Genomic DNA, 72,089 nt, shown 5'->3' with positions numbered 1-72,089 from the left:
ATCTCAGCAATGCGGGTCGACCTTATCCCTAGCCGATCGAGAGGATAACTCTCATTCTTTTTCTTCTTCTTTTTCTTCTTCTTCATTTCTCATTCTTTTTCTCTTTCTTTCTTCACTGCTCTTCTTCTGTAAACGTTTGAGAGGTAAGTTGAGATCCGATTTGAGAGAATCAATTGAGGTTAGTATACAGATGCTGAAGGTGATGGTGCTGCTGCGAATTAGGAATAGAACTATAAGGAATCGAAGATATAAATCAAGGGAAATTCAGTTAGGGTTTACTAAACTCGTTAACTGTATTCGTATGCAATTGATATGGTACTTAGGTTGCTTCTAGAGGAATATGACAAGGGTTGTGGTTGAATTGAAGCTTAGAAGCTGACGCGTTGTAGAGTTGAAGAATTGGGGTTTCGAGAAGTTGGTTTGAAACTCAATTCGAGAGATTAATCGTAAGATTTGTGTTCGGTAGAAGGTGGAACAGATCATGGGGTTTATATTGGTGGTGGTACTGGCTCAAGCGGCTGATACAGAACTTGGAGAAAAGGCAATTAGGGTTCTTTAAAATTGAAGATTAAATTGTGTGATTTCGAGTAATTGTTTGAGAAACTAGTGATGGGTAATTTGATTTGAGAGCAAGGAAGAAGAATTAACAACTGATTCCCAATTCAGAGTCAATAATCGAGGAATTAGGGTTTTGAGATTGATGAATGCATGTTGAAATTGATAAGTGATTCGGGTTGTTGTTAGATGGAGATCGAGAGGGTTTTTGTTTAATTGAAGCTCTGGTGTTGATTCATGGTTAAACAGACTTAGGGTTTGAGGCTGGGTTCTGACCATGGAAGGATCGAGTAATTAAAGTTGGACATTAGTGATTGGTGGAGGTGCAAAGCTATTGAGGTGTGTGTGTGTGTATGGAACTGGATCTGTTATGAGGTAACTGATCTTCTCTGTGTTTTTAGTTAAGTTATTAATTTCAATTGTGGACTTTCTGAAATAGTTGTTAAGCTAAGAATTGAAGTGACTAGGGTGAATGTGTTATGAAGTTGTGGTATATAGTTCAGTCTTATGTTGAACTGCTGGGAAAAGGAGGTGGATGTTATTGTTGAATTTTGTTGATTGAAGTTCTTTTGAATGGTTGTTTGTGGAGTCGAGAAGTAGTGGTGTTGTTATGAAGTGATTTTGTTGTGGAGATAATGGTGAAGATGTACAGGATATGGTCGGTGGTGATAACTGTTGCTGCTGGGTTTCAGATTGAGTTTACATAATTGTCGGAGTTGTTAGTGTTGAACTGAGCTTGGTGTTGTCTGAGTAGTTTTTATTGTAGAACTGAAGTTGTAGGTTATGCGTGTTTGGTTAAGCTCAGAGTTTGGAGAAGTTGAACTGAATGGGTGGTGGTAGTTCTGGTAGTTTGAGTTACTGGTGGTTCAGATGGAGTTGTATCAGCTCATGATTGATCTGTTGGATGAATTGTGGTTGATATGGTGTTATGAGTTGTTGGTGCTGAAATGGAGGTACAGGTGATGGGTTTGTTTGTGTTGAGATATTATTAGTGAATGAAGATTCAGTTGCAGTGGTGGTGTTTACTTGGTGGTGCTGAATTGAGACACAACGCTATCTAATGGAACTGGTAGAGGCTATGAAGAACTGTAGATGATGAATGTGTTTGTGATGTTGCTATTAAGAGGTTGTTGATGGTGTAGCTGCTGGTATTAATATTTCGGTTACAGTTGTGCTCAAGGAAGAAAATGGTAGTGATGTAGAGTGCAGAGAAGAGATATGTGGTTGAGGTTGTAGCTAGAGTCTGGTGGAACTGAACTCAGTGGTTGATGTTTAAAGGATTAGGTTAGGTTGAATCTTTCAGTGAAAGCTTGTAACTGCAATTGCAGTTAGTCTATTAACAACGATCGATTCAAAGGATGAACCAGTGGATCGTGGATCTCGAGGTAGGCGTGGCTTGTCATCAAAAGAGGTGGGAATACATTTGACTCTTTTGTAACCATTGTTGTTTCTTTTACAAAAGTTTATGCTTAACAAACTCATGCATTGTCTAGTATGCATTCCATGTTTTGTTTAAATTGCATTACTATACTTCTGTTGATTTTGTTGATCTTTCCATGGTTTGGAAAAGACTTGTAATATTTGTTTGTCATATGAATTGTTATGGGAAATAAGAATTTCCACGTGTGGTATATAGGATACGCTCCTTCACATTTATACCTAGAGCTTTTATGATATATTGGTCGGCAGTTTGCGAGTTCGGAATTGTCGATATCAATACTTACGATTAGGTGTGGATTTGCGAGTTCGGAATTGCACAACCATAGTATACATTGTTTGAAGAAGGAGTTTGTCCATATGCATGTTTGTTTACTTCTGTGAGGATATGCTCTTTCGCATTAATATCTACATGAATTCAGCTTTTATGCTTATATCGGTCGACAGTTTGCGAGTTCGGAATTGTCGACATCCATATTTACGATTAGGTGTGGATTTGCGAGTTCGGAATTGCACAGCCATAGTATACATTTTTTGAAGAAAGAGCTTGTCCATATTCGTGTTTGTGTATTTCAGTGACTTGGTCACTATTTAGTATATGGGAAAACATTATTGTTTTTTCTTAATCTTGTTTATGATTACTTAGAAGTTAAATGTTAATTATTCCCACTTTCAGTTTTCAGAGACAGATCAGAGTTGCGCAGCGAAAGCCACAAGTGTTGACTCCGTTAATTAGTTAACTTTCGCTATGTTTATTATGTTGTCTATTGTATCTGTAAACCAATTGACTATTATATATGTATCATTCAATAGAAGTTCATGTATATATATTTCCTGAGCGGGTTTAGTTTTGGGATAAATTTTGTAGCAGATTTCTTAATTGAATGTTTAAGTATTTGAATTAGATTCGTAGTGCCTCTTTATTTAGTTAATCTCTTGGATTAGTCAGCTGCTAGCTTAGTGGGCGCTACAGTGTTGGTACCAGAGCTCACTATTAGATCTTACATGGGAAAAGATAGAAATAGCCAGTGCCAGTTAGTGAAATAGATTAGTTTAGAATTGGGTTGGGTTTGTGAGATAAATCTTGATCACTAAAAGCTGTCAATAATTAAAAGATTTCTTTGATTGATTGATTTGCTTGTTTGGTTGTTTGTTTGTGTAATGAAGTAAAAATTGTAGGGTACACCTATAACTTTAGCTAATAAGGATTGATAATAATTAATCTAAGAAAGTATAAACACGTAGACAATCCAACATTAAAAATAAATAAATAAATAGTGAGATTAGTATTGTAAACTTATTAAGCACCTTGACTTATACGTAGGATCAATAATTTACAATCACATAAATGTTAATAATTATTTTGGGACTTAATAACATTTGGGAGAGTAGTTGGAATAATAGTTCGACCACTGATGTTAATAATAAAAATATTAATATAGTAACTATAGATGATAATAACAGTAATAGTAGTTTTAATAGAGTAATGTTAGCATTTACCAGTTAGTACCATATTAAACTTAATTAAAATTTCAAAAAGGATATACAACGAAAAATAATAATAATAATTATGATTATGATTAAATAATTATGGAAAAAATTGGTAACGCTTATCTACGATTAAGTTTTTTAAATTAAACTAATGACAAATTAGGAATAAATGTTTTGCGTTTAAACTAGACGGTTAATATGACACTTGTTAGGAACGTAAAAGGGTGGAAGAAAAATATACCGAAATTATCTTTAGTCTAGCAAATGATCCAGTAACTCTTTAAAATGGAACAAATATACATGAAATAGTAATAATAGAATTCTGACGCTTAGTGTAATATTAGAATTAAAAGAAAATAAATTCGTATATTTATAAGATACTTCACTTTGATAGAAAAATCTAAAGACTATTAAGACATATTAAAATTTTATGCAGACTCAAAATTTAAATCATATTAAATTACCAACGGCGGTATTTAAAAAGATATATATAGAATACGGATCCAATATGAATAAATAAAATCTATTATAGCAATCTTTACGTAAATGAAGATTTATAATTAGAAGATTAAGGCTTAGTGTATCATCTGGATTAACTGACTTAAGAATAATGAAAATGATAATATAATTAAGACATTGATTTTTGATAAGATAGTAACAGCAAATAATAACATTATATAATACTAACTACTTTATAGGATAGTAATAACAAAATGTAATTTTTGTTAATAGTACAACTTAAGGATTATTTAGCAATCATAAAAATTTAAAGAAATAAAATAAATGACTCAGATAACTAAATTTTTAAAATGCTGTAAATTATGCACATATTTTATGAAGTTAAATTTTTAAGTCAAATCATCTACAGTAAAAGTTTAGAGACTAATTAACTTTAATAAATTAATAATTAGTTAATCCAGCACTGGGAAATAGTGAAGGTTGTGTTTTCTCTGTTCGTAGGAAGGCATTGTTGGGCTTGGCCAACCTTGACAGGGCAACTGCATTCAGAGGTGACCGATCATAGACGTTTAGTATGATTTAGATCTTTTAGAAAACCGATAATTATAAACTTAATTAGAAATATTCGTAGGAATCTCCCTTGTAATTTGAGACAGGTATTTTATAGAATAGAAAGTAGTGTAAGGAGTTTAAAGACTAAAACTTATAGTTTTCCCATTACATAAATTAGTGTAAGAAAATTTAGACTTTCCTATTTGATAGAATTTAAATCAACGTAGCTGAACTTAGAGAAATTTTAGATTTTAGTTATAGATCCATATAGGTTTGTGCTTTGTTTAAGTTGTTTGCGCTTAGATAAGAGATACGGTTATTCTATAAGGTGGGGAGTTTTTGAAGACCAGAAGGGTGGTTTGATTTTCGAAGACGAAAATGAATAAGGTGGGGAGAATGTAAGGACCCTCAAGCTCGTCAATGCTATTTGACTGGTCTAGTGGATGAAGATAATTTACGCGAAATGGACTACTCGAATGTGTCATTCGGATAGTGGATGAAGATAATTTATCAATTTGTTTTCGAAGGGTAAAATAATAATTTTCTATAGTATCCTTATGGCTGCACGTGTTGAAGCGAGTGGATATCTCATCAATACGGGTCGACCTTATCCCTAGCCGATCGAGAGGATAACTCTCATTCTTTTTCTTCTTCTTCTTCTTCATTTCTCATTCTTCTTCTCTTTCTTTCTTCACTGCTCTTCTTCTGTAAACGTTTGAGAGGTAAGTTGAGATCCAATTTGAGAGAATCAATTGAGGTTAGTATACATATGTTGAAGGTGATGGTGCTGCTTCGAATTAGGAAGAGAACTATAAGGAATCGAAGATATAAATCAAGGGAAATTCAGTTAGGCTTTTCTAAACTCGTTAATTGTATTCGTATGCAATTGATATGGTACTTAGGTTGCTTCTAGAGGAATATTACAGGGGTTGTGGTTGAATTGAAGCTTAGCAGTTGACGCGTTGCAGAGTTGAAGAATTGGGGTTTCGAGAAGTTGGTTTGAAACTCAATTCGAGAGATTAATCATAAGATTTGTGTTCGGTAGAAGGTGGAACAGATCATGAGGTTTATATTGGTGGTGGTACTGGCTCAAGCGGCTGATACAGAACTTGGGGAAAAGGTAATTAGGGTTCTTTAAAATTGAAGATTAAATTGTGTGATTTTGAGTAATTGTTTGAGAAACTAGTGATGGGTAATTTGATTTGAGAGCAAGGAAGAAGAATTAACAACAGATTTCCAATTCAGAGTGAATATCGAGGAATTAGGGTTTTGAGATTGATGAATGCATATTGAAATTGATAAGTGATTCGGGTTGTTGTTAGATGGAGATCGAGAGGGTTTTTGTTTAATTGAAGCTCTGGTGTTGATTCATGGTTAAACAGACTTAGGGTTTGAGGCTGGGTTCTGACCATGGAAGGATCGAGTAATTAAAGTTGGACATTAGTGATTGGTGGAGGTGCAGATCTATTGAGGTGTGTGTGTGTGTGTGTGTGTGTATGGAACTGGATCTGTTATGAGGTAACTGATCTTCTCTGTGTTTTTAGTTAAGTTATTAATTTCAATTGTGGACTTTCTGAAATAGTTGTTAAGCTACGAATTAAAGTGACTAGGGTGAATGTGTTATGAAGCTGTGGTATATAGTTCAGTCTTATGTTGAACTGCTGGGAAAAGGAGGTGGATGTTATTATTGAATTTTGTTGATTGAAGTTCTTTTGAATGGTTGTTTGTGGAGTCGAGAAGTAGTGGTGTTGTTATGAAGTGATTTTGTTGTGGAGGTAATAGCGAAGCTGTACAGGATATGGTCGGTGGTGATAACTGTTGCTGCTGGGTTTCAGATTGAGTTTACATAATTTCCGGAGTTGGTAGTGTTGAACTGAGCTTGGTGTTGTCTGAGTAGTTTTTATTGTAGAACTGAAGTTGTAGGTTATGTGTGTTTGGTTAAGCTCAGAGTTTGGAGAAGTTGAACTGAATGGGTGGTGGTAGTTCTGGTAGTTTGAGTTACTGGTGGTTCAGATGGAGTTGTATCAGCTCATGATTGATTTGTTGGATGAATTGTGCTGGATATGGTGTTATGAGTTGTTGGTGCTGAAATGGAGGTACAGGTGATGGGTTTTTTTTGTGTTGAGATATTGTTTGTGAATGAAGATTCAGTTGCAGTGGTGGTGTTTACTTGGTGGTGCTGAATTGAGACACAACGCTATCTAATGGAACTGGTAGAGGCTATGAAGAACTGGAGATGATGAATGTGTTTGTGATGTTGCTATTAAGAGGTTGTTGATGGTGTAGCTGCTGGTATTAATATTTCGGTTACAGTTGTGCTCAAGGAAGAAAATGGTAGTGATGTAGAGTGCAGAGAAGAGATATGTGGTTGAGGTTGTAGCTAGAGTCTGGTGGAACTGAACTCAGTGGTTGATGTTTAAAGGATTAGGTTAGGTTGAATCTTTCAGTGAAAGCTTGTAACTGCAATTGCAGTTAGTCTATTAACAACGATCGATTCAAAGGATGAACCAGTGGATCGTGGATCTCGAGGTAGGCGTGGCTTGTCATCAAAAGAGGTGGGAATACATTTGACTCTTTTGTAACCATTGTTGTTTCTTTTACAAAAGTTTATGCTTAACAAACTCATGCATTGTCTAGTATGCATTCCATGTTTTGTTTAAATTGCATTACTATACTTCTGTTGATTTTGTTGATCTTTCCATGGTTTGGAAAAGACTTGTAATATTTGTTTGTCATATGAATTGTTATAGGAAATAAGAATTTCCACGTGTGGTATATAGGATACGCTCCTTCACATTTATACCTAGAGCTTTTATGATATATTGGTCGGCAGTTTGCGAGTTCGGAATTGTCGATATCAATACTTACGATTAGGTGTGGATTTGCGAGTTCGGAATTGCACAACCATAGTATACATTGTTTGAAGAAGGAGTTTGTCCATATGCATGTTTGTTTACTTCTGTGAGGATATGCTCTTTCGCATTAATATCTACATGAATTCAGCTTTTATGCTTATATCAGTCGACAGTTTGCGAGTTCGGAATTGTCGACATCCATATTTACGATTAGGTGTGGATTTGCGAGTTCGGAATTGCACAGCCATAGTATACATTTTTTGAAGAAAGAGCTTGTCCATATTCGTGTTTGTGTATTTCAGTGACTTGGTCACTATTTAGTATATGGGAAAACATTATTGTTTTTTCTTAATCTTGTTTATGATTACTTAGAAGTTAAATGTTAATTATTCCCACTTTCAGTTTTCAGAGACAGATCAGAGTTGCGCAGCGAAAGCCATAAGTGTTGACTCCGTTAATTAGTTAACTTTCGCTATGTTTATTATGTTGTCTATTGTATCTGTAAACCAATTGACTATTATATATGTATCATTCGATAGAAGTTCATGTATATATATTTCCTGAGCGGGTTTAGTTTTGGGATAAATTTTGTAGCAGATTTCTTAATTGAATGTTTAAGTATTTGAATTAGATTCGTAGTGCCTCTTTATTTAGTTAATCTCTTGGATTAGTCAGTTGCTAGCTTAGTGGGCGCTACAGTGTTGGTACCAGAGCTCACTATTAGATCTTACATGGGAAAAGATAGAAATAGCCAGTGCCAGTTAGTGAAATAGATTAGTTTAGAATTGGGTTGGGTTTGTGAGATAAATCTTGATCACTAAAAGCTGTCAATAATTAAAAGATTTCTTTGATTGATTGATTTGCTTGTTTGGTTGTTTGTTTGTGTAATGAAGTAAAAATTGTAGGGTACACCTATAACTTTAGCTAATAAGGATTGATAATAATTAATCTAAGAAAGTATAAACACGTAGACAATCCAACATTAAAAATAAATAAATAAATAGTGAGATTAGTATTGTAAACTTATTAAGCACCTTGACTTATACGTAGGATCAATAATTTACAATCACATAAATGTTAATAATTATTTTGGGACTTAATAACATTTGGGAGAGTAGTTGGAATAATAGTTCGACCACTGATGTTAATAATAAAAATATTAATATAGTAACTATAGATGATAATAACAGTAATAGTAGTTTTAATAGAGTAATGTTAGCATTTACCAGTTAGTACCATATTAAACTTAATTAAAATTTCAAAAAGGATATACAACGAAAAATAATAATAATAATTATGATTATGATTAAATAATTATGGAAAAAATTGGTAACGCTTATCTACGATTAAGTTTTTTAAATTAAACTAATGACAAATTAGGAATAAATGTTTTGCGTTTAAACTAGACGGTTAATATGACACTTGTTAGGAACGTAAAAGGGTGGAAGAAAAATATACCGAAATTATCTTTAGTCTAGCAAATGATCCAGTAACTCTTTAAAATGGAACAAATATACATGAAATAGTAATAATAGAATTCTGACGCTTAGTGTAATATTAGAATTAAAAGAAAATAAATTCGTATATTTATAAGATACTTCACTTTGATAGAAAAATCTAAAGACTATTAAGACATATTAAAATTTTATGCAGACTCAAAATTTAAATCATATTAAATTACCAACGGCGGTATTTAAAAAGATATATATAGAATACGGATCCAATATGAATAAATAAAATCTATTATAGCAATCTTTACGTAAATGAAGATTTATAATTAGAAGATTAAGGCTTAGTGTATCATCTGGATTAACTGACTTAAGAATAATGAAAATGATAATATAATTAAGACATTGATTTTTGATAAGATAGTAACAGCAAATAATAACATTATATAATACTAACTACTTTATAGGATAGTAATAACAAAATGTAATTTTTGTTAATAGTACAACTTAAGGATTATTTAGCAATCATAAAAATTTAAAGAAATAAAATAAATGACTCAGATAACTAAATTTTTAAAATGCTGTAAATTATGCACATATTTTATGAAGTTAAATTTTTAAGTCAAATCATCTACAGTAAAAGTTTAGAGACTAATTAACTTTAATAAATTAATAATTAGTTAATCCAGCACTGGGAAATAGTGAAGGTTGTGTTTTCTCTGTTCGTAGGAAGGCATTGTTGGGCTTGGCCAACCTTGACAGGGCAACTGCATTCAGAGGTGACCGATCATAGACGTTTAGTATGATTTAGATCTTTTAGAAAACCGATAATTATAAACTTAATTAGAAAGATTCGTAGGAATCTCCCTTGTAATTTGAGACAGGTATTTTATAGAATAGAAAGTAGTGTAAGGAGTTTAAAGACTAAAACTTATAGTTTTCCCATTACATAAATTAGTGTAAGAAAATTTAGACTTTCCTATTTGATAGAATTTAAATCAACGTAGCTGAACTTAGAGAAATTTTAGATTTTAGTTATAGATCCATATAGGTTTGTGCTTTGTTTAAGTTGTTTGCGCTTAGATAAGAGATACGGTTATTCTATAAGGTGGGGAGTTTTTGAAGACCAGAAGGGTGGTTTGATTTTCGAAGACGAAAATGAATAAGGTGGGGAGAATGTAAGGACCCTCAAGCTCGTCAATGCTATTTGACTGGTCTAGTGGATGAAGATAATTTACGCGAAATGGACTACTCGAATGTGTCATTCGGATAGTGGATGAAGATAATTTATCAATTTGTTTTCGAAGGGTAAAATAATAATTTTCTATAGTATCCTTATGGCTGCACGTGTTGAAGCGAGTGGATATCTCATCAATACGGGTCGACCTTATCCCTAGCCGATCGAGAGGATAACTCTCATTCTTTTTCTTCTTCTTCTTCTTCATTTCTCATTCTTCTTCTCTTTCTTTCTTCACTGCTCTTCTTCTGTAAACGTTTGAGAGGTAAGTTGAGATCCAATTTGAGAGAATCAATTGAGGTTAGTATACATATGTTGAAGGTGATGGTGCTGCTTCGAATTAGGAAGAGAACTATAAGGAATCGAAGATATAAATCAAGGGAAATTCAGTTAGGCTTTTCTAAACTCGTTAATTGTATTCGTATGCAATTGATATGGTACTTAGGTTGCTTCTAGAGGAATATTACAGGGGTTGTGGTTGAATTGAAGCTTAGCAGTTGACGCGTTGCAGAGTTGAAGAATTGGGGTTTCGAGAAGTTGGTTTGAAACTCAATTCGAGAGATTAATCATAAGATTTGTGTTCGGTAGAAGGTGGAACAGATCATGAGGTTTATATTGGTGGTGGTACTGGCTCAAGCGGCTGATACAGAACTTGGGGAAAAGGTAATTAGGGTTCTTTAAAATTGAAGATTAAATTGTGTGATTTTGAGTAATTGTTTGAGAAACTAGTGATGGGTAATTTGATTTGAGAGCAAGGAAGAAGAATTAACAACAGATTTCCAATTCAGAGTGAATATCGAGGAATTAGGGTTTTGAGATTGATGAATGCATATTGAAATTGATAAGTGATTCGGGTTGTTGTTAGATGGAGATCGAGAGGGTTTTTGTTTAATTGAAGCTCTGGTGTTGATTCATGGTTAAACAGACTTAGGGTTTGAGGCTGGGTTCTGACCATGGAAGGATCGAGTAATTAAAGTTGGACATTAGTGATTGGTGGAGGTGCAGATCTATTGAGGTGTGTGTGTGTGTGTGTGTGTGTATGGAACTGGATCTGTTATGAGGTAACTGATCTTCTCTGTGTTTTTAGTTAAGTTATTAATTTCAATTGTGGACTTTCTGAAATAGTTGTTAAGCTACGAATTAAAGTGACTAGGGTGAATGTGTTATGAAGCTGTGGTATATAGTTCAGTCTTATGTTGAACTGCTGGGAAAAGGAGGTGGATGTTATTATTGAATTTTGTTGATTGAAGTTCTTTTGAATGGTTGTTTGTGGAGTCGAGAAGTAGTGGTGTTGTTATGAAGTGATTTTGTTGTGGAGGTAATAGCGAAGCTGTACAGGATATGGTCGGTGGTGATAACTGTTGCTGCTGGGTTTCAGATTGAGTTTACATAATTTCCGGAGTTGGTAGTGTTGAACTGAGCTTGGTGTTGTCTGAGTAGTTTTTATTGTAGAACTGAAGTTGTAGGTTATGTGTGTTTGGTTAAGCTCAGAGTTTGGAGAAGTTGAACTGAATGGGTGGTGGTAGTTCTGGTAGTTTGAGTTACTGGTGGTTCAGATGGAGTTGTATCAGCTCATGATTGATTTGTTGGATGAATTGTGCTGGATATGGTGTTATGAGTTGTTGGTGCTGAAATGGAGGTACAGGTGATGGGTTTTTTTTGTGTTGAGATATTGTTTGTGAATGAAGATTCAGTTGCAGTGGTGGTGTTTACTTGGTGGTGCTGAATTGAGACACAACGCTATCTAATGGAACTGGTAGAGGCTATGAAGAACTGGAGATGATGAATGTGTTTGTGATGTTGCTATTAAGAGGTTGTTGATGGTGTAGCTGCTGGTATTAATATTTCGGTTACAGTTGTGCTCAAGGAAGAAAATGGTAGTGATGTAGAGTGCAGAGAAGAGATATGTGGTTGAGGTTGTAGCTAGAGTCTGGTGGAACTGAACTCAGTGGTTGATGTTTAAAGGATTAGGTTAGGTTGAATCTTTCAGTGAAAGCTTGTAACTGCAATTGCAGTTAGTCTATTAACAACGATCGATTCAAAGGATGAACCAGTGGATCGTGGATCTCGAGGTAGGCGTGGCTTGTCATCAAAAGAGGTGGGAATACATTTGACTCTTTTGTAACCATTGTTGTTTCTTTTACAAAAGTTTATGCTTAACAAACTCATGCATTGTCTAGTATGCATTCCATGTTTTGTTTAAATTGCATTACTATACTTCTGTTGATTTTGTTGATCTTTCCATGGTTTGGAAAAGACTTGTAATATTTGTTTGTCATATGAATTGTTATAGGAAATAAGAATTTCCACGTGTGGTATATAGGATACGCTCCTTCACATTTATACCTAGAGCTTTTATGATATATTGGTCGGCAGTTTGCGAGTTCGGAATTGTCGATATCAATACTTACGATTAGGTGTGGATTTGCGAGTTCGGAATTGCACAACCATAGTATACATTGTTTGAAGAAGGAGTTTGTCCATATGCATGTTTGTTTACTTCTGTGAGGATATGCTCTTTCGCATTAATATCTACATGAATTCAGCTTTTATGCTTATATCAGTCGACAGTTTGCGAGTTCGGAATTGTCGACATCCATATTTACGATTAGGTGTGGATTTGCGAGTTCGGAATTGCACAGCCATAGTATACATTTTTTGAAGAAAGAGCTTGTCCATATTCGTGTTTGTGTATTTCAGTGACTTGGTCACTATTTAGTATATGGGAAAACATTATTGTTTTTTCTTAATCTTGTTTATGATTACTTAGAAGTTAAATGTTAATTATTCCCACTTTCAGTTTTCAGAGACAGATCAGAGTTGCGCAGCGAAAGCCATAAGTGTTGACTCCGTTAATTAGTTAACTTTCGCTATGTTTATTATGTTGTCTATTGTATCTGTAAACCAATTGACTATTATATATGTATCATTCGATAGAAGTTCATGTATATATATTTCCTGAGCGGGTTTAGTTTTGGGATAAATTTTGTAGCAGATTTCTTAATTGAATGTTTAAGTATTTGAATTAGATTCGTAGTGCCTCTTTATTTAGTTAATCTCTTGGATTAGTCAGTTGCTAGCTTAGTGGGCGCTACAGTGTTGGTACCAGAGCTCACTATTAGATCTTACATGGGAAAAGATAGAAATAGCCAGTGCCAGTTAGTGAAATAGATTAGTTTAGAATTGGGTTGGGTTTGTGAGATAAATCTTGATCACTAAAAGCTGTCAATAATTAAAAGATTTCTTTGATTGATTGATTTGCTTGTTTGGTTGTTTGTTTGTGTAATGAAGTAAAAATTGTAGGGTACACCTATAACTTTAGCTAATAAGGATTGATAATAATTAATCTAAGAAAGTATAAACACGTAGACAATCCAACATTAAAAATAAATAAATAAATAGTGAGATTAGTATTGTAAACTTATTAAGCACCTTGACTTATACGTAGGATCAATAATTTACAATCACATAAATGTTAATAATTATTTTGGGACTTAATAACATTTGGGAGAGTAGTTGGAATAATAGTTCGACCACTGATGTTAATAATAAAAATATTAATATAGTAACTATAGATGATAATAACAGTAATAGTAGTTTTAATAGAGTAATGTTAGCATTTACCAGTTAGTACCATATTAAACTTAATTAAAATTTCAAAAAGGATATACAACGAAAAATAATAATAATAATTATGATTATGATTAAATAATTATGGAAAAAATTGGTAACGCTTATCTACGATTAAGTTTTTTAAATTAAACTAATGACAAATTAGGAATAAATGTTTTGCGTTTAAACTAGACGGTTAATATGACACTTGTTAGGAACGTAAAAGGGTGGAAGAAAAATATACCGAAATTATCTTTAGTCTAGCAAATGATCCAGTAACTCTTTAAAATGGAACAAATATACATGAAATAGTAATAATAGAATTCTGACGCTTAGTGTAATATTAGAATTAAAAGAAAATAAATTCGTATATTTATAAGATACTTCACTTTGATAGAAAAATCTAAAGACTATTAAGACATATTAAAATTTTATGCAGACTCAAAATTTAAATCATATTAAATTACCAACGGCGGTATTTAAAAAGATATATATAGAATACGGATCCAATATGAATAAATAAAATCTATTATAGCAATCTTTACGTAAATGAAGATTTATAATTAGAAGATTAAGGCTTAGTGTATCATCTGGATTAACTGACTTAAGAATAATGAAAATGATAATATAATTAAGACATTGATTTTTGATAAGATAGTAACAGCAAATAATAACATTATATAATACTAACTACTTTATAGGATAGTAATAACAAAATGTAATTTTTGTTAATAGTACAACTTAAGGATTATTTAGCAATCATAAAAATTTAAAGAAATAAAATAAATGACTCAGATAACTAAATTTTTAAAATGCTGTAAATTATGCACATATTTTATGAAGTTAAATTTTTAAGTCAAATCATCTACAGTAAAAGTTTAGAGACTAATTAACTTTAATAAATTAATAATTAGTTAATCCAGCACTGGGAAATAGTGAAGGTTGTGTTTTCTCTGTTCGTAGGAAGGCATTGTTGGGCTTGGCCAACCTTGACAGGGCAACTGCATTCAGAGGTGACCGATCATAGACGTTTAGTATGATTTAGATCTTTTAGAAAACCGATAATTATAAACTTAATTAGAAATATTCGTAGGAATCTCCCTTGTAATTTGAGACAGGTATTTTATAGAATAGAAAGTAGTGTAAGGAGTTTAAAGACTAAAACTTATAGTTTTCCCATTACATAAATTAGTGTAAGAAAATTTAGACTTTCCTATTTGATAGAATTTAAATCAACGTAGCTGAACTTAGAGAAATTTTAGATTTTAGTTATAGATCCATATAGGTTTGTGCTTTGTTTAAGTTGTTTGCGCTTAGATAAGAGATACGGTTATTCTATAAGGTGGGGAGTTTTTGAAGACCAGAAGGGTGGTTTGATTTTCGAAGACGAAAATGAATAAGGTGGGGAGAATGTAAGGACCCTCAAGCTCGTCAATGCTATTTGACTGGTCTAGTGGATGAAGATAATTTACGCGAAATGGACTACTCGAATGTGTCATTCGGATAGTGGATGAAGATAATTTATCAATTTGTTTTCGAAGGGTAAAATAATAATTTTCTATAGTATCCTTATGGCTGCACGTGTTGAAGCGAGTGGATATCTCATCAATACGGGTCGACCTTATCCCTAGCCGATCGAGAGGATAACTCTCATTCTTTTTCTTCTTCTTCTTCTTCATTTCTCATTCTTCTTCTCTTTCTTTCTTCACTGCTCTTCTTCTGTAAACGTTTGAGAGGTAAGTTGAGATCCAATTTGAGAGAATCAATTGAGGTTAGTATACATATGTTGAAGGTGATGGTGCTGCTTCGAATTAGGAAGAGAACTATAAGGAATCGAAGATATAAATCAAGGGAAATTCAGTTAGGCTTTTCTAAACTCGTTAATTGTATTCGTATGCAATTGATATGGTACTTAGGTTGCTTCTAGAGGAATATTACAGGGGTTGTGGTTGAATTGAAGCTTAGCAGTTGACGCGTTGCAGAGTTGAAGAATTGGGGTTTCGAGAAGTTGGTTTGAAACTCAATTCGAGAGATTAATCATAAGATTTGTGTTCGGTAGAAGGTGGAACAGATCATGAGGTTTATATTGGTGGTGGTACTGGCTCAAGCGGCTGATACAGAACTTGGGGAAAAGGTAATTAGGGTTCTTTAAAATTGAAGATTAAATTGTGTGATTTTGAGTAATTGTTTGAGAAACTAGTGATGGGTAATTTGATTTGAGAGCAAGGAAGAAGAATTAACAACAGATTTCCAATTCAGAGTGAATATCGAGGAATTAGGGTTTTGAGATTGATGAATGCATATTGAAATTGATAAGTGATTCGGGTTGTTGTTAGATGGAGATCGAGAGGGTTTTTGTTTAATTGAAGCTCTGGTGTTGATTCATGGTTAAACAGACTTAGGGTTTGAGGCTGGGTTCTGACCATGGAAGGATCGAGTAATTAAAGTTGGACATTAGTGATTGGTGGAGGTGCAGATCTATTGAGGTGTGTGTGTGTGTGTGTGTGTGTATGGAACTGGATCTGTTATGAGGTAACTGATCTTCTCTGTGTTTTTAGTTAAGTTATTAATTTCAATTGTGGACTTTCTGAAATAGTTGTTAAGCTACGAATTAAAGTGACTAGGGTGAATGTGTTATGAAGCTGTGGTATATAGTTCAGTCTTATGTTGAACTGCTGGGAAAAGGAGGTGGATGTTATTATTGAATTTTGTTGATTGAAGTTCTTTTGAATGGTTGTTTGTGGAGTCGAGAAGTAGTGGTGTTGTTATGAAGTGATTTTGTTGTGGAGGTAATAGCGAAGCTGTACAGGATATGGTCGGTGGTGATAACTGTTGCTGCTGGGTTTCAGATTGAGTTTACATAATTTCCGGAGTTGGTAGTGTTGAACTGAGCTTGGTGTTGTCTGAGTAGTTTTTATTGTAGAACTGAAGTTGTAGGTTATGTGTGTTTGGTTAAGCTCAGAGTTTGGAGAAGTTGAACTGAATGGGTGGTGGTAGTTCTGGTAGTTTGAGTTACTGGTGGTTCAGATGGAGTTGTATCAGCTCATGATTGATTTGTTGGATGAATTGTGCTGGATATGGTGTTATGAGTTGTTGGTGCTGAAATGGAGGTACAGGTGATGGGTTTTTTTTGTGTTGAGATATTGTTTGTGAATGAAGATTCAGTTGCAGTGGTGGTGTTTACTTGGTGGTGCTGAATTGAGACACAACGCTATCTAATGGAACTGGTAGAGGCTATGAAGAACTGGAGATGATGAATGTGTTTGTGATGTTGCTATTAAGAGGTTGTTGATGGTGTAGCTGCTGGTATTAATATTTCGGTTACAGTTGTGCTCAAGGAAGAAAATGGTAGTGATGTAGAGTGCAGAGAAGAGATATGTGGTTGAGGTTGTAGCTAGAGTCTGGTGGAACTGAACTCAGTGGTTGATGTTTAAAGGATTAGGTTAGGTTGAATCTTTCAGTGAAAGCTTGTAACTGCAATTGCAGTTAGTCTATTAACAACGATCGATTCAAAGGATGAACCAGTGGATCGTGGATCTCGAGGTAGGCGTGGCTTGTCATCAAAAGAGGTGGGAATACATTTGACTCTTTTGTAACCATTGTTGTTTCTTTTACAAAAGTTTATGCTTAACAAACTCATGCATTGTCTAGTATGCATTCCATGTTTTGTTTAAATTGCATTACTATACTTCTGTTGATTTTGTTGATCTTTCCATGGTTTGGAAAAGACTTGTAATATTTGTTTGTCATATGAATTGTTATAGGAAATAAGAATTTCCACGTGTGGTATATAGGATACGCTCCTTCACATTTATACCTAGAGCTTTTATGATATATTGGTCGGCAGTTTGCGAGTTCGGAATTGTCGATATCAATACTTACGATTAGGTGTGGATTTGCGAGTTCGGAATTGCACAACCATAGTATACATTGTTTGAAGAAGGAGTTTGTCCATATGCATGTTTGTTTACTTCTGTGAGGATATGCTCTTTCGCATTAATATCTACATGAATTCAGCTTTTATGCTTATATCAGTCGACAGTTTGCGAGTTCGGAATTGTCGACATCCATATTTACGATTAGGTGTGGATTTGCGAGTTCGGAATTGCACAGCCATAGTATACATTTTTTGAAGAAAGAGCTTGTCCATATTCGTGTTTGTGTATTTCAGTGACTTGGTCACTATTTAGTATATGGGAAAACATTATTGTTTTTTCTTAATCTTGTTTATGATTACTTAGAAGTTAAATGTTAATTATTCCCACTTTCAGTTTTCAGAGACAGATCAGAGTTGCGCAGCGAAAGCCATAAGTGTTGACTCCGTTAATTAGTTAACTTTCGCTATGTTTATTATGTTGTCTATTGTATCTGTAAACCAATTGACTATTATATATGTATCATTCGATAGAAGTTCATGTATATATATTTCCTGAGCGGGTTTAGTTTTGGGATAAATTTTGTAGCAGATTTCTTAATTGAATGTTTAAGTATTTGAATTAGATTCGTAGTGCCTCTTTATTTAGTTAATCTCTTGGATTAGTCAGTTGCTAGCTTAGTGGGCGCTACAGTGTTGGTACCAGAGCTCACTATTAGATCTTACATGGGAAAAGATAGAAATAGCCAGTGCCAGTTAGTGAAATAGATTAGTTTAGAATTGGGTTGGGTTTGTGAGATAAATCTTGATCACTAAAAGCTGTCAATAATTAAAAGATTTCTTTGATTGATTGATTTGCTTGTTTGGTTGTTTGTTTGTGTAATGAAGTAAAAATTGTAGGGTACACCTATAACTTTAGCTAATAAGGATTGATAATAATTAATCTAAGAAAGTATAAACACGTAGACAATCCAACATTAAAAATAAATAAATAAATAGTGAGATTAGTATTGTAGACTTATTAAGCACCTTGACTTATACGTAGGATCAATAATTTACAATCACATAAATGTTAATAATTATTTTGGGACTTAATAACATTTGGGAGAGTAGTTGGAATAATAGTTCGACCACTGATGTTAATAATAAAAATATTAATATAGTAACTATAGATGATAATAACAGTAATAGTAGTTTTAATAGAGTAATGTTAGCATTTACCAGTTAGTACCATATTAAACTTAATTAAAATTTCAAAAAGGATATACAACGAAAAATAATAATAATAATTATGATTATGAATAAATAATTATGGAAAAAATTGGTAACGCTTATCTACGATTAAGTTTTTTAAATTAAACTAATGACAAATTAGGAATAAATGTTTTGCGTTTAAACTAGACGGTTAATATGACACTTGTTAGGTACGTAAAAGGGTGGAAGAAAAATATACCGAAATTATCTTTAGTCTAGCAAATGATCCAGTAACTCTTTAAAATGGAACAAATATACATGAAATAGTAATAATAGAATTCTGACGCTTAGTGTAATATTAGAATTAAAAGAAAATAAATTCGTATATTTATAAGATACTTCACTTTGATAGAAAAATCTAAAGACTATTAAGACATATTAAAATTTTATGCAGACTCAAAATTTAAATCATATTAAATTACCAACGGCGGTATTTAAAAAGATATATATAGAATACGGATCCAATATGAATAAATAAAATCTATTATAGCAATCTTTACGTAAATGAAGATTTATAATTAGAAGATTAAGGCTTAGTGTATCATCTGGATTAACTGACTTAAGAATAATGAAAATGATAATATAATTAAGACATTGATTTTTGATAAGATAGTAACAGCAAATAATAACATTATATAATACTAACTACTTTATAGGATAGTAATAACAAAATGTAATTTTTGTTAATAGTACAACTTAAGGATTATTTAGCAATCATAAAAATTTAAAGAAATAAAATAAATGACTCAGATAACTAAATTTTTAAAATGCTGTAAATTATGCACATATTTTATGAAGTTAAATTTTTAAGTCAAATCATCTACAGTAAAAGTTTAGAGACTAATTAACTTTAATAAATTAATAATTAGTTAATCCAGCACTGGGAAATAGTGAAGGTTGTGTTTTCTCTGTTCGTAGGAAGGCATTGTTGGGCTTGGCCAACCTTGACAGGGCAACTGCATTCAGAGGTGACCGATCATAGACGTTTAGTATGATTTAGATCTTTTAGAAAACCGATAATTATAAACTTAATTAGAAAGATTCGTAGGAATCTCCCTTGTAATTTGAGACAGGTATTTTATAGAATAGAAAGTAGTGTAAGGAGTTTAAAGACTAAAACTTATAGTTTTCCCATTACATAAATTAGTGTAAGAAAATTTAGACTTTCCTATTTGATAGAATTTAAATCAACGTAGCTGAACTTAGAGAAATTTTAGATTTTAGTTATAGATCCATATAGGTTTGTGCTTTGTTTAAGTTGTTTGCGCTTAGATAAGAGATACGGTTATTCTATAAGGTGCGGAGTTTTTGAAGACCAGAAGGGTGGTTTGATTTTCGAAGACGAAAATGAATAAGGTGGGGAGAATGTAAGGACCCTCAAGCTCGTCAATGCTATTTGACTGGTCTAGTGGATGAAGATAATTTACGCGAAATGGACTACTCGAATGTGTGATGATTATGTGATAGTCAAGAATGGCTATGAAATAGCCTCAAGATGTTGTATATGTGAGGAAGAACAAGACAGCATGCATCACCTTTTGTGGGATTGTTCATTTAGCATTGATATCTGGAATTGGCTATGTGCCGTTTTTGCTTTTACACCTCAAAAAAAAATCCAGAGACATATGGAATAGTGCAAAGAATAAAAGTTCTCTTATCAAAGAGGTATGGATTACTGCAAGAAGTTAAGACCAATATCCAGTGGTTCAAAAGCAAGATCAAAAAGATGGTTCTGGAAGGGGGAATCATAATGCAAGGTACTACATGGAACCATAACTATGATTTGCAGGTAATTTCATTCTTCAATCTTGCTCTAAGAAACATCAATTTTCAAAAAATCCTTGCTTGTCAATGGTACCCTCCAAACAATGGAGAAATCATGTTCTGCTGTGATGGTGCCTCTATAGGAAACCCTGGAGCAGTTGGATTTGGAGTGGTGATAAGAGATCCTCTGTGTCAGGTATTGGGTACTCTAACTGGTGGTATTGGAATAACAACAAACTATATTGCAGAAGTTTATGCCCTGATGTGTGCTGCAGAATTAGTTGTAGAATGGAAACTTAGTCACATTATATTAAACTCTGATTTTAAAACTGCAACATCTTAGTTTGAAAAAGGTAAAGTACCATGGTTTGTTAAGACTAGATGGATTAAAGCTGTGAGTAAGATTAAAGCTATCAGATTATGTCATAGCTATAGAGAAGTTAATTTTTCTGCAGATGCAATACCCAAGAAAAGGACTCAGCTAAGGGCAGGAGAAAGACAACTTAACCTTGGGAGGCCATCTCATCTTGCAAGAATAGAAATGCCAGGAGTAACCTACTATAGATTCAGTTAAACCTTATTTGAGCTGTAATTCTTTGTTTCATGGGCCTATGTAGTTGGCTTTTTTAGTGTCTTCATTTTTGGGCTGTAATTTTACAATTATTTTCACTTAATAAAATTCGCGTGATTCAGCAAAAAAAAGAACCATTTTTTGGGGACTACTCAAAAATGGTGGGGGACTACTTTGTGATAGGAATGTCTACCATATACTTATGAGGGGTGTCTTAAAAATGTGGAAATGACTAACCTACTCTTCACCTATATATAATCACCTCCTCCCATCACCACCACCTATATATATATATATATAATCACCTCCTCCCATCACCACTGCCGCTCACCACCACCGACCACCTCAAATCACCACCATCGCCACCTCTATATATAGTTTAATTTAAATCATTAACAAAACAAAACCAAATCAAAATCAAACCCATTACTTTTCATTCGTTTTCCATTGATAAAATGAGAAGTAATCATCAAAATGAGTTGAAAATGGAAGTTACAGAGAGAAGTTCGGCTAGGAATTATGTGAAAATTTTTGTCGAACTAGCGGAACTCAACTTTAATGGATGTTTTTGTTTTCAGAGAAAAATTCGGTTACATCGAAAAAAGTTCGGTTACGCCACAAAAAAGTTCGGTTACTTTGCAATTTTTTTCTCCTAACCGAACTTTTCTCTGAAAAACCTGTTGTCATGTGCACAGGGGTGCCCATATCGTATATCTGTGGATAATTAGTTGTGTCTAGTTGATTATAATGGGTGGTTTAGATTATCCCACGTGGATAGTTTGTGACTGTCGGATATTGAGAGAGAGAGAGAGTGTGAGTTATATACCCTCATCTCTTGTAATGAAACTCTTATGAGAAGATTTATGAATATAATAGCTTAGTTTAGAATTTAGGCTTGGTTCACTATGAATCAAGAGTTTACTTACTCAAATTGGGATCCAAACCCTGTAGTTGTACATCCAGGTACACTACAATTTGCATCAGAGCCGTTTCTTTCCGCATAAATTTATCCAATTTTTTTTTCATATCGATCTAGGGATTATTGGTATAGAGTTAAGGGAAAAAACGAAGCCTATGACCATTTCCTTGATCTGCAGACACAATATAGAGATCTATCCAACGAGGTCTCTTCACGGAGTATTAATCGTGAGCTTTGGAGACTAAAGAATGAAATCTCTTGGGCCAGGGTCAGTTGGGAATCCATTCAGGTACCACCATTCAAATAACAATTCGTGAATAGAGTTAGGAATACAGAAGCTAAGAAGAATGAGGAAGAGGTGTTCATTGAAGACTTGGTAGATGAATTCAGTCAAGATCTTACTCCAAATTCTCTTCCTGCTGCTATTTCCGATTCAACTTTAGATTTCGATTCAATTTCTGGATCTAAAACTGATTTAGCTAAGGGTTTACATGGGTTTTTTAAATCGAGTTCAAACATTGAATACTCTGCTATTTCAATTGGTGATTTCACTGTCTCCCCGTCTGAGGAAATCAAATCAATTTCTACTGGTGTTGTTGAAGAAGGTGATTCTCTCGATTTGGAGTCAATTCCTCAATGTTTCTTCATTGAAAACGAAGCTGCTATTTCAACTGAGGCTGTGAGTTTTCAGTTTACAGAAATTGATAAATCTGAAGTGAATAACTTTGAAAGGAAGGATCATATCAAATGGGGTAAGTGTTTTTCCATTACTCTCGATTCTTCTCGTATCATTTTTGATCCAGGAAAAGATTTCAAACTCATTAAGAGGTTTTCTTATTTGGTTGGTGTTTATGAGTTTGGTTTCGATTCAATTACTTCATGTTCTTTTGCACTATATGTTGGCTCAAGTTTAATGGATGAATTTGATAGCAATCTGGTGTATAAGCTGAGTTCCAAGAATAGGTACTAGGCAGATTCATGGTCTGGTGATTCAATTACTTGTAGACTAACTAATGAGGGTGTTCTTAGTACTGCTGAAATGTTGTTTGTTCAAATATCAAAGAGAGGCACAATTTGGTTGGATAGAATGATTGAGACCGTATTGCGGAGCTGGAATGATGGTGTTTTTGGTTCCTATCCTTCTTTTGTTTACACTGGTTCCGTATTTGATCGTGGCAGAGGGTATTTTAATTTTGCCGATGCTTATAGAATTGGTTTTGATACTCATAGTTCTGGCTTGATTGTTCTTATTGGGTTGATTTTCATGAATGAGTGCAATAGAAATTGTGTTTACAAGGTGATTACAAGACATGGGTATCGATTGAAATGGTTGTTTCAAAATTCTATTGTCCTAGAGTTTGCTACAACTGGTGACAGTGGTGATAGTGGTCAACTGTTTTCAAAATGGCCACGGGGAAATAGTATAACACTGAATAGTCATTTTTCTGTGTGCAAGCTAATGTGTGAGATTAAGAATGTTTATCAATTGTTTCATCAAATGCTTGATAGGCGTGAGAAACTGAAATATTTCTTTTCCAGGTGACGTATGTTTTGCCTGATACGATTTTGGGTTGTAAATTTGAGTCTTTGGCTGTTGGTTTTATTCGACTTCTTGAAGAGGTTTTTAGGCCAGCAACCGCATGGTCTCACCAAGTGATTACACTTTTCAATTCATATGTTACATTGGTTAGACTCCATGACTACTCAATAAGGATTATTCTCGTAATTGTTAGCATCTATTTTCGACTTCTAAGGATGGGCTTCTTCTTATCGAGTACAAGGCTTACATCTGCAGCTATTAAAGAAGAAGAAATGAAGAAATCTCTCCATTTTTCCACAGCTGGTCTTCGTTTCTTATACTTTGTTCAACACAAACCTTCTGGCTGTCAACATGGGTTGTGCGTGGGGTATCGAACTATGAGAGTCTATGGGAGTATGGGGATAATAAAACTTGTACTCACTGTCACACATGCTCCAATTGTGTCAAGGTTAGTGAACTTATTCAGCTGGAAGTGCAAATTGTATTCTACAAGTCTGGAGAGTGTTGCATATGTGAATTGGAGCAGTTCAGCCGTCATATGTATGACTGAAACTCGACCCATACTCAGGGTAATTCAATTCCTACAGGTGCAACTGTTGGTGGGATATTTGAGGTGGAAATTCAGATTGGTTGCAATTGGATTGTGGAGTACAAGATTTTCCTGTATGGGTTTTTTTTTCTTCCCTTCACATCTTCATGGTGCCGTGTTATCACCAGATTATTCAAACCGTTCCCAATTGCTTTAAGTTGACAATTCGTCAGCCAAATTTGTTGAATTCATGATTATACCTCTATGTTGATGCTTACACTTTCAAAAGGTACTTTCTTTCCACTATTCAGAAGTTATCACATGATTGGAAACTTGGATCCGACGAGTTACCAAGTAATAGTTGTTGCCTGTCTATTTTTTCTACTCAAGTTTGCTCGCTGGATATATGATAGAGGAAAGCTGTTTACTACTCAGGGTTATTTTTCTTTTGCTGTTACTTCTAAATGTGGTGTTAATACTCGGGTCACTGTTCTTCCTGTCCCCAATTGGATAAATGCATATGTTGAATTTTTCTGGGTTAGTGCTGCGAAGACTGAAGCAAATTTCTGTGGTAGTTGTCTGAGTATGCTTCCGTATCCATTTCGCAACAAATGGCCGTGCTGCATTCAGATCTGTGCTTCTTTTACTGTTTTTATATACTGCGATGGTCAAAGCACATGGGCAGTTTGTGTTGGTGTTTTGGTTTATTCACCTGTCATATTGGTTTGCCCACCGACAAGTGGCTATATCCAGATCGAGTTCTACGGAAGGAAGCAGGCAGTACAACTCTCACAAACTGTGATGCACACTCTAGCTGTGTCAAAGTCAGTGGCCCGTGCAAGTAAGGATCTATGGCTCACAATGGACTGGACATCCGAGGTAAATGCAGTTGATCACGGTGCCTGGGGACTGTTCACTCAAACCAACTAAAGATTCCAGGTGTTAAGAATGTAAAGATGGTGCTGCTAGAAAGGACAGCAAAGGCAATGGGTATCTTCGTCAGGTCTACCACCGCAATAGCTACTACCGGCGTATGCATATGCTCTTAAAGGATTCTGCGACTCATCACACTAGTGCATATGGCACGCATCGTATTTGATTGCGAAGATTGGCATTGTCCTGCAGCCACTCGAATTGTTATGTTTCACCTGCATCCTTGAGGACAAGGATGTTTTCAAGGGGAGTGGAATGTCATGTGCACAGGGGTGCCCATATCGAATATCTGTGGGTAATTAGTTGTGTCTAGTTGATTGTAATGGGTGGTTTAGATTATCCTACGTGAATAGTTTGTGACTGTCGGATATTGAGAGAGAGAGAGAGAGTGCGCGAGTTATATACCCTCATCTCCTGTAATGAAACTCTTATGAGAAGATTTATGAATAGAATAGCTTGGTTCATTATGAATCAAGAGTTTACTTACTCAAATTATGATCCAAACCCTATAGTTGTACATCCAGGTACACTACACCAGCATGTTGAGTTCGGTTACGTCGTAAAAAAATTTCCTAGACGAGCTCCTAGTTCGGTTACGTCGTAATTTTCTTCTCCTAACTGAACTTTTCTCTGAAAGAAAAAACTTCATTAAAGCTGAGTTCGACTACCTGTGTTTTCAGAAATATTAGCCGAACTACACATGCAGATGAGTTCAGCTACCTGTTCTTCAGATTTTGTAACCGAACTTTTTTAACCAAACCGAAATCAATTTGTAAATTGTTCATTTTTAGGAATGTTTTGGCCAATTCAAGCACCATTAACTAAATTTGAAGTATCCGTGAGTACCCAAAACATCATACTCTTGTTGTCTTAACTTTTTTTTTCCAAAACCCTCATCTTCTTCTTCTCCCTCTCAATAATTCTTCTTTTGAAAAAAATAACTTATTAATTTAATCTCACTAATCATTACACTAATTTAATTAATAAGGGCAAATTTGATATTAAAAAAAAACTTAGATAAGGGGTGACTCATTATTACTACTAATATCCACCCAAAAAGTAGAGAGTAGTCCCCCACCATTTGTGTTTTGAGTAGTCCCGAAAAAAAAGAAAAAACAGTTCAAAAAAAATCATAATCAAAGAGAGAACCCATGGATGGCTACTCTAGCGGAAGAAACTCAAGTTCCACTTCTCTTAGATTTCCGAGTAGAAGAATCCAAGTAGTAATATATTTGAAGCCAAAACAGTCCAGAGAAAGAAGCTTTTGATTCTTTCAACACTTGAATGGAAGACGGAGAATCCAGTAACTCCCATTTCATTCCTTGATCTCATTATTAGAAGACTTGGGTTAAGTAACAATCTACACTTGGAATTTCTCCAAAGTTGTGGGCATCTTCTTCTGTTAGTAATTGCATATACCCTTCACGTTACTGATGAGGTTGAACCCGAAAACCTAATGGAATATCAAAAACAACTCATGGCTGTTCAACTCACAATGGAGGATGTAGGAGGACTGTTATCTGTTCATATAGAAATTGGCACATTTAGCTGCAATTGTAATAAACCCATCTAGTCCTAACGGAGTTACTGATGATGCATCATCAAGACTCAATTCCCACTAGCCTCACATCACATTGCTGCCATGAAGAAGAGGATAAAAGTGCTCTTTTGAGCTTTAAATCTCCTTTGATCCGACTCTTCAAATCGTTCCTTGGTCACACTATTAGAAGACTTAGTTGAAGATATTGATTTCAAAATGAGATTCCAATATTCAACCATTTGCAGGTGCCAACTCCGTCTCTTTGAAGTTTGCTTAATCCGTTTAAGCTTAGTTGAAGCCAAAAGAAGATTACTGAAACAAGAACAAAAACACAGAAAGAGGGACAATATAAGAGAAGGTCGATTTAAATTCTTCTGTTTCAACAAACCCTCTGTTTGATTACTCTGTATCTACAACATTTGCTGATATTCATGAACGATTCGAAGATCAAGTTGTCTAAGAAAGTATACAATGAACACCCAATCAAGAATCATTTCTAGAGATCGGAGGAATAGTGATTTTTGCGGTGGAGTAAATGAAGAAGACAAATGCTATCCCACACGACTTTGCGTGGCAATGATAATGGGGTAGTAAAGTGCTCGGCCAAAGAGTATCTAGAGTGGGAGCAAGAAACTACAAAACCATTTTCAATGGAGTAGGTAATGTGCTCGGCCAAAAGAGTTGGAACAAATGTAGACTTTCATGGATGCAACGCTGGAACGGATGAAGGAAACATACCGAAAAGAAATTCAAGGAAGATTCAGTCTGGGATTTCATCAAATGAATGATGGAAATTTTAAAACAATATTTATTGTCAACAGCCCGATCAAAGTCAATCGGGATCAGAACAAGACGGCAATAAAATTTGATCTACTTATTCAAAAACTTGCGGTCAGTAGGATCAAATAGCAATGTTTATGTATGAAAATCTCGGGTCTTTGCAGGATGCTGGAGTCAGCTCTGCAAACCTAAATTGATAAATTTTAGGTAAATACTCGTTTACACACAAGAACACCTCTAAATCTGTAACAATATGGATGATGTTACAGACAAAAATGGATTTCGGAATACATGACTTGCAAGTGTTATCTGTACTTGGCTACCAGTAAATGGTTTTCAGGAGAGATATTAGATGGGACATACTTGACAAGCTCTGAGGTGAAGCCATTGAGCTGCTTAACCCACTTGAGCCTACCCATATCGATAATAGCTTTGCACTTCAAACCTAGTATTGCCCTCTCTATCGCCGTCATACTCTTTACAATTTCTTCAACACCGCTGACAACCCCATCACATGCTTTCTTCTCACTGTTGAACCAAAAGCCAAACAGTTTAATCAGCACTTTTGATAAGCGGGGAGAAAAAAATCAACGAAACAAGTTTGCTTACATGGAACTCAAGTGTAATCCTTGATCCACCAGATCAGAGAGATCTGAGCCGTGATCTGCATCTATTGCCCAGCTGGTAAGCCATGTAATCGCATGGAAATCGTCTTTTTTTATTCCCAAATCTGATAAATAGCTTTTATCTGCAGAATACAAACATTATTCTAAGTTACATTCATATTGGGAGTATCCACACACTAGGAAATTTCTACAGCCAAATTCAAAAGAAAAAACCTCCAAAATTATACTGCAAGGTGGCAGGATAAAAGATTACTTATGTAATGTTTATGTTGGCAAAGATGATGGCAACATGTTGCAATTGCAAGACCTCTCAGGTTGCAAGTATCAGTAGAATGTACGTCTCCGATAGTTTGTTTAGGGAGGCAGCATCTCAGCGTCAAATCTGTAACAATGATTCACATTGTATAATGATTAATAAATAATGAACACTAACTTACTTATTGACAAATATAACTATGAGACAGGTTACGATGGGGTTTCTCTCGAGTCCAACTCCTGACACTATTGAGGCGTAACGTTGCCATTTCATATACTTCGGAGTTAGGATGTATTAACTAGTAGTCACCAAATTGATATAAAGGATTCTTGTAAAAATATAGTGGAAACATAAATGCAAAGCGTAAGAAAAGAAAGGCAACTGAACAAGACCAAAACAAACTTCAAGCAGTATAATTGAGAATCTTTAGGCCTTTGGGGACATACTTTCATAAAAAGAACTACTCACCTGTTGCAGGCCCACAAAGATGTTTCCCAATAGCAAGGTAAGGAATCCCCTTCAAAGACTCAACAGCATTCAAGTCCAAATCTTCTACTGCAGAGTATATTTTGGGTGTGAAACACGATATAAGAACAATGAACAATGGACTGAGAAAGTTTGGTATAGTAGATTTCTGATTTGGATGAACTAAGAAGTTCACGACAAAGTTACTGGAAACGACGGGTTTCTGAGAAGCTTACTTACTGTCAATCCTCAAACGCTCTAATATCAGGCTTTCTTTTTGACGCAAACTTCGATCTGCCTACATTTGTTTAAAAAATTAAAAGCTAGGAATAAATTACAGATCCTACCAGAGCACTAATAAAAAGTTAAAAAAACAGTTACACTCTCTGAATCTCTTCAGAATCCTTACTGTTTCTTTTAAGAAATGCATGACACTACACGATTACTTATGGCACAGCGTAATATTTCCAACTAAGTAGGTGGATGCGCGAAAATGATTTTTTAAATTCGTTCCTCATTTCCTGCTGAAATTTCTCGTATCGGTGATCATTTGGCAAATTATGAATAAAAATGGTGATATTGTTCTTCATTGGCCATTACTTTTGATTTTTAAAATTGCAGAAGGATGTCAGGTGCAGCGGTGTAGCATTAAAATAAGTATTATGATCTGTAAGTATAGGCAAAATTGAAAGATAAATAAGGTCGGGGATGGATTTCAGCTTCTAATAAATAATGAATAACTGAGATATCACATCACATGAAGGAAATTCTAAGAAAGCAGAGGGAAGCAAAGTTGGATCCCAGGATGGGACTTGTGAGTCCAAGACTCCAAGTCAGCTATTTTGTGCCTCGAGAGGCCTCTTGCTTAGTTTGCCGGAATTCTTTTCAGGTTTTGGTTCCTCTCTTTGTTCACAGGATGATACTATGCTACTAGGGTGCAACAAATAAACAATGAAAAAAATAAAACGAGAGAAGGTCAATCTTGACGAACATGACTAACCTTAAGCCTGTAGGAATTCCTTTCGACTAAAAGTATTTTCTTTATTCTGTAACAATCTGCAAGTGTTTGGGTCAGATATCCTCTACCGGCTCCAAATTCAACTACGGCAGGTCTCTTGTTAGCATATTCAGATGACACGGCACCGTCCAACTTTATAGGATTCTCCAACACCCCAAATTCTTCCAAGTTTCCAAGAATTGAGACTTGTTGTAGAACATGTTTCTCTTGAAAGGGTACATTCCTGAAATGTTCTATACCGATGTTACTAACACGAAATTAGATTATAATTACATAGACATCATATGCATTCAAAGTACACAAAGATATAAACACTGTACCTGTCTACTTCTTCTCTGTTCATCCATATCCCACAAGCTTTCGGTTCCTTAAATGACTCTCTTATATCAGAACATGTCGATACATAAACCGCCTCAATCTTTCTAATCAGCTCATAAAACTCAAACACAGTCATTTTATACACAGCACTCCTTTTCATCACTGAAGTGATAATATCCTCAGACCCATTAACTAATGTGCCCACCTCTTCCACATTTCCCAACACAGAATCCTCTTCTCTACCACTATTAATACCTTTTTTGTAGAAAGGTTGAAGCATCAAAGACTGTGCTTGCTTCATAAATGGGCAGACTTTGATATGTGCTTCAACATTTTCACCAAGTATTAAACTTTTCACACAACAATATGTGACAATGAACAAGAAAGTAAGAATCAGTATTGGGTTTTGCATCAAGCCAAAATATTTTAATTGAGACAATTTATCAAACACTTGGTATACTAAGATGGGAGAAAGTAGAGTTCTTACTGAGATGGGTCAAGTGGGCAAGGGATTCTTTGAGCTTCGAACTTGGGGTTATGATTTCCACAAAATCTACACAGAGGGAGATTAGAGGTTAAGACAAATGCATAAAGATGAAATGGAGGGAGAGACATTGAGAGAGAGGTTCGAGTCTTACTGAGAATCATGGCTTCGGATGTTTGCACAGAACCGTTTCTTCCTGGGTAGCCAGAACGTACAACTCGAAGCTGATTTTTCCATAGTGTAATCTGAACAATCAAAACCAAAACCCTATTTTCCTAGCTGGGTTTATTGGAACCTGTTTTGAGTAGTTAAGCGAATGTAAGTTTTGGCTCACCGGACAGGGAAATATGGGGACACTAGGCAGATCTACGGCTGCTGCTCCATCTAATGACAGGTTTTGGTCCATTGACTACATTTTGAATTATGTGACCCATTTTGAGAATTTTATACCAGAAGCCAAAGTACTTCTGTTTTTGTGGAAGTAGAATTGAAAATCAGAATTTTTTACAAAAAGATAACTTTTCGATTTTTAAAAGTCATTTTAAAATTCAATACCCAAATTTATTTCCGACTTTTAACTTTTAGAAATCAAAAAACAACTTTTTATAAGCTATCCAAACAGGATGTGCTCCTGCCTCTCCAGAAATGGAAGCCAGAAATAAAATGTTTTTGCTTCATAAAAAGTTAACTTTTCGATTTTTAAATGTGGTTTTGAAATTCAATATCCAAATTCATTCTGAATTTTCAACTTTTAACTTTTAGAAGTTAGAAAGTAATTTTTTATGAGCTATCCAAACATGTTGTGTTTTTGCTTCTCCAGAAGTAGAAGTCAGAAACAAAATATTTTTGTTTCACAAAAAGTTAATTTTTCTGCTTTTTAAAATTGTATACTCAACCTGACTTCTGACTTTTATGCTTTCTTCTGACTTTTATGTTTCTAGAAGTCAAAAAGCAACTTCTAGAATGGTTATAAGCAAATTTATTTAGATCCGTAGATATGGAGTTACACATTAGATTTTGGGGTTCAAATTTAACCCATTGCCATATTGGAGTCACACTCATAGCAAGTACGCACAATGATAACAAGAAAAATAAATGATTGTTTGTGTATTAGCATCTGATATCATCTCATCTCATCTCATAGATTGGTGAAGTGTAGTAATACCAAGAACTCTCGTTCTACGTACATGCAATAGTTGATCAAGCCATGAACAGCAAGGAAGTCACTATTGTATGCTCAGAAAGGCACGAGGGAACCACTTCGAGAACTCTCCGTTCTTTAGTTTTATGATCAGCGCATACAGCCCGTAGCAAGGGATGTGAATAAGGGCCAATAAGAAGTACCTGTAGATAAAATTCTTAGTGTTGGCATGCAAATGCGAAATACATAGAACTTAAGTTCAATATGGATTTAGTGTTTTACCATAGAGGTGCCCATGGAGTTGATAGATCAAGGAATGGGTAAGGCCACCTGGAAAAAAGAAATGAAACCACCAATTCAGCAAGAAGATTAAAACTTTTGCTTTGTTCGTCTCCTGTTAATATGAAACGGCGTTTCCTTTAGCTTACCATGAAACACCACATGCGTGAAGAACCCATTGGAAAATGACATATGTAGACGTGAACAGCACGAAATATGCAAGTCGAAACCATGGAAAGGGCTACAAACAAGCAAGTCATAATCACAATTTTATTATAAGATATAGAAGACTAGAAATGGAGTAGAACTTCTCCAGATTTGACTGTCATACTTACAAGGCTGTTGAGAGCGGCGTCAATGAGAAGAAACACAGCGTTAAGAGAATGCATACATCCCATTAACTGCCAAACAGAGGCCATTACACACGAAATTAGCTCTTGCATGTTGCAGAACTCAGAGGAGACTGATTAGGCCATTATACATACTTCCTATATAACTAGGTTTAGGGTGTGCAGCATTTTGATATCTTAATCTTACACTTGTCAACAAGGATTGAGTAATCTCACCAGGTTCAATTTGACCCTTTCAATTGAGAGAAACGGGACTATAAGAAACCAGAAGACAATATCTGTAAGGACCACGGCTCCTGCACAAGTCTGACAAGAGAAATATTGGTTACATATTTCAAGCAAAACCACCTAGTTAGCTCGCTAAGGAAAGAAGTACCTATTTCCTCGAAAAGCGTTTAGGCGGGCTAACCTGATATACTGTTTGCATCAGATATCCCCAAAATCCAGCAATTTCCTTGACGGCGTCCTGCTCATGATAACTCTGCACTTTGACTGTAGCTCTGACTTTGTTAGCCCAAAAACTTATGGTTGTCTTGGATTTACTACTCTCTGCAATATTAGTTCCTACCGAACTATTTCTTCCATTGTTTTCGTTCACAGGTTTCCTCGAGTTCTCCCAACATCCTTGTGCCGATGTTATTGTGCCAAGCTATATGCAGAAACAAATGTCAGGACTGAGAACTTGCACATTGATCCAGAAGTATAGAGAATGTTAGATGGCCACACATACCGCGAAATAGATGATGACTAATATAAAGGTCCACCTACATATCACTCACAGAAAGCGTAATTAGATCACCAGTAGTGTTTATTGCAGTGAATATAAAATGCATAGAAAATATTATATGAAGGAGAAGGAAAACATACTCGGTGTAGTAGAGAAACATAATTTTGCCGTGCACCTGAATATCCCAAGCCAGAAAACGAGCCATAATAACGAATGATAAGAGCCGTGTAACCAGAAGCCACACAGGGTTAAGATTTCGCCAACAACTTGTCCACAACTGACAGGATCCTACATGATTAGGCTGTGTCCACTCTGCACTGACGTTTCCGTTGCCTTCATCAGGTTGAGAAACCAACAATAAGCTCTCATATTTCGTTGAATATTTTCTTGTACCGTCATTCTCTTCATGGCGCAGGAGCATCCATATGGCAGCAAAAATAGAACCGACAACAACGATGAAGCACAGAAAGTCGTACCAGTGAATTAGTACTGTCATGGATACAACTCTAGAGGATATGAAACTAACCTAAAAATTTAGATGTGATCATAATCTCTCATACAATGATGAAGGTTAGTGTTTAAGCTGTTGACTAGTGAGTGATGAACAAAGAAAAGCTTAGTTGAGCCAGTTGGTATGGACTATTAGGTTTGGTGTTTGCATCACGTTTTTGGAGCTAATACTTTTTGGTCCATCCCCATGACACTAAAAGGGCAAGAGGGTCCATGTTTTCAGTACAAGTTGGATTCAACTGTGAGCCCTTCTTGGAAGAGAAAAGGAGTTGCTAACATCAAAAAATAAATAAATTAGATCTTCTCCTAACCCACCACCTAACTATCAACTGTAGGAGAAAAAGGGTTCCTAACCTATTTGTATTAGCCCAGCTGGTAGGGAGACTAAACTTGCCCAACAACTACAAAGGGTTTTGGTGGATGCGGATCAGTGATTCTAGAACTCAAATTGGCATCCAAAACAAGGACAAGATCTGTTCATCATTCAGTGTTAGCTCAAATACACTTACATCGTCTTACTCACCATTATTCTCCTCCAGCTGGTAAGTTTCGGCTCATGACTACATAGCTTTTGTTCAATATGTCCCTTGGTCGACTGTGGTTACCTTCACTCTTGAAGGTGGCAGCGGCAGTGACAGTGGATGGAGAAAGTTTTTTTTATCTTAAATTTGATACAGGTTATTGCAAATATGGGGTCTTTGCTTCATTGGAGGGACATTATTACAGGAATGATTATTGTCTTTGATGTGTACTCACTGGTCACTGAATTGGAGCTATGAGCTTAAATTTCACGACAATAGTACCATTAGCATTTACCAAATGTGACAGTTACAACTATGGTTACAAAAGTTGTAATCCCAATCAATGCACAATAGTTGATCAAGCCATGAACAGCAAGCAAGTCACTATGGTATGCTCACAAACGCACGAGGGAACCACTTCGAGAATGCTCCATTCTTTAGTTTTACGATCACAGTATACAATCCGTAGCAAGGGAAGTAAATTAGGGCCAGGCACAAGTACCTGTAGATAAAAATTCTAGTGAGCGCGAAAGCAGAATATATAGAAGAGCTCAAGTTCAAGAGGGATTTAGCATTTTACCATACAGGTGCCCATGGTGTTGATAAATCTAGGAATGGGTAAGGCCACCTGGAAAAAAGAAATGAAACCACCTATTCAGCGACAAGATTAAAAACTTTTGCTTTGTTTGTCTCCTGCTAAGATGAAAACTCGTTTTGTTTAGCTTACCATGAAACACCACATGCGTGAAGAACCCACAGGAAAACGCCATATGAGCAATTGAAGAGTAAGAAATATGCAAATCGAAACCATGGAAAGGGCTACAAACAAGTAAGTCGTAATCAGAATTTTACTAGATACAGAAAACTTAAACCTTCTCCAGGTTTGGCTGTTATACTTACAAGGCTGTTGAGAGCAGTGTCAATGAGAAGAAACACGGCGTTAAGAGAATGCATGCATCCCATTAACTGCCAAACAAAGGTCATTAAACATGGGAGGATTACTGCATTGGATATGCTAGATGCTACATATATCCTAGATAACGAGGTTTTGAATCTTATACTTCTCAACAGGGATCGAGTAGACTCACCAGGTTCAATTTGATTCCTGCAACAGCCAGAGATGGGACTATAAGAAACCAAAAGATGGTATCCGTAAGGATCACAGCTCCTGCACAAGTCTGGCAAGAGAAAGGTTGGCGTTAATTGCTTATTTCAATGCCACCTAGTTGACTTAACGTTTGGGCAGGCTAACCTGATAGACTGTTTGCATCAGATATCCCCAAATGCCAGCTATTTCCTTGACGCCGTCCTGCTCATGGTAACTCTGCACTTTGACCGTAGTTCCGGCTTTGTTTGCCGAAAAATTTATGGTTGTTTTCGATTTACTACTCTCTGACATCCTCGTTTTTACCGAACTATTTTTTGCACTGTTTTCGTTGACAGGTTTCCTCGAGTTCTCCCAACATCCTTGTGCCGATGCTATTGTGCCAAGCTATATGCAGAAATGAATGTTAGGTTTGGGAAGTTGCACTTCACTTCTGAAGTATAGGAAATGTTAGAACACACGTACCGCAAAATAGAAGACGACTAATGCAAAGGTCCACCTATGTATCACTCAGGAAACGCATAGTCAGAGCACAGGTAGTGTCACAAAATACTATATGAAGGAGAAGGGATTCAAGGGAAAGGAAAACATACTTGGTGTAGTACAGAAACACTGTTTTGCCGTGCAGATGGATGTCCCAAGCCAGAACACGAACCATAATAACGAAGGATAAAAACCGTGTAACCAGAAGCCATACAGGGTTGAGATTTCGCCAACAACTTGTCCACAACTGATTGGATCCTACATGATTCGGTTGAGTCCACTCTGAAGTGATGACATTTCCATTGTCTTTGTCAGGTTGAGGAACCAATAAGCTCTCATATTTCGTTAAACATTTTCTTGTACCGTCATTCTCTTCGTGGCGCAGGAGCATCCATATGGAAGCAAAAATAGAGCTGACAACAACGAGGAAGCATAGAATGTCGTTCCAGGGAACTAGTACCGTCATGGATACAACTTTATCTTGAAACTAACCTAAAGAATTTAGAGATCAGACAGAATGTGATGGATCTTTCACACAATAATGAAGGTTAGTGAGTGACGAACAGATAAAAGCTTATTTGAGTTAGTTGGTATGGTAGGACTATTAGTTGTACTTCTAGAGAAATACAAGTACAACGAGGCAGACATCAAAATTTCTCCACTTTGTTGGTCCATCCCCTAAGACATACTAAAAGGCTAAGAGGGTCCATATTTTGAGTACAAGTACAGGAGAACAGAGGATCGAATCCTCCTACATTAGAATTAGAGTATTTCGCTGAGTTTTGGACAAAGGAAAATAAAAATTGGCAATACAAACTTCTAGGTAAAAAAGCACACTATGTTTTTCAATTTCTTTCATCTTTACCCCCAAAATCTCGTTTGTCTGTTTGATCTTATATGGGTGTAGCTTGCCCTTTGGCATATGTCCCTTGGTCGACTGCAGTTAACTTCATTTTACCAATCTGTACATAGCTGTGGCAGTGGTGTAACTAAGACCCAGAACCAAATCTGCATTTAAGAATGGCAAAATGGAAATGAACCATTCTGTCAGATGCTAATTAACCAGTTTATACTTCAGAGTAGGGATTTGGAAAATGTTTTCCGGCTGAAAAGTATTAATGAACAGCAGTCTAAAAGCCACAATCAAAGATGAAAAACCCCAAAGAAACTATTACAATGCCCTAAATTTATCGAAAGAATTTAAGCTTTTGACAGTGAACTACTTGTTGCAGTTGGTACCAGTACTAGTACTACCACTTCCTTTTGATTATCGATAAATTGATGAATCCAGTCGTCAATTCTTCCACCCAATCTTCACTTTCGTTACTAGATTGAGTAGATTCATCTCTTTCAGCACTTCCAGTCATACTTCCCATCATCACCTTCTCATCATCGCTTACAAAATTGACATAGAAACCGCACTCTGTTTCAGTAGTAATATTATCCATTTCTTGATCTTCTTTCTTATCTTCTTGATGTTGCAGAGTACTACTACTTTCAGCCAATTCTTGATCTTCATCTTTAACAATTCCTTCTTCATATGTTCGTGTTCTTTTAGAAGAATCTGAATCACTAGTTTCAGCTAATTCATCATCATCATCCAAACTGCTACTACTTTCATGTTTGCGTTTTAGAACTGATAAAGATTCTTTATCTGCACCATCATCTCCAATAGTACCAACACCCGATTCTGGGTTTTCATCTTGAACACTTTCTTCTTCAAATTTGCGTATTCTTTTAGAACAACTACTGCTACTTTCATCCAATTCACCATGTTTGCGTTTTACTTCTTTATCTGCAGCTGTTGATTCCATTGTCACTTGAGACAGATGTTCTTCAAATGAGAATCTTGAATTTCGAATGTTCTAGAAGAAATTAATTGATTTATCCGTATGGGTTTCTTCCGATTGATGATGAAAAAAGGATTTTGATTTTTATATATAGAGACTGGAAAAACTGTTAGACCGCCTTCCTCCCTTTCAAGAATATTTTGGCGCTCAAGTCATGTTGATATGGGCCTGGCGGGCTATTGGTAAAAAATCTTACTGCATCTAACATTCTAACTATTGACATGTTTCAGCATCTTCCTAAATGCTGTTTTCAGAGCCATATGCCGCCGTTCTGTTAGTAGCTATGGCATACTGTCAGCAGCAATAACTTGGTGAAAGGCAGTGACAAGCCTATCGGAATGGAAAATATGCTCACAGGTGTTGCTAGTGCTTCGCCGCTACCCCTTTCTAACACTCACCAGGGGGTGAGCCGTGAGCTAGATTATAAAGATTTTGATATGCCCTCTCTTAGGATGCAGCCACTCTAAGCACCTTTATTGCAGCTTGCCTGGCACAATCGAAAACCTTATTTTTCAATTCACATGTCACATGAATCTTCAACTCCAAAGATACATTGAAGTCGGACACAAGAAGATGCCAAAAGAAACAAAAATGATATTCAATCCCATTGCGTAATAATGAAACAAGTTGACATCGCAGATTACTAGGAAAAAAAATGCACATGGTACTCTTATTCAATTGCCCGCAAATCAAGCCTCAGTTTCGCTGAAATATTGCAGCTTCTTATGATCATGAAGTAGCAGAACTAACATTAATGGGAAAGCTACTAGCCGCAACTGTAAATCCGCCATCAACAACAAGATTATGTCCATTCAGATAAACCGAATCATCGGATGCAAGAAACAATGCAGCATCAGCAATGTGTTTAGCTTTCAAAATAATCCCTTTCAGAAGACTCATTTTTGCTGTATATTCTTCAACATGCCTTGCACTAATCTTGCCTATATCACAGGCTAATGGTGTTCCAACTCCAGATGGAGAAATACAATTCACCCTTATTCCGTAAGCACCAAGTTCGCTACAAGCTGATTGAACCAATCCTAGCACAGCGTGTTTAGACGCTGTGTAACAGTGTGGTGCAAATCCAGCTTGAACTGCAGCTACACTCGCAGTACATATAATCGAGCCACGGATTTTTCTGTCTAACATCGCACGAGCAGCGTGTTTGATCATTAATGCTGCACCGGATACGTTTGTAGCAATAATCTTGTTAAAATCTTCCAAGCTGAAATCAAGGATACTCGAAAAAGATCCGCCCATACCTGCATTGCTATACACAATATCTAGAGATCCATATTTCTCTAAAGCAAATGCTACTGTTTCTTCAACTTGTTTTTCGACACTTACATCGCAATGTTTGTAACTAGCTTTCTCTTTACCAATTGAAGATACAACTTGATCCCCTAATTCGTCTTGAATGTCTGCAACTACAACGAACGCACCATGTTCGACGAATAGCCTCGCTGTTGCTTCGCCAATACCACTTGCTGCTCCAGTAATTATAGCTACTTTACCTTCTAATCTGATTGCATACATATATGAAGTGAAATCAAGATCTAATCATCATTGAAACAACAAACAACAACAAAAAAAAGTGAAATAGAACAGTATGTAGTTTGAGAGATACAAAGAGAATCACCTTAGTTTAGACATGAAGAGATTGTGTTTGAAGCTTGTAGAAATGAATTTGTAGTTCTCAAGTAAAACGATGAACAAAGAAAGGCTAACAAAAATTATAGTCAGAAGATCTGTTGTTTTTTTCTATGGGGAATGAATTATTGTAATCGTCCTTTGACATTGTACAGTTTAAAGGAAAAAACAAACCAACTAAACATTAATGTGCTTAGCTGTCTCCCACCGCATACAGTGCACGTTTATCTACAACTAGTTAGTAATTCTCCTAATCATTCCCGGATGATTCGCGCTCTAACTGACCGAATTCGAATAATATTTCCGAACTATTTGAACTCCGAACCTAATTTCGATTTCACGGATGATTAGCGAACATACCCGAACTGACCGAATCCGAAGGGTATTTTCGAACTAGAACTTTGTTTGATTTTTGTATATACTTTATATTTAAATACAATTATTCAGTTAAAATTTTCGATTGATAGTTGTTTAACCAGTTTTATGTGTTGATTTTTGTTTAAAAGTCTATAAACTATTTTTTAATACATTTATGTGATTAAATTGTTTACTTCTTGTTAAATAATCACGCTAAAATGTTTTTTCCATCTTATAAATCATACACAAATAAAATTAGTCCCGTAATAAGGTCACAATACTTATCAATTTATCATATATGTAAGCCGAATTTTAAGTGCTGAACTCACATTTATAAAATGAATATGCACGTGCGTATGTCGTTCCGAACTATTGTCCGAACAACGTACCGTTGACCGGATTTTTGACCGAATCCGACCTATCCGAATTCGTATAATTCCCGTACGTATAACGTCCCGAACTACTACCCGTACCCCGAATTGTTAACTAGGATCTACAAGCGAGATCCAGTCGACATGGTCACAGAGGTAAGAGAGCGTTTAGATACCAAAACTGGTTCTGCTTTTCCATAAGCAAAACTTACAAGTAAAAATTAAGAAAAAATTATTTCACAAAAAAGTTTAACGTTTTTTATTTTGAAAATGCTTTTGAAATTTTATATGGAAACTAATTTTTTACACTGGCAGTATATTCAAACGGAAATGCTATTTTAAAACTAATTTTTATTCCGGCACGGGTTGGTTAAGTTAAATTTAGGGCTAATCAATGGTTTGGTAATATCTGGTTTTTAAGGGTTTAAATGGAGATTCAAAATGTGGGTTTGAAACTAAGTGGGGTTAGCCCAATTGGCTAGGAGTCTGACTCTCAAATAGGAGGTCAGCAGTTCGAGTCTCCTCTCAAACGTAATTATACTAACTTTAACATGGGTTTAAGAGGGACGAGTTTTAATTATACTAACTTTAACATGGGTTTAAGAGGGCCGAGTTTTAAGCGGGTGGCAACGCTGCCAAGGGGAAGAACGGGCCTATGCCTAGCATCAAAAGAAAAAATGTGAGTTTGATGTAAAAGATGAAAATTGAAGGTGGGTCTGTGAAAAGATTACAGCAAAACCAACTAAAACCAGCAAAAAAAGATGAAGTTGGAGGTGGTTTATCCCTGTGACTTTCCCTTTCTTAGAAGAACATTAATCTTAACCTTTTATTATTTTCTTCTCTTTCTTCTGATCAAGTATTCTTCGCTCGATTGAATTTGAGACGATTGTTTTCCAATTGAAGCTATATGGAAACATCAGATCTCTTTGTCCAAAACCAAATCAACATTCAACTTGTTTGTCTTGGTCAATGGACACTTATAATTATAATTTCAATTTAATAAAGAGAATAATCAACAAGTAACATAAATTAGCTATTAACCACCCTATACAATTGTACTTGGGATTTTTTTGATTGTTCCTCTAGGTTTCAAGTTCATATGTTCTCTATAGTTTATACTAGGGCTGCACAACGGGTAGGGTGGATAGGATATGGACTATACCCGCCACCCTACCCGTTTACTGGCGGTTAAGAAAATTTTTACCCGCCACCCTACCCGCCATTAAACGGGTAAGATTCTACCCAACCCATTCTCTGGCGGGTAGGGTAGGGTGGCGGGTATAACCGTTTACTACCACCAACACAACCTCCAATTCCAGTTCATCAGCAACTGCACCACCTCTTCATACCCTGTAGTTTCTCAACTGACACAAATTCATAGATTCCTTCATTCCAGTTACAATTCAATTTCATTCATCTGCACCAAACAATAAATCAGGGCAACAGTTGACCATAAGATGTTCTGTTCCGCTTCATACTTTCCTTGACCTCAGGTTGAGAAGCTGGTGGAGGTGGAGGTGGCGGAGATATAACAACACCGACCCTTTGTTGCGCAGATTTAGATGCAGCTTGAGAGGGAATAGGAGGTCTCGTTGACATCACTTCTGTAATCTCAACCATGCTTCCTCACCAGTCACTTCTGCAACCATTTTTGTTCTCTATAAGTTAAGTAAATTTATATTTCAAAAAATTTACCAGTTAAAAGAATCCACTTAAAAGACTAAAACCGATTTCATATCGAGTTACATTAAAAATTGGAAAATTACAACTGACTTCTAAATCATCATAAAGTCACTAATTCCTACCTTTGGGCCTTTGGCCATTGAAGATAAACAGAGTATCAAGTAAACAGACCTTAAAATGTTAAACATTTGAAGATTGATGTGAGATCAAAATATACAATGGCAATGGTGTAGAAAACATTAAACATCCTAGCAAGGGAATGAAAGTGGTAGCTAATAAGGTTAATACAACACCATCCTACAATGGGAGAATGCCTGATCATGCAATAATCAGCACACACCATGTTTTCTATATCCCAAAAAGAGTACAAATCACACATCCGTTCTAACCCCTGGATGAAAATGGAAACAAATTTATCAAGTTCTAGGTAACCATAAAACAACTACCACTAACTGGGGCGTGAATTTTTAGCACCCTAAAGTGAATCGGCGAACGGCAAAACATGGATCCATACCCATGGATGAAAAGCGAAACAGATTTCAGACATACAAAACAAAATAATTCCATTTGGTGTAACAAAACATCAAAACAAGATCCGCACATAAAAATAGGAAATTGAGGGAAACCAAGTAAAAGAACTACCACATATGGTTAAAGATGATTTGTTAGCGGTAACATTGCTCTCTGCTGACACGTCAAATAACTTAGTCCAGCACTGAGTAACTTAGTCCAATTTCATGGTTGATGAGTAAGCTACCTAGATGTGAAATAAATGTGTAGTGCTTATTTGATGAGATTTCATTTGAAACTCGTCCCCCATGTGGAACAAACTAAATTTCTATGAGAAATTCATCAATCGGTTAACATGCATGTTAATTTCTCAACTAAATTCCTAGATCTTATTACTCAACTGATTACTCATATGAAGAAAGTAGAGGAAAGCCCTTGGAAACGGATGTAAACCCTAGTTTAAAAACACCACGAAGTCATCAAACACTAGTTTTAACACGCCAAGAATTACTAGATTCGGAGGTAACAACAACAACATCAATAAATCGATTTCACTTTTTGGGGAGTTTGAATTCAAGAAACCATGGAGATATAAAATAGAACCGAAGCTGAAATCAAATAAAATCCATGCTTTATGACTCCATCAAATACATCAAACAAAAGGAAAATTTGCAAAATCTTTACAGATTCAAGCAATAACAGCAAAATAAAATCATGCAATGATAATAAAAAAATAAAAAAAAAAGTAAAACAAAATTGGGTTTATACCTGGTGAAGTCTTCTTCTTGTACTTTCATCTATATCGAGTATGAGATGAGGGTTTGCTTCAATTTCAGGAGAATAATGAACTGTATCTAGGGTTACAAAAATTAGGGGATGTTAAAGGATTATGGTTCTAATTCTGAGATGGAGTTTGATTCAAAGATGCAGTTATGATTAGGTTTTGAAATCGATGATGAGAGGTGTTTGCGTATGAATATGAATAAGTAAACTAAACTTTGATGAGAGTTTGGTTTTAGGAACAAATAACCTAAATCTAGGATTACAAAAGAGGGGTTTTCTGTTAGATCGGATACATGGGTTTTAATTTGGAGAAGAGGTTGGGATTAGTCTTTGATTGTGATAGCAGAGGTTGGATCTGTGGGATTTTCTCGAGAATGAAGAGAAGAAGCAGAACGAGTTTGTGGTGAATGGTTCGATTTGGGGTTGAGTTCTCTGAAGAAAGATGAACAAAAGGGTCTTTATATTTTACCCCTGATATCTTTAAAAACAACGAAAAAATGTGCAGGAGAAAAAAACATTAGAAGGGTTATTTTGTCTTCTAAATATAAGGCGGGTAAGCGGGTAGGGTAGGATAATTTCGAACTTTACCCGTCACCCTACCCATTTAACGGCGGGTAAAAAATCTTTTAACCGTCACCCTACCCGCCAAATAATGGATAGGATAGGATACGGTTAAAACATTGGCGGATAGAATAGTATTGGCGGGTATGGGTAGGATATGTGCACCCCTAGTTTATACTTCTATGGAGAAGGAGTTAGAGAAGAGTGAAAAATAACGAATAAATAAAAGGATTCCTAGGTGAGAGAATGACTTTCACGTGATCGGATACACATCACCATGCCACATCATCTTGGGCGTAGACTGCGGCATAAACCGAGACTCATAATAGCATTTCCAATATTCAAACAGGATACGAATGTTCAAAGTTTAAAACTCAATTTTGGTGAAGATGCTTCGGTAAGGTGCAAGTTGACTACTAGTGGAAATCACGTTGGAGTTGTAACTTCAGTCAATTTTTCAGGTGTCTTATTGCTATTATAAATTTGTAAGTTAAGCATATCATTAGCTTTATCGATTTATTGCACCCAACATTAGCCTATGTTTTGCTGAATACCTAGCTAAGTATTAGAACAACTGAGAGGAAAGTTTTTTTTGTTATACATTGTACAAATTCAACAAAAGGTAGAGTATTATGCTTCAAAAAAAAAGGTAGAGTATTTGATTAGATGACCAAGAAGTTGGAGAAAACATTATGAACAAAGTGATAAACTCTATCAGCCCAATTTCTTTAGATGGATCATTTATAAAACCACAACTGATTCCACCACTGTCAGATTTTAAATGTCTGATTCCATCACTGTCATTGTAACCGAATTATAATGTCATTGTAACCGAATTCAGTCAAATTGTTGACGTTAATTTATAATTTTTTTAAGTCAAACCTATCCTAAATAATGTACATTGAATATACTCCCTCCGTAGTACCAATGATGATTTATTTCAAATTTGCAATTCTTGAGGCAAGGAGGATGGTTGAATTCGGCGCAACTGCTTGTCTCGCCATCACATAATCTTGGTAAAAGATATCTTAGAATATCTAGGCATTATATAATGCTCGGAAACCATCTTGATGTGTTTCAATTTTTTCAACCCTTGCAGTTCCTGTTACTCTTTGTACTCTTGTTTATCTGTTGTTTTATAAGTAAAATGAACAAGGAATTCATTATATCTTCACATGTTCCTCAACTGTTTAACTTCAATTAATCTTAATGATTTTGAAGTTACGGGACACGTTTCAATCTTTTCATTTACCTGACCTTATTCATTCCAAGTCTGTAAGTTGTCTAAACTATTTAAACTGTGTCCCCTGTGTGTTCTAGACACTTGTGTAAGATTATAAATCAAATCAACATTTGGCAGACCATTGTTGACCTGATGGGAAGTCAAAAATTTCTCAAAACGACCAGTCTTCTTACGTCAAAACTTTAAACTTTTATTCGTCTTGAAGTTGTTTAAAATCATATTTAACTTATTATGAAACCTAGTATTGTGACTTTATGTCATTTCCTTTAGTCAAATCAAATGACCTCGTGCAATCGCGATGACTGCGACACTGAGTTAGGATTTCATTTTCTAGATTAAATTTACTGGAGAACTAACAAATAATAAGTTTGGGATATTTGATAAACACACTTTTATGTCTGTTTTATAATATTCGTCCCAATTTCAAGGAAATTTTCATCTTTTACCAAATGGGTATTTTTGTAATTTGATGAAAATGGTATTTTTGTAATTCTGGCCATAACGGTATCCAGGTAAATTCATTTTATGAAAACAAACTCCTAAATATCGTGACAAGTAAAAGGGGTAGGATCCGTTGACATGGTTATCATGACATAATCTTCACATGGCGGCACCTTTTTTTCTACTAAATCTAAACGACGATGGATTTGAATCTAATATTTTGGGGACATATTCCTCACGTAAAACTCTACATTCATACCACAAATGAGAGTGTTCCGAATTATGAAACTCCACCTTCCACAAATTTTAATTTCAACCCTTAATCTTCAACGGCTGATATTCAAAATCGTAGATAGTGGATTATACATCTCGGAACGCTCTCACTTTTTGTTGGAACGTAGAGACTAATAAGAAGAACATGTCATCAAAAAATTAGCTTCAAATTCATTCTCGATTGGGCTCAGTAAAAAAATGACGTTAAAATATGAATATTATGTCAATATAACCATGTCAACGAATCCTACCCCTTATCCCAAGTAAAATACATGCTCCCTGATTAACAATTAGGTTACACTTCGGTTAGTTATTGTAAAAAAATAAAAATATATTTAATTGTTAGACATTGGCACATGTCGGTTCACCATTGGCGCCTATACTTTGAATATATCAAGTCACTGAAGTATCTTAAGAATAGGAAGCGAAAGTGAGAGAAGTTTTGCTCCAGGTGGTTAAGGTGATGGAGTAACACCGTGGGATTTTGTAAAGGGAAACGTGTCACTGAAAGAATTTCTTTTTAGTTGCAATTTTATGATTTCGCTACATGTCATGCTAGGTGTCACACGCCCATTTAATCGCCTAAAATTTTTATGGGACATGACCGACAATACTCTATGGTTCAGTGATTCACCATCACCCACAAGTACTCATCCTGGCATACTTGCATCAAAGTATGCATCTGCCTTCACTCCAAAGGCTTTGCACAACAGAAGTCTTTACTCTTTTTTCTCTCTAACTCTTCATGCCCCCATAAACATAAGAGGTTCTACCATGCACTTCAACACTTCACACAAGATCAACAATATAATGAACACAAAGAACTAACACAATAAACCAATTTTATTGCATTAAGGAAGATTATACAAAACATTCCATCACATGGACCAAACAGGCCATCGCCCACTTGGTGATGCCTTTATTCTCTCAAGTATGAGACTACATGTCTACAAAACTCTCCTATGTAAGCCTACTGATTTTTCTCACTCCTTAGGACTGTTTATACAGCAAACTCACTATCCAAAACCATGCACAACACTTGCACACGCATGGAACAGCCATGTGTCCCGTTAGGTAGTTTTCATAACCGCCAGCTTTCTTTTCCAACTGCCACCTTTTGTGTTGTCAAGCCAACAGATGCCACACCTGTTCTTGGTGGTTATGAACACCCCATATGGTTATAAACTTCCTTTATAACCGTTATGTATTGTCTCACTTCATTGGCATGCTCGCAAAGCTAATAACCAACTCCTAACCGTCACTTGAGCCGTATTGCACACTTGTTGTGCCATACTAGATTCTGTCTAGCACCAACGTTCATCTCTCTTGGCCCTTCATATTTATCATTCCAAACTCATGCACGGACAATCCTTATGCTTAAAAAATCGAGGCCAGCTCCTTAAGCTCACTCTAGTTACTCATGCGTCATATATGCTTCACTTCGCCAATTAGCTTGACAACAGCAATGCAACTCTTGCATTACCAACTTGTTTGCATTATTCAAGCTTTATCCAGCCTTGAACTAATGCATAGACTAATCCTTAGTATATTATACATGCTTGCATCATCCTTGAGTTTGGGCCAACTCAATTCCACGGACATGCCAACATGCCAACTCGCACGTTGCATGTTGCATCTTGAAACTTTGGCCTAGTCTTGCCTTCTACTTAATGAAGCTTCATTGTGTCGGCCAATAACTTCATTACTTAGCCAAATGCATTTACAATGTAATGCCACTCTTGCACTTCATTGGACCTGCGGGGTTGTACCATTCTCGGCACTTGACAGTCTACACAGTGTCGTGCCATCCTGGCTGCACACTGACTTGTTCTGCAACTTTGTAACGCAGAATCATTATGCGCCACTTGCATCCCTGTTATAGACCCCCACCTCCCAATCTGTTCAACGTCCTCATTGAACGCAACCAATTACACTCAATATACTTGTTCTTCGGCCTTGTACACTTCTGAGACACTCTCAGAATTCAACAAACTTGTTTGTCCCTCATTCTTGCCAACTCTTTCTGCCTAGTACCATATGCCATCACTTAGCTTTCTTCCTTGTCATTGATCCTACTGACTTGCACTGTTGTTGTCACATTGCGCATACGTTCCAACTCCCACTACAATCGCATATCAACACCCAAATGCATCTTGGAAATTGTTCTTGCTAATTCCCTGAATTAGGATTGAATTTCAATTGAATCATTTGCGCCTAAGTGCACGCAAGCAATGATTCCTCCCAACTGATCATACTAATCATTGCCATAGTCTTTTGCCTTCATTTTCCGACTTTAGTTGCACCACGCAACATAACAGGACTTATACAAGACTTGGCCTCATTCTTCAATCATATGCGCCTACGCCAAATCATTCCATGCCTTAAGGTATGCACTATATGACTCCATACCATTCTTGGTATGCGCCACAATCTATATCCTTCGCTGCACTTTCCAACTTCAAGACTTTCACTAGATTTGGCCTCCATATCATATTGCAAAATTCACCTTTTTGGACTCGCATCATCTGTATGCCAAAGAACCCGCACCTTGCTGTTCTTTGCATGCATTTTCGCAACATCATGATTGAAATGCATGAATTTTGTACTAGTCATGACTTAGCATACCCGTGACATCACAGCGTCTCTTTAGACCAGGCATCCTCTTCACGCGCCTTTGAAACCAACACTTTAAATATCACTTGCTCTTTCAAACTGCTACGCTTTAATGTGGCGGAAAAACAAAATTATGTTCTTTCTAACAATGAGTTACTCTTAAATCATATACTTGATGGACTAACATCTTCATTCTTGATGCGTTACTCCATGCATTCGCTGCCAAATGCCTTCGCACTTCCACATAACTCCCAACAGCAAACTCGACTATGCCACCAATTCCTATATTTGATTCTTTTCACTTTCAAAGTCTTTTATTGCATATTTTGGCTTGATATTCTATGTAGCATTTTCCACGCGAACTATTTTTACTTTGAACGAAAGAGGCAAGGCTTTCATCTCAAATACCCTCATTCACTACTACCTTACATAGAGAGATAATTTCCAACACCAAGGTACGCTTGATGCAAACTGAAAGTATACTCAAACTTGAGCAAATACTTGCACCAACTGATTGCAACTTGTAATACCTAACAATCCTTGCAATACTGACTTCAACTTCGCTTCTAAGCAACAAAGGAAGCGAGACAGCACCTACTGTCCCCAATGTAACAATTCACTTTGCCACATGCACTCTTCCAACTATCAACGTTCGTATGCCACTCCCATAACGAAGCACACTATAATTGACAATTAGTTGAATACTCCTTTTAGACTGATGCTATCATTTTGCTTTATCTTTCATGAAGATTTCTTTAATAATGGCCACATGCCATCTTTATGCATCACCACTACTTTGTCCTTCTTTTTCTATGCATCTATGATTCGCCTAACTTGCATCTCCAACCGCATCATGCATCTTGGCCATGCCCAAATCTCATTTGGCGCATGCTACTGTTGCATACATGGTATGCCAATTAACTTGGTAATTCTGAGCATCACCATAGAGCTCGGCAAAGTCATATCACTCAATAACTTTTGCGGATAAACACTTTGGACAGTTGCAAAAAAGGTCATAATCCTTGCAAATGAGGCACCACTGCCTGCGTTTGCTTGAATGCCTGCATTATCCTTCAAACTTGAAACTCATTTTTACTGTCCATGCACAACTTGTTACTCTTGTTTTTCCCCTTCTCCAAAATCAGCTTTGTAGCAATACTGATTTGTAGTTGACAAGAACATCCTCTTGTGGTTATGATCATATGCAGGTCTTTGGACACCCTTGTCCAAGCATACTGATCCCACTCATAAACCAGGTGCAAACACACTCCTTGTGTGCATCTAGAATCAATGAAGAACACTTTGCAAACGCAAGACCGTGGTATATTGGGTTTCCTAACTTGCGCTTATTTCTTCAGCCTTCCCATAAGCTTTATGCTAGATAAGAACTGTCCATCCAATTCTTGCTTCACGACATCACATTGCCACAAACATGCTGGTTTGCAACCAGACTTTGGATTACCACCAAGGTACATGCATTCAAGAGAGATTTCATTAATCTTCCATCAACTGGATACAGTTAGAGCATATTTAATCTATCACATAGACATTTTCTTCATCCACTTTTCCACTGCAAAGGCCATCAACATCTTTGCATTCAGGAATTTTCGAAAAATTCCCATTACAACACGTAACATACTCGCTACTGATAACATTACGAAAGAATGCATTCCAAATGCATAATCTTCGCATACTTGTGAGAAACATGGACTTTAAAACCTGACTTGCACCATAGAAGTCAGCATACTCCTTAGTTTTGTCATGACATCATTTGAAAACCCGGTTTTCAATGATTCTCGCATGTTCGTCTAACACTTTGGGAAGGAATTTTGACACCTTTGTCATAAACTTTCATGGCCTGCTGCTACTTCAAGCTGCAAAGTTTATTCCAATTGATCTTTCCACACAAGACCAACTTCTTCTAGTCTCCATACTAGTGAAACCTAAACAATTATTCACTGAATTTGACAAACAAATGACGTTAAATTAAGTAAAAGAGAGAAAAATCATCAACTGTGTCCCCTAACACAGCTCTGATACCTGTTGTCACATGCGCACTTAATCGCATAAAATTTTCATGGGACATGACCGGCAATACTCTGTGGTTCAGTGATTCACCATCACCCACAAGTACTCAGCCTGGCATACTTGCATCAAAGTATGCATCTGCCTTCACTCCAAAGGCTTTGCACAACGGAAGTCTTTACTCTTCTTTCTCTCTAACTCTTCATGCACCCATAAGCATAAGAGGTTCTGCCATGCACTTCAACACTTCTCACACAAGATCAGAAACATAATGAACACAATGAACTAACAAAATAAACCCATTTTATTGCATTAAGGAAGATTATACAAAACAGTCCATCACATGGACCAAACATGCCATCACCCTCTTGGTGATGCCTTTATTCTCTCAAGTATGAGACTACATGTCTACAAAACTCTCCTATGTAAGCCTACTGATTTTTCCCACTCCTTAGGACTATTTATACAGCAAACTGACTAGCCAAAACCGTGCATAACACTTGCACACGCATGGAACAGCCATGTGTCCCATCAGGTAGTTTTCATAACCGCCAGCTTGCTTTTCCAACTGCTACCTTTTGTGTTGTCAAGCCAACAGATGCCACACCTGTTCTTTGTGGTTATGAATACCCCATATGGTTATAAACTTCCTTTATAACCGTTCTATCTTGTCTCACTTCATTGGCATGCTCGCAAAGCCAATAACCAACTCCTAACCGTCACTTGAGCCGTATTGCACACTTGCTGTGCCATAGTGGATTTTGTCTTGCACCAACGTTCAGCTCTCTTGGGCCTGCATGTTTATCATTCCAAACTCATGCACGGACAATCCTTATGCTTCAAACATCGAGGTCATCTCCTTAAGCTCACTCTAGTTACTCATGCGTCAAATATGCTTCACTTCGCCAATTAGCTTGACAACAGCAATGCAACTCTTGTATTACCAACTTGTTTGCATTATTCAAGCTTTTGCCAGCCTTGAACTGATGCATAAACTAATCCTTAGTCTATTCTACATGCTTGCATCATCCTTGAGTTTGGGCCAACTCAATTCCACGGACATGCCAACATGCCACCTCGCATGTTGCATCTTGCAACTTTGGCCTAGTCTTGCCTTCTACTTAATGAATCTTCATTGTGTCGGCTAATATCTTCATTACTTAGCCAAATGAATTTACAATGTAGTATCACTCTTGCACTTTATTGGAACTGCGGGGTTGTACCATTCTCGGCACTTGACAGTCTACGCAGTGTCGCGCCATCCTGGCTGCACACTGACTTGGCATGCAACTCTGTAATATGTAATCATTATGCGCCACTTGCATCCATGTTATACTAGGATTGGCGATTAGCTACTTAGGAATTTAGAGAAATTGGATTGGGTAGATAACTTTAGCATCCTATTCTAGATCTGTTGAAAATCTTCTACCCACGGGTGTATGTATATATATTATGCTTGTTTTATCTTTTAGGTTTTGAGTAATTAGGTTTGGTTCTTTCTTAGCTGCACAAAGAAAACAAAAATATATAGGATACCTATACAATACTTGCGAGCAGTGGAAATAATATCGAGCTTCCTTATCAGGGGACTTCATTCTTTGTACTTATTGTTCTTCTCGGCGATTATTCGGCTAGTGTAGTAGCAATTAGTTGGCAAGTAAAGGTGGCGCAATCCTAATCTATGAGACATCGAGGAAGAGAGAAAGGTGAAGCATGGAATCACTTTATCGGATCCAGTGCAGTAAAAGAGAAAGTATCTACTGCATGTGGAGGAGAAGTAAACACGTGTAAAGTAAAATCCATATTCAGCGGTCGGGTCTGAATCGAGGGACAATGCATTAATTGCACTGACAGAGCACGCGTAGGAACAGGAGGGTCACGTCATAACAGTATCGAATGCAGAGGATGGTAGAATCGGATCTGGCAGAGTAAAAACATCGGATTAATGGATGTTGGGACCATTACCATTAGACGAAAGCAAACTTGAGACGAGAAGATATAGATCGGGAGACCTATTCTTCATAGGAGCACAGAGCCGGAAGTGGAGTGTCGGAATGAGATTTTAATGATCATCCGACGGGACCATCAAGATAGATAGACTGTGACCAACACTGTAATCTCGTTGTATGAGAATCTTAGCCTATAAACATAGACTCTTGTGTTGAGAGAAAGGAAAGTGATTTGTAAGTGAGTAAGGAGAGGGACTAAGTAGTGTTGAGAGCTATCACCATTGTAACTTGAGAGAAGTAATAAGATCATCCTTTCACCCCCGTGGATGTAGGTAATCATGCCGAACCACGTACATCTTGTATCTTTGAATGTCTCTATACTTATTTATTATCCTATCTCTTCATTTTGAATGTTAGATGTAGGATGTATAGCTTCTTACAACCACATTTTGGCGTCGACTATGGGGACGAGTAACATATTTAGATACCTTGGTTAAAAGAGTGGAATCTAAAGCTCCTAATCATCTATGATGATAGTTGAAGCTAAAGGAAGAACTTTTGTAGTTAGTTTTAAAGATTATGTTCGTAGATACGTTATATTTTCAACCATGGGTTCGTTGAACTCATGGGCCTATTTGATAACTCTTGAAATATCATTGTTTCAAATCGTTTAAAGTTTTAAGTTATTTCGATTTCGGGTTTTGAGTTGATGTTTAAGTTACAAAAAGGTGTTGATTGTTAAGTTCCTCAAACCATGCGAGTTGTTAGAAAGTTTCATAAAGCTGCCAAAATAACATCCATGATATTTGGTTGAAGCTACAAGAAACTTCATCTCACTGGTAGGAAGGGAATATAATGTGTGGAAGTTTAGAAAAAATCGAAGGTTTTGGATCTGTGAAAGAGACGTTGTCGGATCATACTATTATAATCAGCAACTCGGCTCGGAAACAATGAGTTAGAATGCTAAGAACAAATGTTACTGTGTTTCTTTAAAAAATCAAAAAGTATCACCTTTTCTCTAAATCTATAGAGGTATGGAGTCAAATGAAAAACCTAAAAGTTCCAAGGTAAGATTATCCTTGATGAACTCGAAGGAAACCATAAAGAGGGACGAATTTTTATTATAAAATCTACGCCTTAAACGATCACAACCCAAGAGTACTGATTCCTTCAAGTTCCAATGAAGAAATTCAATATGTCAAATATCAGTTTAAGTTAGTTTTCAGGCCACCTGTACAGTTGAGTAATGTCACCTGGAAAAGGGAATGTTAGGACAAATAATGATTCATGCGTAGGGAAAGTACAGATAGCAACGGGTCATTAACCCACTTTATGAAGTATCATGAGAGTCAAACTAAATAATTTGCTGAGTTCAGCGTGACAGAAATAGGAGAATCGTACTTGTATATATGTATTGTCCAGCTGACAGAACCTTTTAACCTGCTTTTAAATTCTTGCAAAAACTGTTCAAAGTGAGGTGTTGTTTATTTCATGTCGTAGGTACAATTCTCGGAGAAGAAAGAGAACACGACCCGGTGGCCAGTGCTTCGGGAACTATCAGGATTCTTAGGAGCCGAACAATAGCAGGGACCAGTATGCAAGAAGGGGTTACTGACTCACGACAAGAGAACAGCCACCGGCCACGACCCGATGAGAACTTAGCACCAGCTGCAGAAATGACAACACTCAATGAGGAAGTTAACTTGGGTCAGGATGATGACAACACTCTCCTAGGAAGCATCGAGCCGAGTCAGAGGAGATCAGAAAACATGATAGATGGACTCATTGCATCCAACACTGAAGACGATGAGGAAGTATTGCTAGCATAGGAAGAACAATGACGGACCAGGAGGCACGCTGAACATCAGGCAGCTATAAATCGGGAAGAGGAGTGATAATGACAGATTCGGCTGAGAAAAAGAAATGAGACTCGAGCATCATCGGTAATGCCACCAGTGATACCACCAGCGGTACCAGTAAATCAGCACCATGATCCATTTAGTCATGAGAGTACAGACCCGACCTTGTTGGCAATTTTGGAAAACCAGAGAAGGCAAAAGGAATTCATGAGGGAGTTAATTACAAAGGAAAAACATAGCACTTGAGGAAGAGAACCACCGACTTAGAAATCAAGGGTCGAGGTCGCGAGGGTCATCCAGCCTAGGAGCATCAAGAGATCATACCCGGACCCGATCAGGATACGTTCACGAACCACCTCGGCATCAAGGAACTGTACCCGATCCCACTAACCCTAGAATGGGATACGGTCCTCCCGAAGATTCAACATACGAGGAAGAAATACCCCAACAAAATGAGAGATCCGATACAGCTACCGAAACTAAACTCTGACAACTTGAAGAAATGGTTAAGAAATTCGCTGTAAATTGAGAAGATGACAAATTGACGGAAGTAATTAATGAAGCAGAGAAGACACCCTTTACCCGACAGTTGGAGCAAGCACCATCTCCCCCAAAGTGTACTCTTCCAACTTTCCCATCACGGTTCGACGGCACCGGAGACGCTGTGGAGCACATCAAGATGTACATAATATCACTTTTACAATGGAAGTGCAACGACATAGTCATGTGCAAATTCTTTCCGGAAAGTTTGGAAGGGGAAGCTAAGAATTGGTTCTATACCCTACCCGAAACCTCCATTGGAAACTACGGTGCGTTAGTGGATACTTTCCTCGAGACCTACATGCATAACAGCATTGCTGGGCCAAGGGTTAACAAACTATTCACATTAGCACGAAGATTCAGAGAACCATTAAGGTCTTTAACCGATAGATGGAGGAAGTTATGTACCGATATCGTGAAGGTACCTGTGGACCAGCAGATAATTGGGATCGAGAGTTCACTTGGGAAAACGGATCCTATATGGGTGGAAATGTACACCGAAAAGCCGCAAACCCTAAAGTATATGCGGAAGATGCAAGAACATTACATTGCCCTAGAAGAAATTTAAAAGGGAACACAAGATAAGAACGTTTATGAGGCAACCAAAGCAGCAAAAACGGTCCCAAAAGGAGTTATGAGGCTACCCGAGAAGAGATCGGGACCACAGAATAAAGGTCCAGGAAAGAAAGAGTGGTCGAGAAAGCAAAAAAGCCTCGTTATGAACAAAAAGTGTACATGCCATTGAACGCACCCCTAGAAGAAATTTTCAAAGAAGTGGAGAAAAGAAATGATATCCGGTATCCGAAGACTCGGGGGATACAATTTGACGAGACAAATAACCATCTCGAGTTTTACCATTATCATCAGTTCAGGGGTGGGCATTCAACCAATGATTGCCGAGAAGTGAAAGATACAGTTCAACACCTGATTCGTGATGGTACTTGAGACAGTTTTTCAAGCAAGTAGTCCCAGTACCCGATGCTCCAGTACATCAAGTCAGGATTGATCGAGGCATACAATTTCTATGCAACACCATCTCACACTCATATACACAAGATCTGGATCTCGGTTCAGGAGTTATGACAAGGATCCACAAAAGGGACCGATCAGGGAAGGAAATCTTTAACGTGGCCAAGACTCTTCCCATGGAGGATTGGATGATGTAGCCAATCACATTCACATCCAGAGATGTCCTGATGAATGGTCAGGCACATGGGGATCCGTTAGTCATCACATTAATGATAGAAGAATGGGAAGTGAAGAGTATCTTAGTCAATGGTGGAATTTCTGTAGAAGTTCTTTTTTACTACACTTTCAAGAGAATGCAACTATCCAATGATATATTAATCTCGTCAACCTATAGCATTTATGGCTTTAACGGGACCGTGATTATACCAAAAGGAGAGGTTACATTGAGAGTCTCAGACGAAGCTGATTACTTGGATACTCTTACTACCTTTTGTATAGTGGATGTCGTGTCACCATACGAAGCGATCATCGGGAGACCTTGGGTTGCAGGCATCAAAGGAGTCGCTTCCACATATCATCAAAGAATACGATTCACGACCTACAAATGTGTGGCTGAGGTCGTGGGAGATCTGCAAGCCGCTAGACATTGTGTTCAGGTAGACATTCAACAAAGTGGGGATAAGCAAGCCATATTACGTCGCAACAAGAAAAAATCTAAGGAAATCAAAGTCGGCCAAGAATTAGAGAAGATAATCTCACAAGCTGTTATGTCATATGAAGCATGGAGAATAAAATCGTATAACAACCAAAGGAAGCAACATTGTTCGGATATCCTAAACCGAGCTTCACGACCCTAGAACCTACTCGGGAGATTAACTTGGGAACGGAGGAAGATCCGAAGCTTGTAAAGATCAGGTCGTTACTATCAGAGGAAGAAACGAATCGATTAATAACTCTACTAAATGAGCAGATGGATGCGTTCGCCTGGAAAATGCATGATATGGAAGGTATCGATCCTGATGTATGTTGTCACCACCTAAGAATCGATCCGAAGTTTAAACCAGTCCGACAGAAAATGCGTAGGATTGCACCCGATCTGCAAGCGGCAGTGGAAGTGGAGCTGAAGAAGTTATAATCATCAGGGATCATACGAAAAACACAATATCCATTATGGATATCGAACATGGTAATAGTACCTAAGAAGACCGGATAAGTCCGAATCTGTATCGATTTCAGCGACCTGAACAAAGCATGCCTGAAGGACAACTTTCCTCTCCCGAACGTCGACCAGCTAGTAGAAGCAATCATGGGACATAAAGAGATTTTGTTAATGGATGGGTATTCGGGACATAACCAAATCCCTTTGGACCCATACCAAGAAAACACGTCTTTCTTTACACCAAGAGGTCTCTATTGCTAAACCAAAATGCCGTTTGGACTAAATAATGCTGGTGCAACGTATCAGAGACTAGTGGAGGACATGTTTGAAGATAAGATCCATGACACAATTGAGGTGTACGTAGATGACATGTTAGTTAAAAAAAAAGTTGCAACTGATCATGTCAAAGACCTTTGAAATATCTTTCAAACAATGCGAAAGTACAAAATGAGAGTGAATCCAGCCAAATGTACTTTCTGGGTGACCTCGGGTAAGTTTCTAGGATACATCGTCACAGGCCGAGAAATTGAGGCAGATCCTGTCAAATTCCAAGCTATATTGGAGATGCCATCACCGGTGTCAATCAAAGATATACAAAAACTAAACGGGTGCCTGGAAGCTCTAGGGCGTTTTATCTCGCGATCATCCGAAAAATGTAAAGACTTCTTTAGAACCTTGAGAAAATGAGAGAAGTTCAAATGGAGCGAGGAGTGCGAGGAAGTATTTCAGAAAATTAAACAGTAACTCGCGAGTTTACCCGTGCTACAAAGACCCGAACCTGAGGATGTACTCACACTTTATCTCGGGGCTATAACTTGTGCTACTAGCGCGGTACTGGTCAAGAATGTGGGAATGGAATAAAAACCGGTATATTTCATTAGAAAGACCATGATCCCCCGAGAAGAATTATACTAAAATCGAGCAATTGATACTCGCGTTAGTATTTGGAACATAGAGACTGCGAACATACTTTCAGACACACAAAATTAGGGTGCTAATAAAGTCCTCTATCGAGTCGGTACTAGACAGCTTTTCTAGATCAATTAGGATATCCAAGTGGAGTACTCAAATCAAATAGTTTGACGTTTTCTATAAAATGAGAACAGCAATCAAAGCACAAGCAGTAGCGGATTTCCTTGTTGATTCCCTCTAGGAGAGGAGGAAGAAGTAGAGGATATCCCCGATATGAAAGAAGATAGAGACATCCCCTCCGACCTTCTCGAGACTTGTAACTCGACACGATGGGAGGTGTTTACTGAAGGATCAGCAAATAAAGATGGCTCGGGATTGGGGTTGGTCTTCACAATGCCGAAGGGGAAGAAAATAGTCAATTATTTTAGGCTTGAGTTTGAAGTAACTAACAACGTCACCGAATATGAAGAGGTAATACATGCTCTGCGGATAATTATAGAATTGGGGATTGAAGAAGTAAGGCTTATTAGTGACTCACAGCTGGTAGTTCGGAAAATTAGCGGAGAATATATCGCTCATGACCCGATACATCAGAAGTACTGGAAATTAGCGAAATTCTACATCGACCAGATTCCCAACATCAAGTTTAGACACATTTTTAGAAGAGACAATCGTCACACGGATGCCATGGCTTACATCGCATCTATGTTAACAGACCCGAATGTATAAGTTATACGAATCGGGAGGGTATTAGCTTCATTACTACCTGAAAAAGGGGACAAGGAGGTACAAATGGTAACTGCTACAGCCAACGAAACAAGATATTGGATAAGACCAATTCTCCAATATCTAGAGTCGGGAGAATTACCAAAATGGCGACCCCAGATAACAAAATTGAAAGTAAAGCAGCAGGCTATGAGCTTAGGAAAGGCATATATTATACAAAAGATCATATTTGGGTCCATTGCTAAGGCGTTTGAGAAAAGAGAAAGGACTTTCGATCTTGAACGAGTTACATTATGGCGGCGCGGGTAATCATAGCTCGGGACGAAGTCAATAGGCAAGAGAAAAAATGATTGGATATTTATGGACCTATATGAATGAGGATGCGAAGCACATGGAAAAGATATGCGATGAATGTCAAAAGTTCGGGAAGAAAATACACGCGCCATTTGTGTCCATGAACTCGGTGGTAAGCCCATGGCATTTTTATAAATGGGCATTGACATTGTAGGGCCATTGCATATCGAGTCGGGACAAAGAAAGTATTTGATAATAACAGCAGATTACTTCACCAAATGGGTTGAAGCTGCAACATTAAGGAATATTCGGGATAGAAATGTATTTCGATTCATCTTCGAGCATATTATTTGTTGTTTTGGAATTCCGGAAGCTATCGTGTCAGATAATGGGGAACAATTGCAAGGAAATAATATATAGACATGTTATTCAATACTTACCAAATCAGGAAGAGTAAAGCTACACCCATATACCCACAGAGTAATGGACAAGCAGAGATCACCAACAAAACGATAGTAGAAAACTTCAAAAGAAACTGGATGGAAAGTATTGCGAGTGGTGAGAGGAGCTACACAACGTTCTATGGGCCTATCAAACAACCCGAAGGGAGGCAACGGGTCTCTCGCCCTTTAGGCTTACATATGGAACCGAAGAAATCTTCCCGACTTTGGAAATGATACATACTACAAGAACTGAAGCGTGGGGAGGAAATATATCATCATATTTGATCCTAGCTAAACTTGAAGACTTGAAAGAAACAAGAGAAATGGCCTTACAGAAAATGGATAACTACCAAAGGCGATTACAACGTGAATACAACAAGAAAGTTCGTCCGAGAGAATTTCACCCGGGGCAACTAGTGTTGAAATAATTACCTAAATATGAGCGAGATAAGAAAGGCGGGAAATTAGCAGCCAAATAGGGTGGGCTATACACTATTGTGTCGAAAGTTGGAGAGGGTGCGTACAAGATACTTAAACCCGACGGAACTCTGGAAGAGCGACCATGAAATGCACAATATTTGAAGATATACCACCCATGATAGGTGATAGCTCAGGTATGATACCTCGTCATTCAAATCCCTGTATCATCCGTGAGAGATAGATAAGGGTAAATGACATAAGCGACTAATGGTCATTCATACTCGGGGCGATAGAAATGTGCAAGTTCCGAGGTGACTCACACTCGAATGGTCGTTTCAAACTCGGGGTGATGGAAATGTGAAAGTGCCGCGGAGACTTACACTCGACGGACTATTCGAACTCGGAGCGATGGCAGTGTGCAAGTGCCGAGGTAGTCTAAGGGTTTTGGTGGTTGGAAACCAGTAACAAAAAGTTACCAGGACATGAGTTCCTAGTAACCGAGAGACCTAGACACATCTACAGGTTACTCCCATCGCAAGTGACCAGTCTCACTTGATCCAAGGTGGCCGATTGATGGCAATCATAGGATGATCAGGACGTAGGATTTAGAAAATACCTAATACACTTTCATTGGATGAAAATGCTAAAGATGAGATACCTCAATCGGTACATGGAATTGGGCAGGATGACCCTCCTTGTTGATTGTGTTCCACAAACATGGAATTTATACTAACATATAATCAAAACTATAACTGCAGGAAATCGAAGTGCTAAGGGTTATGAACGACCATGCATAAAAGAAAAAACGCGGAGCATTGTCGAAAATAACAAGTCCCAAAGAAAAGAGACTGATCGGTGACGCAACACCATAAGGAAAAAGTAGTCTGAAAATTAAAGGTGTTCAGAAGAAACAGAAATTATAGCTCGAGAAAAGGGGCAAAATAGTGGCGCAACACTATAAAAGACAGGAATTATTCTTTGGGATTAGCCGAGCCCGATCCAGCACTCTTGGAAGCGAGCTTAGATTTCCTCATTCTTATGAATTCTTTCACGTCTTCCTTAACTTTCTCAGTGAGCTTATTCTCATGCTTATTCTTCTCCTCATCCAGTTGGCGAGTCAACTCAGCAGCAGCGTCACTAAGCCTGGTATTTAAAAGAATTTTATTATCCTTCAGTTGGACGACCTTCCCCTCCAAAGCTTGGACTTTCCCTTGTTCGGCTATTGGAAACAAAAGCATAAAGTGATTTCTGTTAGAGCACTGCTCGGTCGAACTCGCAAGCGTTGCTATCTCAGTCTTGTTTGTCAAGTTTAATTGCCAAAACTATAAGTCTTGATTTCTAGTGTACTTATAGCTAAGTCTCGGATTAGGATAGAAAGTGTAGTTGAGCATTATACTTCACGGCGTTAATCGATTGAAGACGAAGAACTACTAAGGGGAGCTTGTGGGACTTCATCAACAAAAGGTATGTGGAGACTTGAACTCATCTATCACTCAAAGGTCTATATACTCTATCTCCTATTTGAGACAAAATTCATATAACTATATATACTTCAATTATGCACATTTGATATTTCGAGCTGAGTTTAACTCGCTTACATATTTTTCGAAATATGTGTTGGTAAGCTTTCGCTTTAACAAAGTTCATCTTATATTCTTGATGGAAGTCAAAAGACGATCATGTGAAAATCGTCTGGTAACATCTTACATGATTTGTGTGAGACAGTCATTTGATGTAGACTCGAAATGTTTCGTATTGATTATTCGATCACTTGAAAATTGATTTGAAGCTAATAGTTTGTGTGAGACAGCTATTGTCGTCTTCCGAGAATGTTTCAATGGTTGAAATGAGAGTTTAGAACAATTGATATAATCATAGTATGCGTACTTGCATATGTGTAATCCAAGTCCGGGAACCATGGTATGCATACGCGTCAGCGTACTGATTGGTTTAGTAGAGGTCCCGGAACTAAGTGTGCATACCGGTACGCGTACTGGCGTGAGGTTCAAGTTCCGGGACTCTACTGAATCCAGACCCAAACTTAGTCCGGCCACTAAGGTATGCATACCAATTTGCATACTTGAATGGATTATGTTCTAAAATTGGTTTGTTCATGAACCAATACATTTATATAATAAGGAATGCAATATTTTGCAAATCGTTGCTATAATGTTCATGATTTAATTCGAGTGAATAAAAATCGATTTTGCTTCAATTGTGTCTTGTATACTTCTATGAGAATATAAAAAATTGAACAACTCTAGAACTAGTTTCATTTGAGTCATTTGAACTAGTTATGGTTAATATGAATAAGGTTGATATGAAAATGTTCATATGGATAACTTCGGTTAACTATTGTTGAGCCAACAAAGGTGTACATGTTTAGGTATGGTTACTTATATCTAAATGAAGCCACTTTTCATTTGTGTGTAACAAGCTAAGTTCGATCTAACGGTTAAAAGATATTAGCTTGATTCTAATCAAGTTTTCATATAATGGTGAATATTGAATGCTTTGTTACCAATGTAACATTGATTGCAAACCCTGATTTGAAGACTATATAAAGGATAACTCTAGCAACTGGGAAACCTAATCCCCACACCTCCTGTGTGATACTAGTTACGACTAGATTCGATTTTCCTTTAACCTTAGGTTTTTCCAAAACCCCATAAGTTAACGACTTGAAGACTTCATTGGGATTGTGAAGCCAGACCCAACTATTTTCTCTGTAGTTGCGTGTTCTGATCTTGTTGTTTTCTATCGTGATTAAGTACTACCTTCTCTAAGATTTTCTCGAGATTTAATTTCCGATAGGCAAGATAAAAATTAATCACAAACATCTTCGTCTCATCGTTTGTGATTCCACAATATCTTGTTTTGCTATCATACGATTAAGATTATTGTGAGGTGATTGATATTTCTAGGATTTTTTTCGGGAATATAAGTCCGGTATATCAATTGGTTCCTGTTCACCTTGATTTATCAAAAGACGGAACAAAACTCATAGGTGTATCTGCGGGAGACATATTTATCTATTCAATAGACTTTTCTGTGTGAGACATATTGGTTTATCAAGTCTTCGACTTTGGGTCGTAGAAACTCTTAGTTGTGGGTGAGATCAGCTAAGGGAATGAAGTGCGTAGAGTCCTGTTGGGATTCATAGACGTAAGAAGAGCAATTGTACCTTGATCAGTGTGAGATTGGTTAAGGATCAACTACATTCCAATATGAAGTTAACTTGGAGTAGGCTAGTGTCTGTAACGGATTAATACAGTGTGGTGTTCAAATATAGACTAGGTCCCGGGGTTTTTCTTCATTTGCGGTTTCCTCGTTAACAAATTTTCTGGTATTTGTGTTATTTCTTTTCACATTATATTTGTTTATATAATTGAAATATCACAGGTTGTGTATAAGTTCAATCAATTGTGAATCCAACCTTTAGTTGTTGATTAAATCGATTGACACTTGGATATTGGTTTTTGATACCGTCCAAGTTATTTCTTATATTAAATCGGGCTAGCAAATTCCTATTTGTTTGATTGCAGATTGAATTGGGAAATTGAGATATAAATACTTTTCTTAAGATTGAGTCTGACTGTCTAGTTGATTCTCTTGAAAGTATATTGGAGTTAGTCCATACAGATTGCTAAGCGACATATTGGGTGTGGTTGTTAGACCCCCGCTTTTCCAATTGGTATCAGAGCAGGCAAACACGCTTAAGACCTCACAAGTATGTGTTTGTAATGATCTGAATCTATGGACAATAGTACTATCTTCGATGGCTCGAATTACTTATGGTGGAAAATTCTTATGCGTGCATTTCTTCAAGCACGTGATTTAAATGTTATTCTTATGCGTACTATCTAACGAGATCCTTGCTGCAAAGCAAAATTCTGACGGTTTAAATGTTATCCTACATGTCATTACCCCAAATATTCAGCACCATGTGACTACGTACACTTGGTCTAAAGATGTGTGGGATATCTTAGAAACTGTATTCAAAGGGAATACCTATGAAAAGGAAGCTAGGCTTCAAAACCTGTGTTCTGATTGGTTCATTTGATGAGTTTAATCACAAAGTGTCTTAAATTGTTAATGCATCTTTTGCATTGGGTAAGACTATTCCTGAATAGGACATTGTGATGAAAATTCTCAGATCATTGCCAGCCAAATACGAATTTAAGAAAAATGCCATCCTTGAAGGAAATAACCTTGATACTCTGTCCAGAAATTCTCTGGTAGGAAAGCTAAAAAAAATTGGTCTTGAACTTAGTAAAAGGGAAAAACTTCGAATGATTTGCAATTCCGTTGCTGCATATGATGAAAGTTCTCTGTATCCAAAATTGATTCATCTGAAGGATGAGAATTGCTTTAATTCTACTCTTTCACTGTGTGTTCAAAGTTAAAAAAAAAAACTCTTAGGATAAGAAGAAGAAGAAGGTTTCGAAAAAAATCTTCCTCAATCAATAAAATGGATAAGAAAGTTCACAAAAACTATGATAATGAAACTCGTTCCATGTGCTACAAATGTGATCATCACAGTTCGGGTGTTCCTGACAAGGAAGTGAGTAAGATAACAAAAGCATGGATGGAAACTCTTGACTATTGTTCTAAGGAAGAATCCTGTGAAAGTTCTCTCACTTATTTGCTGATAATCACTCTTATTCTTCCAACATCTCTGACTATTCCATGATAAACAATCACACTTCTCCAGAAGAAAATTTCAATCTCTTGACCAAATATCTCTACTTGATTAAGACTAATTTTCAACTGGAAAAGGAAGCCTGGATTAAAAAGATTGAGAATCTGGAATATCAACTGAAAATGTTAAGACAAAAAAATGCGATTTTTAGTAATTGTGATTTTAAAAAGAAAGATTGATGCTCGTTGATACGTTCTAACAAACTAAATATGCATATTACTTATGTAATTTCATCGTGTTCTAATCTCTCTCTTAATGAGAAAGACATGATGAAATCCAGTAGAGTATACCTTGAACAAAAATCAGGATTTCCCAAAAACTGATTGCACAAAGGTTCTCAAAACAACTTCTTCTAAATCAAGTTTTCATAAGAAGAAAAGGAAATCTCAGAAGAAATCTATGTCACTATCTAAAGAGATTTTCACAACCATTCATAGTATGAAAAAATCGATAAATAATTTGTTCAGAAAAATAACGGGAAGAAAAATATCCTCTTTGGATTCTCACTCCACTAGAAGGAATCAGAAAAAAGGTTTAACAGAATCATCCTCCTCTCTTGTGAAACCTCCGATTCTTCTTTATGTGGGAAAAATTACCTATTATAAGTTTCATGATTGTTCTTGTCTATTTTGCCTTAGACAAGAACTTTAATCTCAAGAGGGATGTGTAAAGATATCTACTGACTTGTTCGTATATCTCCCTTAAATTGCTCTAATTTCGGTCATTGAGCCATGAACCGTTTCTGAACACTTGGATGGTCTCCCTATCTAAACTCTTTAAGGTTCTGTTAGGGTTTGTGTCAAAGGTCTTTTGGGGAATTTTTTCCCATCTCTTCTTCCGTTTAAATAGAAGATTTCTTTTCTTAAAGCAAGCATTTCATTTACCTTCTCTATCATGTCCTCATCGAGTTTTTCCAGTAAACAATATGATGTATGGATTGTTCTTTTTCCCTCTAAGAAAGTTCGTCTTGGTTCTTCTGATAATGAGATGTTTCAAGATAAACGTGATTCATCCTCTGATGGAATTTCCACTGTTTCTCATTTTGATAAGCTCTCATTAACCATGAATCTTGTCTTGGAGCAAGTACGTGCTTTGAAAAGTGAACTAGAATCTTCAATCTAAAGACTCGAAGACAAGATGGATAGTCTTGAATCCAGGATTGATGTAATCGAAGATGAGCTTGATGATTATAGGGAATATGAAAAGAGTCTCCAAAGTAAGTGAAATGATATTTGTTTCTTGTTTAATTTTTGTCTAGGAAACTTCTTATGAGAATTTATTCTTGTGTTTTAAGAAGGATAACTAGGGTTTCGAATAGCAATTATTGTGACTATACATAGCTATTCCCGGGATTGATCTAATCGAAGATGAGCTTGATGATTATAGGGAATATGAGAAGAGTCTTCAAAGTAAGTGAATTGATATTTGTTTCTTGCTTAATTTTTGTCTAGGAAACTTCTTATGAGAATTTATTCTTGTGTTTTAAGAAGGATAACTAGGGTTTGGAATAGAAATTATTGTGAGTACACATAGCTATTTCCAACGATTTTCATCTTTCAAAGTTTTTAGATTTATTTATTTAAATTCTAAAGTTTATTTGGAAGATGATTTTGCAGTATTAATCTTTATGGTTTTATATATTGCAACTTTTTTATGGGATATGTGTGTTTGCGTCCGTGAACTATGATTGCCACATATTAGCTCAAAAGTTAAGTCTATCATATGTCTTTATACAAATATTGATAAAAGATAGAATGAACTTTTGACAACAAAAGTTAAGCCTATTGTGTCATTATGCAAATATTGATGGAAGATAGGATGAATTTTTGTTTATAAAGATTAAGTCTATTACATGTCTTTATGCAAATATTGAAGAAAAATAGGATGAATCTTTGATTATTCCACAGTATTGGTCTTTCCCTGATCCACATCTTTGTGTAAGTACTGTGCGTCTCCATAAGTTCTCTTATGTGAGGATTGCCGATTAAATTAATCATGGGTTCTCTTGTGTTTAATTTAATTGAATATTTTGGATACAAATTCATGTTGCATGTGATTTGTTAATGTCCAATGAAATCCTTCCTTTCTTGTGAAAGTAAGGTCGCTCTTGTTGTTCTTTCGGGAATGACATTTTATGGGGGGTGGGGGTGGGGTGGGGAATTCTTAATTGAACTTGTGCTTAATTGCCAAATATTTGTGGGGAGTACGGATGTGGAATATTGTAGGATTTTTTCTTGTATCTTTATAAACTCCTTGATGAATACACTAGTTTCGTCTATGTGAAATCATCGAAACAAAGTTGATATGTTCTCTTTTGGTCATGAAGTATCTCTATGGGAATTTCATTAGGATTCCACTAGTTTTCGTACCTTTGCCAGTTTATATTGACAAAAAGGGGGATAATTAATGTATAGTTCTCATTACAAATACATATGGTTTACGGATCATTATGTAAGGGGGAGTGGTTTTCATGTGAGATGAAGTATTGACTAAGGGGGAGTGATACCTATAACCATAGTATTGTTGTCAAAGTTGTGAATTGGACTTTGATGTTGTGTAATAATATTATGACATTGTATAACAATACGAAAACATCTTGTTTTTATATATTGTTATAGCTAAGAATATTTAACAACTATCATGCTGAGTTGAACACATTCAGAATCATTGGTGTACTTGGAAGTGACGAAGATTTCGAGTAATGTTGAAGAACCAAGGAAATCAAGCATTTGGATTGAGAGCTACAAAGTTTATTTATTTTGTATTCAAAATGTATTGATAGTTTTTTCACTAAAATTGACAAAGGGGAGATTTGTTAGAGCACTGCTCGGTCGAACTCGCAAGCGTTGCTATCTCAAGATTGTTTGTCAAGTTTAGTTTCCAAAACTATAAGTCTTGATTTCTAGTCTACTTATAGCTAAGTCTCGGATTAGGATAGAAAGTGTAGTTGAGCATTAGACTTCACGGCGTTCATCGATTGAAGACGAAGAACTACTAAGGGGAGCTTGTGGAACATCATCAACAAAAGGTATGTGGAGACTTGAACTCATCTATCACTCAAAAGTCTATCTACTCTGAAAAAGCGGGGGTCTAACAACACCACCCAATATTTCGCTTAGCAATCTGTATGGAAAAACTCGAATATACTTTTAAGAGAATCAACAAGACTCAATCAATTAAAAGTATATCAACGAGTTTATGTTTCTCTTCTTGATTTGATTTACTCAAGCAAGAACTACGAGTTCTAATCAAATACAAGGAATAACTTTGATGGTACCAAAGACCAATATCCAAGGATCAATCAATATCAATCAACAACCGAAGGTCGGATTTCCAATTGATTGATTCAAACGCACAACCTGTATTATTTTAATTATATAAAAAAATATAATGCGGAAATAGAAATAACACAGATACCAGAAATTTTGTTAACGATGAAACCACAAATGCTGAAAAACCACAGGACCTAGTCCAGATTGAGCACACACTATATTAAGCCGCTACAGACACTAGCCTACTCCAAGCTAACTTCGGACTGGACTATTGTTGAACCCCAATCAGTCTCCCAATGATCCAAGGTACAGTTGTACTCCCTACGCCTCTGATCCCAGCAGGATACTGCGCACATGATTCCCTTAGCTGATCTCACCCACAACTAAGAGTTGCTACGACCCAAAGTCGAAGACTTGATAATAAACAAATCCGTCTCACACGGACAAGTATATCAAAGGATCAATCTGTCTCACACAGATAAACCTAAAGTGTTTTGTTCCGTGTTTTGATAATAATCAAGATGAACAGGAACCAATTGATAATCCGGTCTTATATTCCCGAAGAACAGCCTAGAGTTATCAATCACCTCACAACAATCTTAATCGTATGGTAGCGAAACAAGATGTTGCGGAATCACAAACAATGAGACGAAGATGTTTGTTATATCTTGCCTATAGGAGATATCAATCTCAAGCCAATCAATCTCATTGTAATCGTACAATAGAGAATGCAAGATCAGATCACACAACTACGATAAAAGTAGCATCGGTCTGGCTTCACAATCCCAATGAAATATTTAAGTCGTTAACCTGGTTTTAGAAGAAGAAAACCAAAGGTTAAAGGAGAACTGGCTCTAGCACGCAAACAGGTATCACACGTAAGGTGTGGGGATTAGTTTTGCACAGAATCTAGAGTTCCCCTTATATAGTCTTTCACATCAGGGTCTGCAATTAATTTACCTTGGTAACAAAGCAATCAATATCCACCGTTAGATGAAAACCTGATTTAGATTCAAGCTAATATTTCTCAACCGTTAGATCGAAAACTTAGCTTGTTACACACACTTGACAATGCACGCTTCTAGGTTTGTTAACCGTACCCAGACGTATGCACTTGTTGGTTCAACAATAGTTAACCAAATGGTTAGCCATATGAGCATTTCATATCAGCCATGTTCTTCTTCACCATAAATAGTTCAAATAACTTCAAACGAACTAGTTAGAGAGTTTTTCAATTGCAAGGAAATCTCATGTACTACACAAGACACAATTGAAACAAAGATGATTTGATTCACTTGAATCGGTTCATCAACTTTTATAGCCACGGTTTGTAAACTGCATTCCTTAGTCTTTTTAACTTTAAGTTCAGAAATCATCTTCATATATATAACCTTCTCAAGTTCACAGACTAGGTTCGCGGACTTAAGTTACCGGGTAGAGTTTACAAACTCCAGTGGAAATTCTCAGGTATGAGAACTTTGCCGATTCGCGGACTGGGTTCGTGGAATGAGTTCGCGGACTTAGTTTCACGCAAGTAGTTTGTCAACTCCAGCAGAAATTCTCGGGTTTGAGAACTTCGGCAGTTCGCGGACTGAGTTCGAGGACTTGGCTCACGTCATTCTTCCGGTTCTCTTGATCAACAAAGTTCGCAAACTTTGGTTCAAGGAATAGGATTTATACATAAATGTGTTTCCATAACAATGCTTATGTAAACCATTGGTTATGTAATCTAAACTCTTATTTCAATCATTGAAATATTCTTAGAGGACGTTATATAGTTGTTACACCATTTATCGTCAAAGCAATTTTCAAGATGATTGAAACATATCATGACTTTCGTCACATGGTAAAGATAAACTTGGTTAAAGCGAAAAGCTTACCAACTCATATTTCGAGATATAGATAGGCGAGGTATACTCGGCTCGAAGTACCAAATGTGTATAATCAAAGTCTATATATATAGCATACGACTTCTTGTCTCAAAGAGTAGGAGATAGAGTAGATAGACTTTTGAGTGATAGATAATTTCAAGTCTTCACATACCTTTTTGTCGAGAAGTTACACCGGTTCCTTGAGTAGTTCTTCTACTTGTATGATGAATCGCCATGATGTCCTTGAGCTCAATTACACTTTCTATCCTAGTCCGAGACTTAGATATAATAGACTAGAAATCAAGACTTATAGTTTTGATCACTAACATTGACAAACATGCTTGAGATAGAAACGCATGCGAGTTCGACCGAGCAATGCTCTAACGTACTCTATCTCCTATATGAGACAAAAGTCGTATAGCTATATAGACTTCAATTATGCACATTTGATATTTCGAGCTGAGTTTAACTCGCTTACATATTTCTCGAAATATGTGATGGTAAGCTTTCTCTTTAACCAAGTTCATCTTATATTCTTGACGAAAGTCAAAAGATGATCGTGTGAAAATCGCCTGGTAACATCTTACGTGATTTGTGTGAGACAGACATTTGATTTAGACTCGGAATGTTTCGTATTGATCATTCGATCACTCGAAAATTTCTTTGAAGTTAATAGTTTGTGTGAGACAGCTATTATCGTCTCCCGAGAATGTTTCAATGGTTGAAATGAGAGTTTAGAACAATAGGATATAAGCACAGTATGTGTACTTGCATATGTGTAATCCAAGTACAGGAACCATGGTATGCATACCCGTATCCGTACTGATTGGTTTAGTAGAGGTCCGGGAACTAAGTACGCATACTAGCGTGAGGTTCAAGTTCCGAGACTTTACTGAGTTTGGTGGTATGCATACCCGTTCGCATACTGGCGAACCCAAACTTAGTCCGACCACTAAGGTATGCGTACCCGTTTGCATACTTGAGTGGAACATGTTCTAAAATCGGTGTGGTCATGAACTAATACATTTATATATTAAGGAATGCAATCTTTTGCAAACCGTGGCTATAATGTTTATGACTTGGTTTGATTGAATGAAAATCGATTTTGCTTCAGTTGTATCTTGTATACTTCTATGAGAATATAAACAATTGAACAACTCTAGAACTAGTTTCATTTGAGTCATTTGAACTAGTCACGGTTAAGATGAATAAGGTTGATATTAAATTGTTCATATGGCTAACTTTGGTTAACTATTGTTGAGCCAACAAGGTGTACACATTTAGGTACGGTTATTCATATCTAAATTAAGTCACTTTTAATTTGTGTGTGTTTACGGGTAAAAACTGTTTCTGCTGGCTTTGGTAAATTTGGGTGTGTGGATGAGAAATAAATCTAAACCTAAAACAAATGCACTGCACGGGAGTACTTTAGATTCGAGAGATCAATCTGTACAATCCTGGCCGAAACCAAGAAATGGTCGTTCCAGTCTTGTTTCGGTCACAAAGTGAATGAGAAGGGTTGGTCTTAGGGAGGGAAGCGAATAAGGTGATGAGACCAAAATGGTTAATTCTGAAGGTGTGGCTATTTTATGACTTGTATCATAATCTGGAACTGGCTTGCGGAATGAAAGCTATTAGTTCTTTGGTATTTTTCTGGATATTGTGTTGTTGTTCTCACTAAAACTTGTTGTTTTGTGGAAAATAGGTAAAACCTATTTATACAAGTCATATTGAACGCACCCTGATCTCGTAGAAAGTGGGAGTGATTGAGTAATGGAGAAGTGGGATTATGTGTAAATGCCAGAGACCACGTTCCCACCATGTAGTAAATTTGTTAGTTTACACCCACTACTTCTTACCGCCACTAACTGCCCTGCTTTCTGAAACTTTCTTATAATAGGCGTGTTGCACGCCGCACGCTGTAAACTGCCAGACCAATACCCTGATGAGAATCCCCCAGTTTGTGACATGTTTGATGTCCCGAGTATTTTCGTGGAAAACGTGTAGCAGATTACTATGTGTGGCAAGTCAAAGTCAGGAGACTTTCCACGGGAGAATAGCATGTGATGCTATTTGGCTTGTCTTGGTTGGTCGCCCACTACTTGCCACAGGCCTGTCAATTATGTGGCAAATTTGGATGGTTGGTAACTCATGAGAAAGGGTGGCCATTGATTATGTCTACATTTAGTTGGCGCCTGATGGTAGCACATATAGCGGCATGCCAGTGGCGCCTGGCGTAGCCATGACAGATATTTTGGCATATTGGTGTTAGACCCAAATATGGCTCCGGTAACATTGTCCCTGTTGTTACATCAAACTTAAGGCCTTAGGAGAATTACTTGACTTAGTTTGCGTGGCAACTTTAGCAAAATTAGGATTTGGCATATCGAAACCCTAATTAACGCGTGTGGCATGGCCGCGACACGGTGGAACTTTATGCAATTGGTGTCATGGCTACATTAAAGGAATTATGGCAGGTCATAATATGAGAATAACCCCAGGCACAAGTATGGCCACGGGTGGTTATAGAATGGCACCGTTTCTAGGGTTTGGCGGGTCCCACATGGCTTGTGGCATGTTGTATGGCCAAAGTAGCGTAATTGGGCCACGATTGGAAATTAGAGTTTCGTCTAATTCCACTAAGGCAGAGCCGTGTTTAGAATACCCTAATTGGAATATGTTATGGTGTTTGGCCACGAACAAGTAGGTTAGCGTGTTGGCGCGTTACTTATGGTACGTTTCCACGTTCAGCATGCTTCTGTGGCAAAGTGGCATGTTCAACATGTTTGGCATGCCAATTAGTGTTTTGGCGAGGAATGGCATGTTCGGAATGTCACTAGCATGCCGTAGCGGAAAGGCACATTTGGCATGTTTGGCATGCCAATTAGCGTATTGGCGTGACTTTCAGAAAATCATTTGGCATTGTGATCTTCTGGCGTAACCTTAACTCTTTTAATGCTGTGGCAGGTTTAGAGCGACC

General features: G+C 36.7%; 5 protein-coding genes across 6 annotated transcripts; all 5 read right to left on the bottom strand.

The window, feature by feature from the left end:
* Positions 1–27,490: 27,490 nt before the first annotated feature.
* LOC113334923 (tRNA:m(4)X modification enzyme TRM13-like) lies at positions 27,491–30,908 on the bottom strand. Of its 2 annotated transcripts, none has more exons than XM_026581145.1 (9): positions 30,672–30,908; positions 30,521–30,586; positions 30,036–30,383; positions 29,698–29,938; positions 28,938–28,995; positions 28,701–28,787; positions 28,230–28,358; positions 27,960–28,098; positions 27,491–27,878 (listed from the first exon to the last, which is right to left on the bottom strand). In XM_026581145.1, the coding sequence occupies exons 1-9, from the start codon at positions 30,752–30,754 to the stop codon at positions 27,656–27,658; spliced, it is 1,374 nt and encodes a 457-aa protein (XP_026436930.1). In that variant the 5' UTR covers positions 30,755–30,908; the 3' UTR covers positions 27,491–27,655. The 2 variants fall into 2 exon arrangements, with proteins under 2 accessions (XP_026436930.1, XP_026436931.1); XM_026581146.1 differs by having other exon boundaries at positions 27,808–27,878; positions 27,956–28,098; positions 30,672–30,754.
* Positions 30,909–31,444: 536 nt separating this feature from the next.
* On the bottom strand, positions 31,445–33,756 carry LOC113334892. The gene is made up of 8 exons (XM_026581112.1): positions 33,155–33,756; positions 33,018–33,051; positions 32,697–32,936; positions 32,504–32,593; positions 32,273–32,338; positions 32,087–32,178; positions 31,941–31,988; positions 31,445–31,861 (listed from the first exon to the last, which is right to left on the bottom strand). Exons 1-8 carry the CDS (start codon positions 33,508–33,510, stop codon positions 31,744–31,746), a joined length of 1,044 nt encoding a protein of 347 aa, XP_026436897.1. The 5' UTR covers positions 33,511–33,756; the 3' UTR covers positions 31,445–31,743.
* A 486-nt stretch (positions 33,757–34,242) lies between these two features.
* Positions 34,243–36,181, bottom strand: LOC113335003. Its single transcript, XM_026581226.1, has 8 exons — positions 35,744–36,181; positions 35,616–35,649; positions 35,298–35,537; positions 35,134–35,223; positions 34,946–35,011; positions 34,773–34,864; positions 34,626–34,673; positions 34,243–34,547 (listed from the first exon to the last, which is right to left on the bottom strand). Exons 1-8 carry the CDS (start codon positions 36,097–36,099, stop codon positions 34,430–34,432), a joined length of 1,044 nt encoding a protein of 347 aa, XP_026437011.1. The 5' UTR covers positions 36,100–36,181; the 3' UTR covers positions 34,243–34,429.
* A 702-nt stretch (positions 36,182–36,883) lies between these two features.
* On the bottom strand, positions 36,884–37,447 carry LOC113334634 (histone-lysine N-methyltransferase SETD1A-like). The gene has a single exon (XM_026580843.1). It carries the CDS (start codon positions 37,445–37,447, stop codon positions 36,884–36,886), a length of 564 nt encoding a protein of 187 aa, XP_026436628.1.
* A 610-nt stretch (positions 37,448–38,057) lies between these two features.
* LOC113335002 (short-chain dehydrogenase reductase 3b-like) lies at positions 38,058–39,266 on the bottom strand. Its single transcript, XM_026581225.1, has 2 exons — positions 39,123–39,266; positions 38,058–39,005 (listed from the first exon to the last, which is right to left on the bottom strand). Exons 1-2 carry the CDS (start codon positions 39,134–39,136, stop codon positions 38,213–38,215), a joined length of 807 nt encoding a protein of 268 aa, XP_026437010.1. The 5' UTR covers positions 39,137–39,266; the 3' UTR covers positions 38,058–38,212.
* Between the last annotated feature and the right edge of the window lie 32,823 nt (positions 39,267–72,089).

Source organism: Papaver somniferum, unplaced genomic scaffold, assembly GCF_003573695.1.
Source record: "Papaver somniferum cultivar HN1 unplaced genomic scaffold, ASM357369v1 unplaced-scaffold_137, whole genome shotgun sequence".
Classification (NCBI taxonomy): domain Eukaryota; kingdom Viridiplantae; phylum Streptophyta; class Magnoliopsida; order Ranunculales; family Papaveraceae; genus Papaver; species Papaver somniferum.
This window is presented reverse-complemented; position numbering and strand designations above follow the sequence as displayed.

Bases quoted from the DNA above. Each gene is read 5' to 3' on its own strand.
- LOC113334892 (XM_026581112.1), bottom strand. From the start codon at position 33,510: ATGACAGTACTAATTCACTGGTACGACTTTCTGTGCTTCATCGTTGTT. The intron at 32,937-33,017 runs GTATGTGTGGCC...TTCTGCATATAG, and splicing joins TAGTCATCATCTATTTCGCG to CTTGGCACAATAACATCGGC. The intron at 31,989-32,086 runs GTAAGCTAAAGG...TCTTTTTTCCAG, and splicing joins CACGCATGTGGTGTTTCATG to GTGGCCTTACCCATTCCTTG.
- LOC113334923 (XM_026581145.1), bottom strand. From the start codon at position 30,754: ATGGAAAAATCAGCTTCGAGTTGTACGTTCTGGCTACCCAGGAAGAAA. The intron at 28,099-28,229 runs GTAATCTTTTAT...TGTATTCTGCAG, and splicing joins CCAACATAAACATTACATAA to ATAAAAGCTATTTATCAGAT. The intron at 27,879-27,959 runs GTAAGCAAACTT...TTGGTTCAACAG, and splicing joins GGATTACACTTGAGTTCCAT to TGAGAAGAAAGCATGTGATG.
- LOC113334634 (XM_026580843.1), bottom strand. From the start codon at position 37,447: ATGGAATCAACAGCTGCAGATAAAGAAGTAAAACGCAAACATGGTGAA.
- LOC113335003 (XM_026581226.1), bottom strand. From the start codon at position 36,099: ATGACGGTACTAGTTCCCTGGAACGACATTCTATGCTTCCTCGTTGTT. The intron at 35,538-35,615 runs GTACGTGTGTTC...TTCTGCATATAG, and splicing joins TAGTCGTCTTCTATTTTGCG to CTTGGCACAATAGCATCGGC. The intron at 35,224-35,297 runs GTTAGCCTGCCC...TTCTCTTGCCAG, and splicing joins TGATGCAAACAGTCTATCAG to ACTTGTGCAGGAGCTGTGAT.